This window comes from Nylanderia fulva, unplaced genomic scaffold, assembly GCF_048542155.1.
Source record: "Nylanderia fulva isolate GAGA-0341 unplaced genomic scaffold, ASM4854215v1 Scaffold329, whole genome shotgun sequence".
In the NCBI taxonomy this organism is placed as follows: domain Eukaryota; kingdom Metazoa; phylum Arthropoda; class Insecta; order Hymenoptera; family Formicidae; genus Nylanderia; species Nylanderia fulva.
Window position 1 is genome coordinate 44,955 of NW_028190399.1, and position 72,089 is coordinate 117,043.

A 72,089-nucleotide genomic window follows, 5' to 3' on the forward strand; every position below is an offset into this window, starting at 1 on the left:
ATTAAATTAATCATAAAAGATTAAAAATTAATTAAAGAATTTAAACTTATATTTTATATAATAATAATAAAACATTTTATTACGTCAAAACCGTCGTGAAATAATTAAATAAAATTTGCTAGTTACGTCAAAGTCAAGTTTTCTAAGCTTATAAAACATTTTATTAAAAAATAGATTCAATAAATATAAGTACATGTTATATATATACTTATATTTATTGAATCTGTTTTTTTTATAAAATGTTTTATTATTATCATATATAATATAAATTATTTAATTATTTTTTTATTTTTTTATGAGTAATTTAATTTATTCTAGTTATTTTTGTACGAGAAAAATACTATCACGGGTATACGTTTTATAACGAATTAAATATATTTATGTTCAAAAATTATATTTGACCTTTAATTTTAATTTTGTATTTTATTAAAATTAATAATTAACATATATACTTAATTGCGAATTATATGGATGAACAAAATCCCTATTATGTGTGTAAGAGATTTCGGAACTCTTTGCTAAAATAATTAAAATTAAAAGTCAAATATAATTTTTGAACACTTTTATATTATTAAAAATATATAATTCGACTCTCGAAATATATTAATTCATTATAAAACGTATACGTACTAGTATTTTTCACATATTAAAATGATTAGAATAAATTAAATTAATTATTAAAAAACTAAAAATTAATTAAACGACTTAGACTTAGATGATAATAATAATGAAACATTTATTAAAAAATAATTATAATAGGTCAGGTTAATATTTTATTTATTTATAACATCATAAAATTCTGTCCTTTCCGAAATACGCGAACGCTACGAAAAGATAAATTTCGTACATGCCGCCGGACGAGTTCATGAGCATGAGACGCTCTTATCTTGGGAACGTATTAATAGTTACTGCATTGACCACTACTACGATATGGCGCTGAAATCAGTGAGAAATGCTGGTCTCTCCTTCATCCAGACCTTTGGCGATCTGTCTATTAATCTGTGGTTTAATGTTATCATAAAATTAACACATGGCGTTGGAGTTATACGGCGCATATGTTCTGCGCAGTGCGCGCGTGCTCAAGTGGGTTGGCAGCTTGCTTGCTGCCTGCTGGCAATCTGTTATTGGTCGATACTGTTAAACCGCGAATTTTTAAGTCATACAATAAATGATTTTACCAATATACTATTAATTAAATAAAACTTTGGATAGTTATCGACTGACAAATAATCAACTTTGGTTTATTAAGTTATCAAATAATAATAATTTAATAAACTACATAAATAGTGAACACAATACTAAATAATTGAGCACTAATACACAGTGATTTAATTAACTAACAAACAGTAGTGTACATTCATTGCTTAATTAAAATAGGCTGAATTGTATTAAAAAAATTTTTATTGAAGTTATTTATATACAACTGACCTTGACAGTTGTTATAATTGATATGAGTCTGGACAGCTATTGACTGATAATTGACTAATATTGGATAACTAAGACATTAAATAGTAATTTATGAACTAAATAAACAGTGCATACAGTATTAATCATTTAGGTGTTATTACATATGTCTTACCTAATTAATTAGCAAATAGTTAAGGATATAGATAACATTTATTTAAATTGGGTTGAATTGACAAAGAAAATTCATTGAAATTACTTGTATCTAATTGATTTTGATAGATATTACAACTTAAATAAGTTTTTTGATAACTGTTAACTAATAATCTATTAATATAGATTAATTAAGACGTCACATAACTTTACGAATTAAATAAATAGTGAACACAATACTAAATGACCAAGTGTTAATATATAGTGTCTCTACTCAATTAATTAACAAATAATAACATATATATATCATTTAATAAGTTAGACTGAATTGAAAAAATCCGCTGAAACTATTGATATATAAATGAGTAAATTAGTTAAGGTTTTTAGTGCTCCTTTTATATTAGATACTGCTATTGTGTGATGAACCGTTTGTGTCTTTTTGCTGTGTGATGAATTGACTGTTTCTTTCACCTGCAATAGATGGGAATAAATTTAGTATTAGTTCTGGTCTCTATCATTAAATCAAATTACTGAATTCAAAATACATACGTTGAGCAGTATATGTTGGTTATTGGTGTCAATATCTAGGAAAACATGAATATTGTTACACATACCTCTATATTGTAAGATATATTACGATATATATCTTGCACAAATTTCAAGATACTAATAATAACCTTGTTCCAGAAATGTCATTCGCTGCCACAGCACAAGCCATCAAATTCTTAACGAATTCCATATCTTCCTTTGGTGGTACGGAAGACGAAGACATCTCCCTATGGTTGGAAAAAATAGAGACCATTGCGGATAATTATGGTCTGTCACCTATTGTCAGATTGTCAGCGGCTACCTCCAAACTGAATAAAGTTGCTCGCCGCTGGATGGATTTGAGTCCGGGTAATATAAATAAATCCTGGGACACTTTTAAGGATGAGATCACTCAAAGATTTAAAAGAGAAATTCTTTTAAACGTTGTAATGCAGAAAATAAATGACAGAAAATGGAATTTTGCATCAGAGAGTTTTCAAGAGTATGCCATGGATAAGCTTGCGTTAATACACCCACTCAAGCTTAATGATAGAGACACCATCCACCTGTTAATCAATGGGATTAACAACCTCGCTATAAAGTCTACGGCTGCAAACAAACCTCACCATTCGATAAATCATTTTTTAAAAGAGATGCATTATATCACTGAAGTCTGCAGATCTACTAAAGTTGTTTCAAAAAATGACAAAAGATACAACCCTTCGAAGAATAACGACTTCAAGGACAGCAACGGTTCCTCTAAAAATGGACAACAAAAGCCAGAAATTTTTTGTGCCTATTGCCGCAACAAGGGTCACCTAAGAGAGGATTGCAGAAAATTAAAAAGGAGGGAGCAGCAAAAAGCATCATCCCCGCCAACTTCTCCTACGGTAGCAACAGTCGATGAACAGCCAAGCAGTCCATCTTCTATAGTAGCGGTAACATTTAAAGATAACGGTAGGAAAATTGTTTCCCAAGACACCGTCCTTAATATTGTTAAATTAAATAACGTCGCATGCGAGTTACTAGCAATGATAGACACGGGAAGCCCGGTCTCTTTCATCTGCCATGCCACTTTTAGTAAATTTTTCTCATCTCAATCTTTACGATTTAACAGCAGTAAACAAACATATAGAGCGGTAAATAACACTACCATTTCAACTCTGGGTTCAATAAAAACAAATTTAGTTTTAAAATCCTTGCCAAATTTTACAGCATCTGCAAATATGCTAGTTTTAAAAGATAATTTTTCTTCCATGGATTTGATTTTAGGAAGAGATTTCCTTCAAGACAATGAAATAACTTTCACTGTTTCTTTGACTAATAATGAATCAAAAATTAAAGTTGATTTATTTTCAGAAGTAGCTTCAACGGAAATCGTTGAACTTCCAAAAAAGGACTCTATTCCTTTTCTATCGGAATTAAAATCTGACTTTGGTCCAGAAGCGGATCATAAATTAATTTAAGTAATTGAAGAAGTAGAAAATACAGACGTCCCACCAGTGGAGGACGATCACTCGGTTAAAGTCTCGTTAAAGGACGATTCTATTTACGCTTACGCGCCACGAAGATTTGCGTGGTCTGAAAGGCAGCAGATCAGAGAGATTACGGACGACCTACTAGATAGGAATATTATAAGTATAGTTCTTCTCCGTACTGCGCTAGAATAGTTCCGGTTCGGAAAAAGAACGGTACCCTGCGTCTTTGTATTGATCTGAGACCTCTTAATAGTAGAGTGATAAAACAAAAATATCCCTTTCCGCTGATAGAAGACTGCATATCGCGTTTAGGTGATAAAACGATATTTACCCTTTTAGACTTAAAAGACGGGTTTCACCATATAAAAATTTTTCCAAAACACACGAAATATTTCGCGTTCGCCACACCAGATGGCCAATTCGAATTCGTGAAACTTCCTTTCGGTTATTGTGAAGCACCAGCTGAATTTCAGCGTCGTCTTATACAAATTTTGTCACCATTGATTCGGGAAGATAAGATATTAGTATACATAGATGATATTTTGATTCCATCTACATCAGTTGACGATAGTTTACACGTTTTAAAACAAGTTATGTTAATCCTTAAACAATATAATTTTCAACTGAATTATAATAAATGTCTTTTTCTGAAAGAAAAGATAGAATACTTAGGATATGTAATTTCCCCAACAGGGATTACGTTAAGCGAAAGACACGTGGAAGCTGTTAAGAACTTCCCCATACCAAAAAAGATAGTAGAAATTCAAAGATTTTTAGGTCTCACCAATTTCTTTAGAAAATTTATAAAGAACTATGCTTTTAAAGCAAAACCTCTTACGGATTTATTAAAAAAATCTGTATCCTTCAAATTTGACGAAAGTTGTCAGACAGCTTTCAATCTTCTTAAAAATGAGCTAGTTTCAGCGCCCATTTTATCTGTATATAATCCCACGTTACCCACAGAAATTCATACGGATGCTAGTGCAGTCGCAATAGCTGGCATCTTGCTTCAAAAACAAAAATCCAATAATTGGTCGCCAGTTGCTTACTACAGTCAGTGCACTAATGGTGCTGAAAGTAACTATCATAGTTTTGAACTAGAGATGCTCGCAATAGTCAAAACTGTCGAAAGATTCCATATTTACTTATATGGAATAGACTTTACAGTAGTTACAGATTGCAATGCAGTAGTGCATGCAATCAATAAAGCCTGTCTGAATTTTCGAATAGCGAGGTGGATCCTGAGATTACAGGATTATACATTCAATACCAAACATAGAGAGGCCCCTCGAATGGTGCATGTAGATGCTCTCAGCAGAGCCGTCTGCTTCACAGAGACAATTCCGCTAGAAAAAGAGCTACAATACAGGCAATTAACAGATCCCTTCTTGAAACGTTTGGCTGAGAATTTAGAAAAAGAAGACCAAGAAAAATTCCAATTGATAGATGGTCTAGTTTTTAGAAAAGATACTAACAAACATAGGTTTGTGGTACCGGAAGCCATGGTTACTAACATAATCAGGGTCTACCACGATGATATGGCCCATTGTGGTTTTGAGAAAACCTATCAAGGTTTAGCAAGTCATTATTGGTTCCCTTCGTTAAGAAAACGTATTCGTAGCCACATTGATAATTGTCTAATTTGTCTCATTTCTAATTCTTCTCCCAACTCACGTGAAGGCGAACTCCAATTAACTAATACGCCAGAGCGTCTCTTTCAGATTCTCCATTTAGATCATTTTGGACCTATCAAAGAATCGATAGATGGACAAAAATATATTCTAGTAGTGATCGATACTTTCTCAAGATTTACATGGCTCATCGCCGTGAAATCAACCTCTTCTAAAGATTCGGTAAAAGCCTTAACTAATATTTTTCATAATTTCTGTTATCCTGAATCAGTCATTAGTGATAGAGGCTCATCTTTCACCGCGTCAGAGTTTATCGATTTCCTTAGAATTTATAATATAAAGCATCATCTAGTTGCTGTAGCTGCTCCATGGGCTAACGGCATTGTAGAAAGAGTTAATCAATTCCTAAAATCATCCCTTAGGAAACTCATAGACGATTACGAGTGTTGGAATATACACCTAAATACTGTGCAATACGTGATGAATAATACGTTTCACTCGTCTTTAAAAGCTTCCCCCTCTAAAGTTCTGCTTGGTATAGAACAGCGTAATAACGCTGACATTGAGTTAGTGGATTTTCTGGATATAATTGCTAAAAACGAATTAGATTTTCAGAAAGACAGAGAGACCTGTCGTGAAATAGCAGTAGAGGCCACTAACATGATTAAAAAATATAATAAAACCTACTATGATAAAAGACATAGAAAACCGACTAAATACAATGTTGGCGATCTCGTTATGATCAAAGACTCCACTGTAAAACCAGGAGAAGACAAAAAACTCAAGTCTCAATATAAAGGAACATATCGTATTGCTAAGATATTAGATAAAAATAGATATGTAGTCCAAGACATACCGGGATATAATGTCTCGTCTAAACCATATGATTCAATATTGTCCACAGATCGAATCAAACTCTGGATAAAAGCGATTCCAGAAACCTAGTCGTTGTGTATATTATTTGTACATTGCTATATATATATATATATATTAGTTCATAAACAAACTTGCGTTAGACTAAGTTTACAACTATATATTAAGTATAGCTTTAAGAAGTATAATTTTTATAAGCAATCGAAGTACAAACATTCTATTCATTGTGATTTAATAAGTTTTAATTTAATTTTGAAAATTTATTTAATTTATTAAAATAATATTTTTCGTTTCAAGTTCCGATATGCTTATCCTACGTTATTGTTTTTGGTTAAAAAATTATATTATGTTTCAGGCATAATTGTATTTGATTACTTTATTTCTCTGTCGTTCCGATAGTTTAATAAAACATTCGGGACGAATGCCTAGGCCAGGATGGCCGAAGCTGTAAGATATATTACGAGATATATCTTGCATAGTATAACTATGCCTGCGTGCGGATAGGCGCGCGCATCCTGTAGATGCGCGCGCAGTGGCGCAAAACCTCGTGGTCGACGAGGAAGAAGGCGGCGGCCATGACGGTATCATTAGCAAAAGTACAGCGAAGGAGTGTGGTTCGGGCGCGCGACGTTCAACTACGTCGCAACAACTTGTATGGCATAAGCCTTGTTAGAATATAGAGTCACACGGCGAGAACATGGTATTTGTAAGTACCATGCGCGTGAATAAAGATCAGTTCAGTTAAACGTGGTGTGATAATTATTACAACCATCTCACGAGCAAGACCCCTTTGTTCGCCTCTCCCGCGGCTTTCCTGACACCCGCGAATCCAGGCATCCCAACAAAGAGAGTCCTCTCATTAAACATCCACCTCCCTCACAATATGTAGTATGTGTACTGCTACTGATAAGATTATAGTGCCTCCTTTTATATGGATGCCTTCATCACACTATGTTTTGACTGCGTCTTCTACCTGGAATAAATAAGTAGGATTTTATTACTAGTTTAGTGCATGTCGCTAAATCAATTGCTGAAGTTAAACATATATATATTATGTAACTTACAATGGTTGTAAACTTTTCATACTTACACATTTAAATGTGTTTATTGTAGTCGATTGACTCCTGTCTTAAAACTCTCATGAAAAGGTGGTTTATGAAATAAGTGAAGAAGATCTTTTCATTCTTAGGATACTGGAGTTGACAATGGTCGGTTTATGTTGCATAATTATCCTCTTCATGAATCCTGTGAAATAGGCAAAACTCTTTATAGGAATTGTACTTGATACATAAGAACTGTTTATATTTTGATAACCGTTTATACTTTTAAGATAAGAATAGTGAATAGTGATTTGAATAAGCATTATTTTATAAACTATAGTTCTATAGATATAGATGTGTTCTCATACTATGTATACCCTGAATAAATGATCTATAACATTTAGATTATTTAATATTTGTATAAGTACTACATAGTGATTGGTTAGCAGTCATTTTTACACAGTCTGTGATTGCAATATGATATACTTTCTTCATATTTTTCTGAAAACATCAATTAATTAATTAATTAATACTTGATCTTAAAACTGTAGACTTTTAGTCAGTTAGCTGTATTAATTAATAACTGAGAAAAGATAGTTAATTGACTACATTTTCAAATAATTGCATATCCTTTGTAAACTGATAGTATTTTTGAAACTTTGATATATTAAGAATTAAGTATGCCGCTATTAAATTAGCTAAACTCTTATAATAGTGTGTAATCTGCAATCCAGTTAGTGACGATAATCATAACTGACATATAACAGCATGATAGTTAACGTGTGTAAAATTATATGGTGACACATGATTGTGTGAATCTGTCATCCCTTTGATGCTGTAATCTGGCCTCATTAATCTGGACTCCTTCAAAAGTGCTACGACATACGAGCTCTCTGGAAGATGCTGGCGATCCACGCAAAGCAATTCTCCATTACCATCTTGATGCTCCTACAAAAGATAAGTGGTTTATATATGTGATATGTGTGGTTGTTTAAAGTTTATACATGGGCACATAGAATTACCTAAAGATAACTTTATAGACCTATAATGACCATATAACTTACTTATTGATTAGAAATATTACCATATGTATGTAGTGAAAGGTAATATGTGTCGAGACAAACACATAAACAAATAGCAAAAGACGTTCTATTAAAATAATAACAATATAGACTAAAATCGTGAATTTATTAACTACTGTGTAAAGTTCCATAACATTAATATCATATAAGTGATATAATTACTATTTGTGTATATGAACAAAGAAATACGCGTTTAATCAAAAAACATTACACATGTTTGCATAAATTATTATAACTAAAATGCTAACGTGAGACAAAGTGGTCATTTTACAAATAATTATTGATAGACATTAAGTTCTTACATTATTAGTACATGCGGAGTATTGGCGGTGTGATACTTCCTTATATATGTACCTCAGTGCCTTAACTCTGTGATGCTTTTGAGTCGGTTGCTGGTATTCTGTGCACTTTTGTCCCTGGACATGTGTATGGAAATATATAAGTAATTGGCACATGACATTCTATTAATAATAATAATTTCATATACTGTGCTACGTAACTGCATATTATATAATATTGACAGTTATTAGTTGTCTCTATAATAACATTGATTAGTAACATTAAAAATTTATAATCTTTCCTAACTAAGCATTATATAGGTGGAACAATTACTCTTTGTGCACAGAGAATTAAAGTAAAAGTGCTAGTGATAAACATCTTATATAACTGCATAAATTATTGTGTCCATAAAATATTAATACTGAGTGTTATAAACCTTAAAACATTTTTAATATCATTAATAATAATCTAAAGTAATTTGATCCGAAGCAATGGATCTATTATGTGTATGTAGTGACGGGAAATATGTGGAATCTATTATATAAATAACTAGTAAAGGAAGTTTTGTTAATAACAGTAATTATATATACTGAAATTATGAATTTATTAACTGTAAAGCTCTATAATACCAAAAATTTAATATAAGTAAAATAACTTTTACACGACTTTATAGATAAAAGAAATATGTGTTGAGAAAAACAGTATTATATACGCTTGTACAAACTAGTGTGCCTAAAACGTTAACTGCAAGTAACATAAACTTCAAATACTTAACTATCGTTAATAGTAATCAAAAAGTAAATATTTCTGAAAGATATATCTATTACATACTGCACAGGATAAATCAATCATCCTATAGATGCTTATTGATAAATATTAGTCTCTTACATTAGCAACGTATATGGTGTGTTAGATGTGTGATTTTTTCTCCGTCATTATATCCATATCTCAGTGTATTATTCCAAAAGTCCTTTTGAGTCAATTGATGGCACTTCACTTATTGCCGTCCCCTGGTATTCATATGAAAATACAAATATTTAGTATATGACACTCTACTAATAGAAAATTTTACATATTATACTATGTAATTATATACAATATTGGTAGTTAGCAGCTATTCTTTGCAATAACATTGAATAATAGTGATTAGATGTAAAACACTAATACTTTCAGTTAAAATCTCATATAAGTATAATAATCACTCTAAGTGTGCAGTGAATTAAATAAATATGTGCTGCGATAAGCAGAATCTTATATAACTATATATTAACAAACATTAAAGCAATCTGACCTAAATAATACATCTATTATAATATAATAAGACAATATTTAATTACTAAATAGATATCAAAATACTTACACCATTAAACATATTAAATTTGGATAAATAACATTCCCTGCGCAGCCATGTCTGCGTCCTAGTGCTTTATCCTGTGATAATTTGATATTTGGTGATCTCACTAGTACTGCTAGACTTTTGTGCGTGTCTGAAACATACAAATATAATAATAAATGACTTCTTTTAATAATTGAAATCATTCATAGTAAAATATGTGATATAATAAAAGGCCAACTTAACGAACTTATATGATATTAATTAAAAAATTTTTTTATTAATTTACGTCATAATATACAAAAGATAAGATTAACGTTTCGACTGTACGACAGTCTTTTTCAATATCATGCTAATATGTCAAAAAATTAATTTAGTCATATCGACCTTATTATAAATACAACATTTATGAGATTATCATATGACGAACGCAGTACAAAATTCATGTTTGTTGGCTTGAGTTAGAGCGTCAGATTTAGATGTATGTCATGCTGTTATATTATGTAACGACACTGTGAACAAATTAATATATTCGCTCAAATATTACATTTTAGATTTTTAATAAATAGTATTAACTTACTTTTTTGTCACGAACATAACACTTTTTTTAAAAAATTATTTCTTTTTACATAACATAATCACAATGTGTACTTTTTTAAAAAACAAATCGATATCTGTATCTCACAATGTCGGCGCGCTGTATATATACCCAATTTTTAAGATGACGTAGACAATTTTTTTAGAATATCAAAATAAGAACTGCCAAGACGCTCGGTGTCCTTTTTTAGGTTGATACTGTTGTTTTCTTCTTTAATATATATCATTTCTGATATCAACCTTTTATAATAATTCTTTTCATAATCTAGGATTTTTGTGTCGTTCCAATTGAAATTGTGTGTAAATTTTACAATATGATCAGAAACCACCGAGTGCCTTGCAAATTCTAATCTAATATTATTTTTATGTTCATTTACTCTTGTACCTAATTGTCTTTTCGTCTGTCCTACATATGTAGCATCACAATTATTACACGATATCTTATATATGACCCCCGAATTATTTTGGAGCTTATCCCTGTCTTTTTGCGTTTTTATGACTCTGTTTAATTTTTTTAGACATCTGTATCCTACTGTTATATTTGATTTCTTTAATTCTGATGTTACTAGTTCCGAGATTCTTTCAATATATGGTATCGCTATAAATTTTTTATATTTGTCGTTATTTATGATTTCGTTATTTATATCTTGAGTCATTTCTTTGTTTAATCTATTAACAATAAGGAAGTTCAGTCTATTATTGATTTCTGAGAAAATGAGATCAAGAGGATAACTATTGCTCAATAAAATCTCTATGATTAATGTTAAATTTTTACTATGAAAACGGGGATGTGATAATAATATTGACCGGTCTACTAAATTATATATTACACTTTTTTTGTGGCATATAGGATGATTTGAATGATATGAGAGTGTTCTACCCGAAAATGTTTTTTTCTGAAACCAATCTATATATATTATGTTATTTATAATTTTGAGTGAGATATCTAAAAAACTTATGCTACGGTTATCCTCTCTTTCTATTGTGAATTTTAATCTATCGTGACAATCATTAAATTTTTCTACTAGATATGTGACTTGATCTTCCGGCAAGCAAAGCAAGATATCATCGACGTAGCGATAGTAAAACCTTATATTAACCTTTATAGTTTCAAGAATCCTAGTTTCTATATCTTGCATGATAATATCCGCAATAATTGGAGATAAGGGCGATCCCATAGGAGTTCCATGTATTTGTTTACAGATCGTTTCGTTGAATGTGAAGTACGTTGAAGTCAAAATGAATTTAATTACATTAACAAACTCATTTTTGTCTATTGATGTGTGGTTTTCAATGTAATGCCATCTATTATTTATGCTGTCTATTGCAAGGTCCAAAGGAACATTTGTGAACAACGATATCACATCCGAAGATACGATTGTTTCATTATTATTTAATTTAAGATCAGACAATGCGTTGCACAATTCAAAACTATTATTAACATGACTTTTCCCTTTTGGTAAACTTGTCACTAAAATGTTGTGTAAATATGCAGCTAAATGATGTAGTGCTGTATTGACCGACGATACTATTACTCTGAATGGAACATTTTCCTTGTGAATTTTGGGCAAGCCATATGCTTTAGGAAGCACTGAATCACTGGAACTTAAACAATAATAGTCTTTTTTTTGTGATCCATTCATTTTTTAACCATTGTTTTAAATTTTTATTAAGGTCTTTTTCTATTTTTATTATTGGATTGTTTTTGATTGTCATATAATTATCTTTGTCATTTAATAATTCTTCAACTTTGTCTATATAAAATTTTTTGGTCATCGCTACGGTCGTGTTTTCCTTGTCTGCTCTTGTGAAAATGATGCTGGGATTTTGTTTACAAAATGTCATGGTTTTTTTATACATAAAAGTAAGTTTGTCATTTATTATGTTTTTCCTAGTATTGTTGTTTAAAAAAACAAAGAACTGTGGAATAGCTATGTTTCTTATTGTCGTGAGATTAGTTATGTTATTCGAATTGCTTTCTATGTCTTTAATAAATTCATGGACAGCTGTTTTTTTATCAGTATTGATTGGAAGGCTAAAATCACTACCTAATTGCAATAAATTTGTGACATCAGTTGGAATATCTACATCAGTCAAATTAATAAACCATTTATCATTGGTTTGTTCTAATGGATTAATAGTTCTGTTTATAAAATTTGTTGCGTTAATGTGGTTATTAATATATTTATTATTTTGAGAGTTTACACTATTTTTCTCTGAACAAGAAAAAACTATGGGTTTAATATTATTATAGTAATCCGATTCTTTTTTTTGCAATAACCAACAGAATTTTTTCTTATGTAAGTAATGTAAGTTTAAAATTTGTTTTTTGAATAATCTACTATGGTGGTTATAAATCTCTTGCCATACCTGGGATGGGATGTTGTTATTTAATCTTTGTGTAAAGTATCTTATGTTTTTGTTAAAATACCCTATTTGTCTGTGCAAGTCAAATATCTCTATGTTTAATATTTCCATTCTAAATTTATGCAACACACTGTCTAACCTTTTTTTTTATTTATAATGACACACGTTAATATTACTATTGTCCGATAGATGCTTAAGTAAAATTCTGAATGTCCTACATTGTTTTAAAATTATTAATTTAGACACAGTTCTTATTTTGCCATAATTCGCCCCTAGCCAAGATTTTAAATCTTCAAAACTTTGTTGTCCATAATTATGTTGTACAAACTTAAAATTAAATTGGTGGAACTTAAAAAGTGTATAATTGTTACGCATTGTAAGGCCAGCGTGAATTAAATATATATATTTTGTAACTTAAACTTCGGCTCGTATACAATTAAAATATGTAATATAATAAAAGGCCAACTTAACGAGCTTAAATGATATTAATTAAAAAATTTTTTTATTGCCTGCAAGGCACTCGGTGGTTTCTGATCATATTGTAAAACACACAATTTCAATTGGAACGACACAAAAATCCTAGATTATGAAAGGAATTATTATAAAAGGTTGATATCAGAAATGATATATATTAAAGAAGAAAACAACAGTATCAACCTAAAAAAGGACACCGAGCGTCTTGACGGTTCTTATTTTGATATTCTAAAAAAATTGTCTACGTCATCTTAAAAATTGGGTATATATACAGCGCGCCGACATTGTGCGATACAGATATCGATTTGTTTTTTAAAAAAGTACACATTGTGATTATGTTATGTAAAAAAAAATAATTTTTAAAAAAAAAGTGTTATGTTCGTGACAAAAAAGTAAGTTAATACTACCCTAATTAACCCTTTGGAAAATACTAATAAAAAATGGTTTGTTAATCTTTCCAACACAGACATTCCGCCTAACGTTTCTAATCTGTTGCAAATGGGTGATAAATTCTGTCTTCCGAATATTAGTAAAAAAACAGCGATACATGAATTCATCAAGGACATAGAGAGTAATAGCAAACGAAATAATATTAATAATCTCACAACAATCAGAAATATCGCGGTTCCAAAATTTGCACAACTTCTGAACACGAAGGATAAAAATGACGTAAGTCAACAAAAATTACTTGGTGCACACAGAGATTTAATAAAATTTTGTAAAGACAATCCGAATGTTCTATTCACACGCGCGGACAAGGGTAATGCTACGGTGGCAATGGAAAGATCTCATTATATTAACAAAATGGAAAACGTTTTAAAAGATGTCAACACTTACACTATTGTTAAAAAAAATCCGTGCAAAAAAATAGAGAACGATTTGAATGATTTGTTGAAGAGATGGCTTAAGGAAGATTATATTTCAAAAAACGAATATTATAAATTACGTTGTAGTGATTCTCTCCTTCCAAAAGCGTATGGATTACCGAAAATCCATAAGGAAAACTATCCAGTTAGAATCATAGTTTCATCGGTTGATACAGCTCTATACTCGCTGGCTTCGTTTTTACAAAACACCTTACGAACTAGTCTACCCAAAGCGAAAAGTCATATTAATAATAGTTTTGATTTGTACAGCATATTGTCTGGTAAAAAGATTGATGAGAATGATAGGATGTTTTCCTTGGATGTGGTGTCTTTGTTTACGAACGTTCCTCTGGATCTTGCGATTGACGGTATTAACGATAGATGGGATCACATTGGAATAAATACTAAAATACCGAAAAACGAATTTTTGGGGGGTATAAAATTCATATTGACTTCTACATATTTTACATTTGATGACATAATTTATAAACAGACGTTTGGGACCCCTATGGGGTCACCGTTATCACCAATTATTGCAGACCTGGTTATGCAAGATCTTGAGGATACAGTTCTCAAAGCGTTGAATTTGGAATGTTTGTTTTATTTTCGTTATGTGGATGACATAATAGTGGCCACCTCTATGACTAATATGACTCAGATTGTGAATAATTTTAACAACTATCATGAAAGACTTAAATTCACGGTCGAACAAGAGGTTAACCATAGCTTGAATTTCTTAGATTTATCACTTAAAATTATTAATAACAAAATATATATAGACTGGTATCAAAAAGAAACCTTCTCAGGAAGGACGTTATCATTTTATTCAAACCACCCACTATGCCACAAAATAGGAATAATATATAACCTTGTAGACAGATGTCTATTGCTATCACATCCACTATTTTTTAATAAAAATTTGGAGTTAATTATTAATATACTCAGAAGCAATGGTTACCCTCTTGATCTGATTTTTAACAAAATTAATCATCGGATAGAACACATCATATCTAAGGGGAGCATTATAGAGAGACAGGCCAACATAGAAAGAACAAAAAGTATAAGAAATGACTCGGTCAATAAAAAATTCTTTGTCATTCCGTATATAGATGGGATCTCAGAAATGATTGTTTCCTCGGTAAAAAATAAAAATTGTATGGTAGGGTATAGATGTCTCAACAAACTGGACAATATTATTAAAGCGCAGAAAGATAAAACTAAACATCCATGCAATTCGAATGTGGTTTATAAGATCAGTTGCAATAATTGTAATGCATCTTATGTAGGCCAAACAAAGAGGCAATTGCAGACGCGAATAAAAGAACATAAAAATAATATTAGGTTGGACTCAACGAAACATTCAGTAATTTCTGAACACATAATAAATGAACATCATACTTTTAATTGGGACAATGTTAAGATCATGGACAACGAAAATAATTATTATAAAAGACTCATTTCTGAGATGCTACATATCAAGGAACAAAAAAATGGACTAAATTTAAACAAAGATACTGAGTTACTTAGCGAGTCGTATTTTGATATTTTGGATATATTAGCGAACAAGAAATAATAATAGGACAAATAGGACATTAACGAGTAAAACATAGATATTAGATCATATATAAACACGCACGCTCTCCGATCAAGTAGAGTTTAAAATGAGCTGTCTTTCTGTATTGTTGGTTTGTTATGTGTCATCCTTAATAACTGTTAATAAGTAGCAAAATTATCAAGAAGAACGATGATAGGTAAGCATACTACCAATTGTAGGGGATACATATTATAATTTGGACATGCGTTGATCGGTAATTTTTTATAAATCGCAGCGCCTACGGAACGGGTTAATTTCTCGCATATTAACGATGAAACTATCCGAGATCTGAACAAAATCAGGGATCATATCGAGGCGAACATTGTTGGACAGGACGGATTGAAACACGCGTTAATTACTCAAAAACTCTTGATTCTGAATAACTATAATTAAATTTCGATATTATGTGAATTGTAAGAATTTATATTTCAATAATTATACTGAAGAAGACCGCGTGCGGTCGAAACGTTTATAGAATGATTGTAATTTGCGTTAGTTTTAATATAATGACTGTAGTTTTATAATTTATACATGTAATAAATGGTAGTTGACTGAACATCTCGAATATTCAGCTCGATAAGTTGGCCTTATATTTATCACTTTGTTTTCAATATACGAGCGACAATTGTATTAATTTAAGTTAATACTATTTATTAAAAATCTAAAATGTAATATTTGAGCGAATATATTAATTTGTTCACAGTGTCGTTACATAATATAACAGCATGACATATATAAATCTGACGCTCTAACTCAAGCCAACAAACATGAATTTTGTACTGCGTTCGTCATATGATAATCTCATAAATGTTGTATTTATAATAAGGTCAATATGACTAAATTAATTTTTTGACATATTAGCATGATATTGAAAAAGACTGTCGTACAGTCGAAACGTTTATCTTATCTTTTGTATATTATGACGTAAATTAATAAAAAAATTTTTTAATTAATATCATAAAAGCTCGTTAAGTTGGCCTTTTATTTTATCACATATTTTAATTGTATACGAGCCGAAGTTTAATTTATAAAATATATACATTCATAGTAAGATTACGTAACTGTATGTGACACTGACAGTCGCAAGCTGTCCCAGGGACAATCAGTTGTCATAATTGACTGGTTTACAGTGTGTTATAATATTTCTGACTAAGAGCCTTATATTGTCTAGTATTTCTCTTTTTCTTCTCTTCTATCTTTTTACATATACTTTGTTTATATAAGAACTTATAATCGTACCATTAATAACTGACTTTGACGCTTGTGGTATGGTGGTGCGTGGTGTTCTCCTTGAGGTTATGCGTGCTGTCCTCATGCTACGTGGATAGGATATTCTCCCTGCCACTGCATGGCTGGCATGCGATTGATCCTGGAGAAACACATATGAATATACATATAAACAATTATTATTAGTCACTTAAAGATACTAAATTTATGATGCTATACAAATTACGATACTTACAAACATGGTCTTATCCAGTGGAGATGGATCAATAATCAATATTTCTGTTAAACACGGCAGAAAATTGTAAATAATTTCATTTTACCTTGCCGTTCTATGCACGTTGATACTGTACATCTGGCGTGCATAATACAGTTGTAGTGTTGACCGGCATCTGACGTCCATGCTTTGTTGCAGTTAGTGTTGGCCTGATTACATAAATTACCATTATAACTATTGATTATATGAGCATACTTACTGATGTTGCACCGTGGAAGTGACAGATTGGGCGGAATTCATAGATGTTTCTTGAGTTTCAAGACAACCTTAAGCTAGTGCTTAAGATCGTGATAGTTTCATGAACATTTCTAAAGACCGATTTTCAAACTGAAACTTGAGATCATGCTTAATGAAGCAAATTCTGTTTCATAGTCAAATCTTAAGTACGACTTAAAATTATTAGATGCACAATCATGACTCAAACCATATCTTGAGCAGGTCTTAATGAAGTCCAGTAAATTGTAGACTTAAGACGGTTGTGAAATAAAGTGCTGTATAGGTTATATAAAATAAAATAGTTATGTATCAATTATATTAAAATTATTTTAAAAATAAACATTTAATCCTATATACGATATTAATTAATTATTTATAATACATTTATTACAAATTTACATAATATTTATTATTTTGAGGTTTTATATTTACATTAAAGGTATTATGAAATTTAATATATTGGGCCAGTTTGACATTAACTTGTTTGAAAGTTCTGATTCCTCTTCTGATGAAGAAAATGACGAAAATGAAGAAATTGGCATAATACGTGAAAACGATATGTGCGAGATGCAATTAATCCATTTACAGCTTATCGTGAACACGAATTTCATATAAGATATAGATTCTCAAAAAATTCTGTTATGCATGGATTATTGCCTTTGGTTATAAATGGTTTAACAAAGCCTGATAATCGAGGTCTTCCTATTGAACCAGTTATTCAATTGCTTATTTGTTTAAGATATTATGCTACCAGCAGTTTTCAAGTAAATTCTCTATATTACATATCATTAATTTTAAAAAGAGACATAAATAATTGTATTATATATTTTATGTTTTAGAAAGTAAACGGAGATCTTATGAAATTACCACAACCAACAATTAGTAGAATTATATTTAGAGTAACTATGATATTAGCATCTTATTTGAATAGTCATGTTAAATTTGTGACACATGAAGGAGCTATACAAGAAAAACGCAGATTATTTAAAAAATTAGGATATGGGAGATTTGGAGCTATTGGACTTCCTTACATTGATGGGGCAATAGACTGCACACACATTAGATTATTAAGTAATAATTTCGGGGGACTGGCTGAAATGTATAGAAATAGAAAAGGATATTTCTCTTTAAATGTCCAGGTAAAGTAATAAAAATTATGTTTCTATTTTACTAATATTTATTTGTTTTTTATTGTCTTATTCTTTATTTATTGTATAAGGCTATCGTGGGACCACGCATGGAATTTTTAGATCTCGTCCCAGAATGGCCAGGAAGGGAACACGATAGCAGAATTTTCCAAAATTCTAGAATTTTTATGCGGTATCAACAACGTGAATTAACAGGAATGATAGTTGGAGATTCTGGATATCCTGCTCTTACATTTCTGTTAACACCATTCAGAAATCCTCAAAATGAAGAGGAACAAAAGTTAGATATTAAAAATTGAAATTTAATAAATTTTGAAGTTTCTGGTTTTTTAATATACATACATATATTAATAATAAAAATTTTATCGAAGATATAATGAAATTCAATCAAGAACACGAATGGTTGTTGAAAGAACTTTTGGAGTATGGAAGAGACGATTTCCTTGCTTATCAAGAGGATTGTCTTTAAAACTTGTAACATGTACTGGAGTCGTATCAGCGTATGCAGTTTTACATAATTTAGCACTATATTTTAAAGATGTGCTTCCAGAAGAACCAGAAGTTGATGTAATAATTGAAGATAATGAAGAGCTTTATTACAATGAACTTCAGCAACCTGGAGATGGTTTTATTGTCAGGCAAAACATAGTTCGAGATTTATTTCGTTAACCTTAATGTAATGATATTAATTTTTAATTTTATGTTCCATTCATACATTTTTTACGTTATAATCCAACTATATATTTCAAATCTTATATTGGATTGCATTTTCTATTATATTAAACTTTCCAAAATGTTTTGATAATGTTAGTCATGATCATCATAGCGTCAATGAAAAGTTAGAGGTCCGTTATCTATAATTTTTAAGTAAATTCTGGCAGCCTCAATGTATTTAAAAAATTCTTTAGAAATCAAAGAGTAAATCATTAATTTTATTTTGTCATTTTATTACACTTTATTTTGTATTACATATTTGTTAATAATATGTATAATATATAATACTAAGATAATCATATGATATAATACTCTTAACATAATTCAAAATAAAATACAACATAACACAATATAATGCTGATAACATAATATAAAAAAATAATAATTTTTTAAAACTAGATTTCACTTCTTTTGACTAGTATTCTCAGTCTTATTTAACTTTTTAAATTAAAAATATAATGTAATAAAATAAAATAAGTGTAATTATAAACAATAATTTAGTAATAATAAAAATTAATGTAATAACATTATTTATAACTTAGTATTCACAGCGAATATTTTAGAAATTTTTTTCTACTCATCATCTGAGATATAATGTTCTCCCCTAGAATTTAAAAAACCTTTTTAAATTAAAATTTTATTTATAACTGAAGGGAAAAAGTCATTACTTACATTTCTCTTTGAGCACGAAATTTCGCTAATTTAGCTCTTTCTTGTAACTTTTTTTTCTAAGAACAACTTTTTAATCGTCATTTTATTAATAAACTGTTCTCGTTCTTTTTTAAGTTTACATATTTCGATTTCATGATTAATTTTTATATCTGCCAATTCCATTTCTTTGTCACATATTATAGTCATTCTTTCAGTTTTCTGTTTCTTTGAATTGGACCGTGATGTAGCATTTCTATTTTTGTTTCTCTTAAGTTCTCTATCTGATAAAATTGAATTTTCTTTTTCTGTAAAACATTATTTTCATATGTTAAAAATGAACAGCTTTTAATTTAAAATAATAGCTGCTTTTGCGACACAATCAAAATGATCCAGATTAAAATGATCCTGCGCTGTGATTGAATCCGAAATTTCTTTGAACATAATTCAAAAAAATTACAAATTTCAATCACAGCGCAGAATTATTTTAATGTGAATCATTTTGAATCTGTCGCGAAAGCAGCCAATATTTCATATTGTTTTACCAGATTCATTATTAGACTCTTTATCTATTGTATCATATATTGTATCATCCATTTCAAATTCCATGTCGTCAATGTTAAATGCTGGTTCATTAGATGTTAGTAATTTTTGTGTCTTCAAACACTCTCCACTAGCAATGTAATCAATTTTGGTCGAAGCATTCTGCTGAATTGCTTTTAAAACCTTTATTTGTCGATCTAAAATATTGAATTTAATCATTTTATCATTTAAGTTAAAAGAATTTATATATATTATTTATATATTATCACTTATATAAGCTTATATATTGCTTTTATATTCCTGCATACAAAAGTTACTTAGGTCCAATTGCACCAATGTTATTTGGGCTTTAAGCGAGACTTAAATATATATCCATTTTCTTTCTACATAAAGGCAGACACATATTTAAGTCTAGCTTAAAGCCAAAATAACATTAGTGCAATATCAGACCTTAAAGAAATGGTTGATGTTGTCATGAAATCAGATACAAGTACCTTCATATTCCGCCTTAGAAAAGTTACTTGAAGAAATGGTTGGTGCTGTTGTCATCAAATCAGGGACAATGTCTAAAACATTTGGATCAACTTCAGCAATATTTTTTTGTGGTCCTCCTCCTGTGAGAAATCTTGATTGTCTTTCAGTTGTTAATATATTTTTATTTTGCTGTTTTAAATTAGACCAATACTTCCTCAACTGTTGTACATCTCTCTATAATATAAAAACTATTTATATTTCAAAGAGAATTGATAAAATAGTAAAAATAATAAAGTAAATTTTATACTTTAGTAGAAATTAAGGAAGAGTTATTATATTCTTCCATAATAATAGACCAAGCCTCTGACTTCTCTTTTAACGTGGAGGTATTTGTACCTTTCGATTCAACAATATGTTTGTATTTTTTTAAGATCTCAAGGAATACTTGTTTTTCCAAATCTGAATATACCGTTCTTTTAGACATTATCTTTCTAAAAAATTTATTTTTTGAAAACAAAATTTTAAGAAAATGCAAAGGAAATAGATAATAGATTTTCACAACAAAATAGATAAGGTTAAGTTTTCTCTGTTTAAATAAATATTATAGTAAATATATAACAGTAATAATATCATAATTTTTCTCAATTTTTACTCACAATATACGCTAGTAAAGTAAAATAAATTAGTAAAATCTACCATTTATTAGAATCTCGACAATGTATTTCTGATGACAGCGAAGACACACGTTTCTCTATGTATACTTTTAGATATTGAAATGTCATTGGTCAAATTTTAGGGAATTCCGAATATTTCCGAAGTTGGATGCTTAAGAATGAACTTTACTAAGACAGTCTTAAGCTTTAACCTGATTCTTCAAGACTCGTTTGTGCATATAGGACATTCTCAAGATAATTTTGGACGCTAAGTTCATCTTGGCGAAGACTATCTTAAGACAGATTTTAAGCAACATCTATGAATTCCACCCATTGTGTTTCTGAGGTTATGGTCTCTCTCGGGACTACCATCGACATATAGAATGGACTGAGCATTGCGATATGTAAACGCGCGCCTGCTTTAGAGTGAGAGGTACTACATCTGAGGCCTATGTTTGTCTCTCTTGCAAGCTTCTGATTTGTTATTTCGTCCCCCTCCAGAATTCTAGCAGTAACATAGCATTAAATTTTTGACACCTCACCTTCGCCTACTCGCTTTGGAATAACGTGAAACGTTTATCTTTATCTTTAAAAATTAAAAAATGGTTTTAAGGTGTTTTGTGTGCAAAATTACGTATAATAAAAATAAAAAGGATATACAGATGCATAAGTAAGTACATTAAAAGTATTTTTTATAGGACATTATTGTAACACATTCTTTAAACATATTGTTTTAAAGCTGTATATAATTATATTATATATACGTAACTTGCATAGTTTTGTTAAATATATATTAAAATTATATATTATATAATAAAATTAAGATATGTAATAGTATGTAATAAAAATTGTGTAAAGTAAAATTATAAAATTAAAGCAAATTTATTGTTTATTTATAAATATATTAAATATATTAAAACAAATTTTAAAATAAATTCTAAAAAAATCTATTAACTACATATTTCATAGAAAAATGCACATGGTCCGCAATTTTTTTAGACGGCCCTGCAAAAAGAGAGACAAACATAGGCCTCAGATGTAGTACTTCTCACTCTAAGGGTGCGTTCCGTTATGCACTGCAAGTACTGACAGTACTACCAATAGCGTTCCGATATAGATAGCAGTGCACTGCGAAAGTACTATCATGAGTATATGACGTCATTAATTTTGACGTTATTTCCTGTTGCGATTACTGCAACCGGCGAGGTAAAGCACTCGCAGTAATCAAGATGGCTACCTCCATGTGTACGGTGGAACTAACTTTTAAATTCCATATCTGAATATAATGATACAATATTTTTAACGTAATTTTTACATTTTATTCTAGGTATTTTAATTTGTCGTCTCATTTCATTTATTAATTCCATTTCCAAATCGCTTTCACTTGATGACTCACTCGAATCATATATATTCTCGATTAAATTATATGTAATTAATGCAATAATGGTATTATCCATTTCACCAATTTTTCACTCGATGATTATTAGCGAAAAAGGTTAGTTAAAAGTCTGCTGAAAGCGTACTGTAGTGCGTTCCGTTTTACTATTTTGCAGTAGCTTCAAAGTGTACAAAATTAAAAAGGAACGCTGTCAACAGTACACTTGCATGACGTCATAGTGCCAGTACTTGCAGTGCATAACGGAACGCACCCTATATGTCGATGGGGACTACTCTCCTCTCGATATATTACTTTTGTAGTCTCGAAATTGACATTGACGCGCCATCTGTTGATGAACGATTGAACCACGTTGCCAAGTGCCGAACAATCATGAACAATACTGTAGAAGTGAAACTCGATGTACTTACCTTAACCCTAGGTTACTAGATCTGGGGGAAATTTGGGAAATTGATAATTTTGAGCTTTTCATCATTTTTATCTTATATTAAGCTGATTTCAAGTGCATAAACATTGTTTTTCTGTATTATTACAGTTATTCTACTAATATAATTATATTTTTATACATTTTATGTATGTTTTCGTTAAATCAACAAATATTAAGAGACTATTAAATTAGCTGTCACAACTAATTACAGCGCTTAATGTTAACGTTTATTAAAGTGATTCAGGATACAAATAGCAAACTGCTGAACAACAATTACGCACAATTACACAGATGTTTAGCTTGGGGTATACTTTAACCCTAAGTTACTAGATCTGGGGGAAAACTGCTGATCTGACAATCTTAGGCGTTGCGTTAATTTTTTGTACACTAAGTTAATTTTACATGCATAAACACTGTTTTCTCTGTTCTACTATTGTAACTCTACTAAAATAATTATATTTTCATATACTTTATATACACTGCGCTAAAATTAACAAATGCTAACAGACTATTAAAAATAGCTATTATAGCAGTGTATAGTGTTCTATGTTGGTGTTATTGCTACGATTCAGGACATAAACAATTTGCTGATTTGCAACCATGGATAGTTGCATAGATGTGTAACTTGGCGTATTTACCTTAACCCTAGGTTACTAGATCTGGGGTTTGTTAATGGACATTTTTGGATTTTCTTTACTTTTACCTTATAATAAGTTAATTTTACGTGTATAAACATTGTTTTCTCAGTATTACTATAGTAATGTTACTGAGACTATTACATTTTCATACATTTTATATATTTTTTTGTTAAAACTAATTAAGTTAAGATACTATTAAATAACTGATATAACTGTGCGCAGTGATTGGTGCTGGTGTTTATTGCTGCGACTTGGGACATAAATAATAAACTGTTGATCCAACATACTATACTTTAACCCCAAGTTACCTAGGGGAAAATCTGACAAACTGGTCAATTACGAGTTTATTTATTTTGTGATGGATCTTCTCATATGAAGTATTGTTTATAAATATTATTGGTTTATGCTAATTATAATATAATACTATCTATACTATTTACAATATATATTCTAGTAAATTGCACTCTTTAAATGAGTTTATGCAATTGCTTAGAGTTTAAATAGGTGTGTTCAAAAATTGCCGCGGCATCTCCTCCTCGGAAGATATTTTGAGGATTTGGTTGATAGCTGCTTATGTGACACACTCTATTGGTGGCAGTTAATTATTAAGATATAATTAAAATAGATGTGATTTCTGCGTTGGTCCTCTGTGTTATTTACATAACATTAGAGGAGCCTTACGCGGTCTATTTATTGTCACTGCTAGTATTGTATCTAACATCAAGATGGAGTCAGCAGAGGATGTTATGGTGCGCTTGTGTAAAGCCCGTCTCTCACCCACTATGTTACTGGGGTGCGCACTTAATTCGATCATTAGATTGCGTAAAAATGACGTAATAGGTAGTTGCTCTTTATCTTTGGATGATCTTAATAATATTGAGGCCTGCATTAGGATCATTTACAACCAAGGCCATAAAATGTTTTGCGCTCGTTCGTACCTGCTTGGCAAAGTTGCTAAATATGAACTTCTTTTGAAAGATGCTAATTCCGACAAAATTATACGTATCAATACCTCACCGGAAGACGAAGAAAAGGAAATTGAAATAAGCTCGCAGAGGATACATAATAACTCGTCGGATTTAAATGAAATCAACTCGCTCAATCAACTCATGGTTGAATCCATCGAATCCCAACTTTCGGATCTTAATAAGATGATGGAACTTGACAAGACGGAGGACAACTTGATATGCATTGGTCATTCAATAAATAATAAAAGAGCGGAACTGGATAAAATTAGTAAAGAATTTCATGCTATTTCGTGCTCAATGATTTGTAGCACTAATGATGACACTCTGGACGGATCTTTCTTATGCCAACCCTGCAAGTCTTTGGTTCATGAGCATGAGGGAAGGCCACCCTCTAAAAAACCAAATAATTATGATAACATGGCAGACACAACGGAAACGAATATGAACTTACCGTCGCAGGAGGAACTCGGAGCCTCCAGTGATCGGCATGGCGGAGTTGTCGTCCCCGGCCCCGCCTTGTCGTTATCAAATGAGGGGCTGGCCTGCTTGTTACCGTCGGGCGAGCAGGTCAATGAAGCTACCGCGGATAATGGCAGATCCCATGTTGAAATGGTCTGCGAACAAATGGAGACTGTTATGGCGGATAATGAAACGCCAAGCAACTTACCTGAGTGTGATGAGCCAATAAGAGATCCACTTGAAGTCGGTAGATTGAGCTCGAATACGCCTTCTGTCGAATTTGTTAGAGATGTAACACCTGTTGAACAAACAGCCAAGCGCAAGGCTGATGAGTCTCCTGAGAACGACACGGTTGTTCCAGCTAGTAGGATTCGTAAAATGCGCTTAATTGACAGCTCTGACGAGCAGGATGCTGTTGAAGAAACAACAGAGGATGTTGAGCCTATTGCTGGCCCAAGTAAAGAGCATGCAAGGAGTTCCCCTTCCTATGGTAGAGTTAGAATTCTTCGTAAAAATAAAAGTAGCAATAAAGTAAGACGCAGTGGAAGGATTGCTGCTGTAGAGAATAGAGATGTTTCAAACAGATCTAGCCCTGTAGTAATCTCGGACGATGATGCTGCAGATGAGGCTGCATCTGATTTGTCTGACGAGCAGAGCGCCGGGACCTCCAAAAAGACGTCAAGAACTAAGAAAAGGAATTCTCCGCCTATGAAATTGAGATCGAGGAGAAGAACTGGCTATGAGCCTGATCTGGACGCTTCTGGCTCAGCAATTTCGTGCGATTCTGATGTTTCTAACAGGATCAGCAAAGAAGAATTGGTACGCATGAGCAATGCTGAGGTTGCCTCTTATGGCCTATCATTGGTCAAGCAGACGGATATTTTACGGACTAATAGCAAGAATCTCTCTGGTCAGTATAATGGTCGCTGGAGAAGATATATGGTGCAATTAGAAGACGTCGTCCGCGCATATAGTGAAAAGACCCAGGAGCAAGGTGATATAACTCATTTGAGGAAACGAAATCAGGAGCTAGAGGAGGGGATCAACAAGATCCGTAAACGCGAGGAAAACACGCAGAGGAAACTAACAAGCCTGCAAAGCGCGATGGAAGCAATGCAAAAGGAGATGCAACGAATCAAGGAAGAGCGTAGTGAAGCTCCAAAACTCCAAAAGGTGTCTAAAGTTGGGCTGCCTGTAGAGGAACGAAGAGACACTGAATCCTCTGCCGCTCTGTCTCCTACAATTGGTGCTCGCCGAGAGCCAAGAGCTACGAGTGGGACGATTGATTGGGCCTCTGAGTCGGCTGGTTCGGCATGGAGCCCACCTCCGTCGGCGAACCTCAAAGGAACATCCTACATCGCGTCCAGAGTGTTCTCCAATACGAGCGCTAACAAAATTCCTAAGGAGACTAAGGATTTCCGTCCGTCGTTAAAAAGCCCTCGTCCAAAAACGATTAGAATAATTGAGAACAGGCAGGTTGTTCCCCCCAGAGTGGCGCAGAGTAAGCCCACCTCTCTGAAAACGGCATCTATGACAAGAGGAGGAGAGGATTTCCCACCCCTTCCTCTGCCATCTGCCTCGCGTCGGAGCTCTAGAAGCTCCCGTGATGCTGGGACTGGTGATCGGTGGTACGAGGGAGACGTCAGACCCTCATTTATTAAACCTAGGATTGGTAGACGTAAGGTGGCTGTGGTCATCATTACTGGCAAGGCTGGATCTGACATGTCCTATTCTGACATCCTCCGCACGGCCAGGCAAAATATCTCCCTGGAGGCCCTAGGTATACGCGAAACTAGGATTCGCCCAGCCTTTAACGGAGGCTATAAGATAGAAGTACCCGGTGAGGGAGGAGCCGAACTTGCAGCCAAACTTAAAGACCAGTTGGAAATAATTCTTCGAGATATTGCAAAGGTGGACAATCCCGTGGCTCGAGGTGAGTTAAAAATCACAGGACTTACTCCCTCCACGACTATGGAGGAGATTAGAGAACAGTTGGTGCGTATCAGTGGTTTTCCTCGACTGCATTTAACATCGCTGAAATCAAGAAAATGCGCGACGGAATGGGCATTACATAGGTGCAATGCCCTCTTAATGCAGCGATATCGATTGCTGAGGCTGGTCGCCTCTCCATTGGCTGGACGTCGGCTAGGGTAGAATTCCTTAAAAAGCGTCCAGTGCAATGCTTTAAGTGCTGGCGCTTTGGGCACGTTAGAACCAATTGTACGGCCCCTGAGGACAGGTTTGGTTCCTGTTTCAGATGTGGAGACAGGGACCATAAGGCGAAGGATTGTTCCTCTGCACCGCACTGTGTGATATGTGTAGATCTAGGGAAAAACGGCAACCATCGTATTGGCTCGTATGCCTGCCTGGTCAATAATGGCTACGACACTGTGAAACGAGCTGATCAAAGACAGTCTGCGCGTCTTTCCAATTATGGCAACTAAAATACTACAGTGTAACTTAAATAGGTCGTGGCCGGCCTTTGATTTACTACGCCAACAGTCGCTTGAGTTAGAGATCACCCTGGTTGCAATCTCCGAACCTCCCTGTGGAGTTAATATACCTACGGACTGCTATTATAGCAGAGATGGTTTGGCTGCCGTTATGATACTTGGCAATGACGCTAAAAGCAAGTTATATAAAAGTTTAGACAACATAATTGTTATCAAATATTTAGACTTTTATGTCATGTCTTGCTATATCTCGCCAAATAGCTCAATGGCAGATTTTGACGCTTTTATTGATAATCTTGATGGAATAATTAAGCAAATACGTTCCAGGATTATAATATGTGGCGACTTTAACGCCAAATCTCACTTATGGGGGTCTAAAACGACCGACAAGAGAGGTCGGCTGATTGATCTTCTGGCGTCATCTAATGGTTTATCTTTGGTAAATATAGGTGATTTGCCTACCTGTATTCGCCCGCAGGGTTCATCAGTTATTGATCTTACCTGGGCTTCGCATGATATGCTCAGCAACATCTGTGATTGGAAGGTCAGAAATGATATGGAATCATTATCCGACCACGTCTACATCACCTTTACATACTTGGATCGAAATAACGCTCAGTCACCACCTAAACTTCCCTCTAATAGATGGAATTTCAGAAAAATGGACAGGTCACTTTTCATTGAATGCCTGGAATGGTACTGCGATTTCAACTCAGCAGATGTTTTGGATGGTGATGCGGTTAACCCCATCGTTGATTGGATTAGCCAAACTATGGCTGATGCGTGTTCCGTGTCCACACCTCGTTCGAGCAGGAGTAAGAGAAAGTGTTGTTATTGGTGGACAGAGGACATCAATAAGCTCAGAAAAACAACCATTGGCGACAGGCGTGCCCTTACTCGGCCCAGGAAAAAGAAGAACGCTGACCTTATTCTAAGCGCCAACCAAAAAAAAAAAAAAAAAAGGGAATCTAGGAAGATCCTGCGACTGGTGGGGCTCCTGAACTCTGCGTAGGAAGAGTTGATTGGCTCAATCAATCTAGATCCATGGGGAATTCTCTATAAACTAGTCTTAAGGGGTAACACCACTGTAAAATTTTCAAAAAATCGATTTTTTTTGGGGCTTAAAAAATCCTTTGAACCCTGTAGAATACGAGGAAAAAACTTTTATACGTGAAACTAATTTTTTTCATCGAAATTCCGAGCTATGTACTGAACGAGTCGGGCGACTCCGAAACGGCTACCTGCTCCGGGTGGAAACCTGTCGAGAGAGTAGTGCATAATACCTTGCTTATTGATTTCTAAGTTATGTGAGACACTACTAGATGTCTCTAGAGGTAGTTTTAGAAGCATTTTTATATAGAAACACGTGTTTACGCGACAGTATTGCATTATTTCGTGTACGAAACACATGATTTTCCCCTTTGTAATCAATAACCGTCGTTTATTGTTGTACGTGTGCGCTTCGAGTTGAGCAGTTTTTGTGTAATTTCGGAGTGTTAGCAAAATGAGTGATAAAAAAAAATGTATTTGCGACAAAAAGGCACAAAAGAATTGCATTCAACGCGGCGTCGAAGCAACGTGTCGAAAAGGCGACCAAAGAACAGATTCGAGATTGAAGGTGACGCGGAAGGCGTGAGTGCGTCTGCCAAGAAGTTGAAAACGAGTGAAGATTTTGACGTAAATTATGACTTCAGGTACAGAATTATAAATTTTTTGGCAGTTTTTCCTGTGATTTCACAACATGTAAAGTGTAAAAACTGTAATTCCGATATTACTTTTCGTGAAAGAGATCCTCGTGGCTTAGGCTTCAAAATAGTTATCGCTTGTCCTAATTGCCCGGAAGTTGTAATTCCTAGTTGTAAATATATACGAAACGCATACGAAATAAATCGTCGAATCGTTCTAGCTATGCGATTAATAGGAGTTGGACTAAATGGAATTATAAAGTTTTGTGCTTTCATGGAATTACCACGTCCAGTATTCCAATCTTTTTACGATAAATTAGTGAGTATGATTTCAATCGCAACATCAGCAGTAAAAGATTCCAGTTTGAAAAAAGCAGCACAAAAAGAGAAGAAAATGACCGAAGAACATGGACAATCTGCAGGAATAACGGTTTCCGGTGATGGTTCTTGGAGAAAACGCGGATTTTCTTCGCTTTTTGGGATCACGTCATTGATTGGTTGGTTTTCTGGGCAAATTGTCGATGTTGAGGTAAAATCTAAATATTGTAAAAGTTGCGAACAGTGGAAGAAAAAATTGGACACTTGTGACTATGACGAATGGTATAAAACGCACGCCGATGTATGTAAAGCGAACCACGAAGGATCATCGGGAAAAATGGAAGTTGACGCAGTCATCGAGATGTTCCATTGCTCAAAAGATTTGCACGATCTTAAATATTCAAGCTACATCGGGGATAGTGATAGCAAAACATTTAAAGGTATTATCGACTCTGAACCGTATGAAGATTTAGTAGTACAGAAGAAAGAATGCATCTCGCACGTACAGAAAAGAATGGAAACGCGATTTCGTAATCTTAAAAAATCATCGAAAAACCTCAGAGGAAAAGAAAAATTAAGTGCCAAATTAATAGACGAGCTGACTATTTATTATGGTTTGGCCATTCGTCGGAACCCAACATCCTTAGATGACATGAAAAATGAAATTTGGGCGACCTTATTTCATAAGTTATCAACTGACGAAAATCCGCAACACGAGAAGTGCTCGAAATCTTAGTGCAATTGGAAGAAGGCGCAAGAAGCAGATACCTTGGACACTTTCCGTCACAAGTCACCGCTTTCCGAGGAAGTTTACGAAGCCATAAAACCTATTTATGAAGATTTGAGTCGGGACGAGTTACTAAACCGTTGCCTGGGCGGTTACACGCAAAATAGTAACGAAAGTTTTAATGCGACAGTGTGGAATTTGGCTCCTAAATCGTATTCAAGCGGCAAGACAGTCCTAAATATAGCAGCGGATATCGCTACATGCGTCTTTAATGATGGAATAACTAATATTTTACGTATTATGCAGCTTCTGGAAATGGAAATTGGCGTCGAAGCATATAATTTTTGCATCGAATCCGATGCAAAACGAATCAGCACGCAGAAGCACAATTATCAGATGCGGCAAAAAAAGCGCGCTCTGGCATAACATCTGCGAGGAAAGAAATGGAGGACGAATATTCCAACTTAGAAGGGCAGCTTTACGGTGCTGGGATTGCAGACTAATGGTAAAAAGTTTTTTTGAGTCGAATTTTAAATTTTTTCATGTTCATAATACAACTCCAAACTTTAAACGCGTTTTTCTCGAAACACGTTTTTTTAACGCGGCAAGCAGTATAACTCTAACAATTTTTAATATTTTCACTTGAATTTTTTACTGTACATTCAAAACAACATTTCGAAGTACAATACGTATGGAATTTTTGATACGTTGCTCTAAACATTTTTTATTGCCAAATAATGTCACTTTTTTTTGTCGAAAAATGAACGACTTTATTCAAATGCTCGCCAATCACTCAAAAATCAATATTTCTAAAATCCCATACGTATTGTACTAGATATACCATTGAAGATCATGAGGAATTTTTTTATTTGTTCTAGGTTCAAATTTCCAACGGCTACACTGCTTGCCGCAGAGCCTTTTATTTTAAAGGAGCATCGGGAATATGGCTGCCATTCCGCCATTTTGTAATATTATTTTATGAAAAAATTTGTATAAGTACTTCAATATATGCTTATTAACTTCACGGAGTATTAATACTTTATTTCATTTCCTTTCATTAAAAAAAAAATGTCGAAAAAGTGCAATTTTTTGGGCCGTTACAGTGGTGTTACCCCTTATACCTTTAAATTTATAAAATAATCTTATTTGCTTTAATTTATATTCATATTTGCATGTAAATTGTAAAAAAGTTTAATTGTAACTTCTACTGTTATTTTATAGTTAGAATTTAATAATCATGATAGACAGGTAAAATTTATCAATTTACATTTACATTTTATAGTTATATGTAAATTGATAGATAACTCGCATCAGGAACGAATTGCTAATTTTTTCTAATATTTTTATCTAATTGCGATGGAGGGTTAAAACTTATCAATTTACATTTATATTCTATAGTTATATGTAAATTGATAGAGAGTTTGTGTCAGGAACGAATTTCTAATTTTTCTAATATTTTATATCTGTCATTTAAAAATTGTGATGGACAAATAAAACTTATCAATTTACATTTACATTCCATAGTTATATGTAAATTGATAGATAACTCGCGTCAGGAACGGATTTCTAATTTTTTCTAATATTTATATATATCATTTGGAAATCGCGATGGAGGGTTAAAACTTATCAATTTACATTTATATTCCATAGTTATATGTAAATTGATAGAGAGTTTGTGTCAGGAACGAATTTCTAATTTTTCTAATATTTTATATCTATCGTTTAAAAATTGTGATGGACAAATAAAACTTATCAATTTACATTTACATTCCATAGTTATATGTAAATTGATAGATAACTCGCGTCAGGAACGGATTTCTAATTTTTTCTAATATTTATATCTATCATTTGGAAATCGCGATGGAGGGTTAAAACTTATCAATTTAAATTTATATTCCATAATTATATGTAAATTGATAGACAACTCGCGTCAGGAACGGATTTCTAAATTTTCTAATATTTTATACTTATGATTTGAAAATCACGATGGACGGTTAAAACTTATCAATTTACATTTATATTCCATAGTTACATGTAAATTGATGGAAAACTCATATGGAGAATAACGTATTAATTTTGTGCTATTATACCGTGCCTGCGGCTACATATGATTTATCGGTTATTCGCCAACTGTCCCTGACTAAGTTTAACACTCAATTTACATACATCTTTTGTAGCTAGATGTAAATTGGTGTTTATTATAGAAAAAATCATAATCAAGATAAAATACCTATATATTCATGGTTGAACTATGATATCCTTATTTAGTAATATTTTCGAGCGTACGACGGATATAATGTTATATTGCATTGTTACATCCAAGGGGCGTTGGGCGTCAAAACTACCCACGTAATCCCCGAGGACCGCGGGTGCTGGGAAATTTTAACGGAGATCTAGACCCGAAATTCTCGAATTATAACGAAGGTCGGTTCTGGATCGTTATAAGGGGTTTCTTCGTGACGGCCAAGGTAAAAGAGGAAGTTACTCAAGACTCCGGGGCAGGCTCCACAGGTAGAATCACGCACAGCGACAGTTCCTACCAAAACTCGGGTGCAGGAGGTGCACTCCTCAAACGCGAATCGTCTCCTATGGTGATATAGTGGCGTACTAGGCGCTCGTATAAATTCCGTTGCGCAGACTCCAAGTTAGTGAAACAACGATCGCAGATGATTGTGCGCGTAGTGAGGTGTCTACGGAATATAGCTATGGTGCAACGAGCGGACGCTACCCACTCGGCATAGGACAAAGATGGGGATCTAAGACGTGGATTAGGGTTAGCAATTCGGGGGCGCATTATTCATCGCGGGGTGGTTCGAGTAACTGTTGGGCGATTGACTCCCGAAGTGTTTATACGCGGACCACCGGTGCGGATATATATATAGAAAATAGGTGCGGGTAGCCAGATATATATAGATTGTCGTCCAATTTGGTGATATTGGTCGGCAAACCCACGCCGCCGCCATATTTGCACGTCTTCCCTCTAACACGCGGTCGACGACCCACGCCACCGCCATACTGCGCGTTTAATTCGAACACGTGGTCGGCAACCCACGCCGCCGCCATATTTGCACGTTTTCCCTAACACGCGGTCGACGACCCACGCCACCGCCTACTTTTGCGGTTTTATTCAAACACGTGGCGGCAACCCCGCCGCCGCCCTATTTGCATGCCCTTTTTCAAAACCCGGTCGCGACCCACGCCACCGCCATCTTGTGCCCTTTTTAAACATGGCCGCCCCCCCCCCGCCCGCCATATTTTTTGGGCTTTCCCCAAAAACCCTGCGGGGGCCCCGGCCGCCTTCACACTTGCGGCCTCCGCACACACACTCATTTCCCTGCTACGTTTTTTTAATTTACCAACCCCTTCATAATTGACACGACATATATAAATCTGGCTACCCGCACATTTTTTTTAATGTATATCCGCCCCGGGGGGGTTTCCCGTATAGACTTTGGGATCAACCGCCAAAAATTTTCGCCCCCCCCACGATAAAAATTGTCCCCGAATTTCCAAACCCCAATCCCGTCTTAGATCTCCATCTTGTCCCCATAACCCCGAGTGGGTTTGCGTCCTCGTTGCAATGGGAATTCCGGAGGGAAAACCCACCGCGCATAATCATCTGCGATCGTTGTTTCACTGACTTGGAATTTGCGCAACGGAATTTATACGAGCGCCTAGACGCCACTATATTACCATAGGAGACAATTCGCGTTTCGAGGAGTGCACTCCTGCACCCGAGTTTTGGTAGGACTGTCGCTGTGCGTGACTCTGCGACCGACCACTGGCCGCGATCCTCAGAGTTGGTTGCGACTAAACAAGCACGTCATTGACACAAACGGTCTGGGCAAGAACAAGATGGGACATCACCTGAGAGTTCACAACGCTTCCAGAAACATCCGGCGGAAAGTATCGATGGACAGCCATAAATAGCCAGGAGCCTCGGCGAGTCCAAAGAAGGACGTTGGACCAGTGATGGACATTCCACCTCGTCAGGAGTAAAAACTCCTAGATTATGTAAATATGTAAATATAAAGTTAGTTAATATAAATAGATTAAGCTACATCGTCCAGGATAGATATTTGCCCAACACATCGATAGATCAAGGGTAATTGACGGATCTGCACTCGAAACCGACACACAAGTAATAAATGCTATAAGCAGCATCCAACATTAACTTAAGTTGGAAGCCTGAACATCGTGTAGATCTTCTAAAGATCGACTTACGAGTGCAAATCAATCTATAATGCCTTTCCAAGTCACCTGATGGGTAAAGTCAACAAGTTGTAATAGAGTCAGATGTAAACTTGACCTTGGACGATTTTTGACTATTAAAATATTTCATACGATAGGCAATAAATAAAAAACAATAGATAAAAATATCCCAAAAGATAAAGGAACCTAGCGGATGTCTGACGACATTAAAGCATATGGATCAAGGATTTGAGTTAAATCAAATCCTTAATGCATCTCTAAGTCATCTAAGAGAAAGGATGAGCTGCCAACACACTTTGGCAAAAGCCAGAGTTGGAGATTCAATCTTGTCGATATAAAATTGGCTAATGATGTCAAACGCGAACAGCTAAACCCAAAAGCCCAACATCCGGTTTAGAGTGACTATGATCCAGTCGCCGTCCGACACCCGTTAGATCAAATAAAAGAATTGATAAATATTATATAATCGTATTTTATAAATATATGAATTTATTAATAGAGGTATATACAGCGACTCGAATTGACCCAGTGATTCGAGCTGAGATCAGAGTTAGCGCTACAAGCACCCTACCAAGTGTTCTAATATTTATTTTATTTCATATTATTGAATTAGTCGAAAAACAAGAAGTGTGTTTCTTTTATAATCCAACGACTCGACTCGACTCACTTGGTCAAGCTATAATGAACATTTTAAGTTGTATTAATTATTATTATTTGTTTTTATTTACATTCTTGTACGGCATGAATGATGTCGTTAGCCGATCATATTCATAGCCAAAGAAAATCATTTTTATAAAGAAGTGGAACTCTGGTTGAGTTTGCTTTATGCTCGAGAAAAGCGAAATCAAGAACTCTTACGCAATCGACTTAGAGCCTAGCGCGGCGATTCGTTCGAAGCTCCGCGGTGGGGCGGCGCGCTCTGATTGGCCAGCGGGCCAAGAGAGGGGCAAGCGCACGTAGCAGGTATATAAGTCGCGAGCTAACATCGCTCGAGACAGTCGAGCTTATACAATTTTTAGAGTGGTAGGTACGATTCGTCCGGGACAACCCTTTGTCTCGTGAAAAGGAAAGATAGTTCAAACGCGAACCCTCATAGGTGGTACGACGTGTACTACAAGCGGTGACAATCGCGAGTGTTTGATCTGTAGTCACGCCTATGTAAATCAAGCGTTAATTACAATCCCGCGTGCGGACTTCAAACGACTGTAAATCGTGTCTGGTTGTATTGAGATAAAGCTGAGGACCCTGAGAAATAAACTTCTTTAGTAAAACCTGAAACCACAGTGATTAATACTTACCCGCGTTTTCCGTTTCCCACGCTGATCCTCCTTCAGATGTGAATCCTTCAGGGCGTCGAAGACATCCATTGGTTATCTGAAAACAAGGAGAGATTAAGGATAAGTCGATTCCCTGCGACATTTCATTGTCGCACTAGTCACACGCAGTTTCGTTCTGCGCAACAGCGGCGGCCATCTTAAAGGCGGCGCGGCAGCCATCACAAAGGACAAAGGAGCGGCATCGTTCACTGACATCCTTGGCACAAAGGGACATCATCGACACACGATACCTTCTTGCTTATAAGGTCAAAGCAAGTGCGCACCATAAAGGTGAAAGCGGGGCGTCTGGAGACCGCTAAATCGAGGCGAGGGATACCAACCCTGATTCCCGTTCGGTCACAACTCTACTGTGTGGAGTCTGCCCCGCAGTCTTGAGTAACTTCCTCTCTTACCTGGCCGTCACGAAGAACCCCTTATAACGATCCAGAACCGACCTTTGTTATAATTCGAGAATTTCGGGTCTAGATCTCCGTTTAAAATTTCCCAGCACCCGCGGTCCTCGGGGATTACGTGGGTAGTTTCGGCGCCCAACGCCTCTTGGATGTAACAAACTGGTGGACAGCGGTGGGATATACGATATTATCCTCGCGCCTAGATCCCGCTATTCAAACCGTTTCTTTAAAACCGGTATCCGTAAGACACACCCCAAAGAATCTATTCGAATTGCGCCCACGCCGTTTCACCGGTTAGTTCCTAGACTACAATAGAATACAATCTCGCCTACAATAATAACGAGTAACAAAACGCTCCAGCAACAATGAGTATGACAACGAGGCAGGCCGCGGCCGATAAACCGTCTCTCTCCGAAGCCGAAATAGAAGTAATAAGTTTCTAATTTGGGCTCAACACGAGCAACGCCTTAAAGACGAAACGGCCGCCCTCCTGAAACATCGTGCCGAGTTCGAACTCGAGGCCGATATAAGGCGTCGAGAAAAGAGCGACTCGGCAGCCTCACTTTCCGCTGCTCGCGCGGAGCTAGCCCGACAAGAGCAACAACTCGAGACAATACTGCTCGTCTTAATAAACAACCCGCCGAATTCGACATGGAACGGGGGGGCTAAAAAAGAAACACCAGAAAGGGGGAATTTGACTTTTCACGGAAATCCTCGCCCCCTTTCGGAAAAAAAATGATGCATGAGATCAAAAGACTAAAGGGCCAAAGGGGGGGCCTAGCCAGACAATGTTCCCTTTCCCGTTAAATTGGGAAAAGGGCTCAAGAGCCTCACGGGGGGTTACATTGCGATTTGGGAAACCGTTTGGGGGCATGCACGAGGGCCTCTATAAACCCAAAGGTCTCGTTCCGAGGGCCACCGAATCGGTGCCGAAACTTCGAGGTTTACAATGTCCCTTGGCTCATTCACGGGGCCCCGTGTGGGGCGCGCTAGAGATATAGTCCCCTTCTCATCCAAAAGGGAATTAAACCCAAAATTTAATTTAAAAATAAAAATAGTGGGAAAGCCTATTTACCCGGGGGGGGGAAAAACCCGTGAAAAAAAACGATCCCTCAGTGATCGATTGCTCAAGGGAAAGCATTGGGGGTCCCAAGGGACTTAGACCAATATCGCGGCGTTCAGTGCAGTTTATTTAGTATCGGGTGAGCATATGCTCGACATATCAGTCAAAATAAAGGATCTGGAATGATTCTGGACGAAGCCCCGCAAACAAAAGGGGGGGCCCCTCAACTCCGCCGGGGATTAGCGAAGTAAAAGACGCATTTACCGCGCATCTTTTTGCGACAACCTACCTCTGAAATATCGGTTTTAGATGCGACCGGAGCACACTCGCGCCCCTTGGACCCCTTTCCGCCCGCGAATTACCTCGCGAAACGCGAAGACCCGCCCGCCAACGTAACGCGAGACCCCCCGGCAAATGCCCAAAAACAGCCCCCCCAAACCCTAAAACAGGGGGGAAACCCTTTGCCGGAGGGTACCAAGCCCCTGCGCCCCCAGCAAAACCCGCACCCCCGCCCAAAAAAAACTGGCGGCCCCACCTCCCTCATACAACATTTAGGAATATGGGGACGCAAATCAAACGCCCGGGGCCCCGCGGCCAAAACCGACGCCGTAGGGTGTGGGTTTTTGAAAAAACACCCGGGGGCATGAAATACAGGATTTGCCGAAAACGAGCTTAAAATTTAAGCGCAGCGGGAAACCCCGGGCCCGGGCCCCCCGCCACGTTCGGACCCCCCTCGGGCGGGGGGCCGAAACCAGGAGGGACAGGTAGGGTCCTTTTAGAAGGGGAGCGGGAAAAAAACCGTGGAGCGGAACTTTTAAATTCGTGGGGTCGCGGTGCAAAAATTTAAAGGGCAGAGCTCGGTTTTTTCCACGAGACACGATCGCTTTTACGGGTCCCGCAAATCAAACCCGATTCCCCCGGGGTTCCCCGCAATTGGGGTTTATTCGCCCCGGGAAATTGAGGTGATCGGTTTTTTTTTTATGGGGGGCCCCTACCTGTGACTCTACGTAAAAAAGATAGTTTCTTTCGTTTGCTCTATGCAAACCGTCGTTGGGGTTTTGCTTTAAATTTAATCTTCGTACTTTAAAACTGACAAAGCTCGCCCAAATCACCGATTCGGGGTGAGGGTAAGCGGAATTTGCAACCCGCAATTTTTTCCGATGGGTTTGTTCCGCTAGATTAGAGTATGTTTCCCGAATCCTTGCCCCAAAGAAATTTCGAGATCTAGGTAATTGGGGAAAGGTAGCATGAAAGCAAAAGGACCCGGCCTTAGTCTCAAAAGGGATGAAACCCGAAAACCAACTTGGCAATAAAATAAAAAGTTCAAAGGTACGAAGAGATAACTTCTGGGGAGGAGTTATCCCTTTTTAAGGGGTTGAAGGGGGGACATTTGTGTTTGGGGCGTAATCGAATTGTTAATCCCTTTCATTCGCTCGTAGATCTTCGGTAAAACCCGGCAGTTATCGAGAAGTTATTTAGTGTCGGAAAAAACCGTCGGTAATTTGTTAAGAAAACACGGGTTTAAGGTCCCAAGTAAGGGGTCGAAAACCCCTTTGGGGTAAAAGAAAGTATGGGGTATATGCCCCGGGTAATGCGGTTAAAAGAACGTATGTTGGTTTTTGTTGAAACGTCCGTAAAAAAAAGTTGTCGGTATATCTGGGTTTAATTTTTGGTAAATCGAAAGTGTTCTCAATTTTTTATTTTTTAAAATGATCCCTTTGTTGTCCCGGGATTACGAAGTTTTTTTTTTTGACCCCCAAGTTTTTTAAGAGATTAACTTTTTGCGTTTTTCCGTTTTTAGAATTCCGAGGGGTGGCACCGCATGGGGGGGTCAAACCCTATTTTTATACCCCGTTTTTTTTTTATAGTTCCGCAGTGCGAGGGGGAAAAGGGGAAAAAAAAATGTGTCGGAGTTTTTTCTAGAATTCTTTTTCCACGGGGTAGAAGGGTCTCGGGAATTTGCTAACACGCGCGTTTCCCTTTTGGGGTTAACGTGAATTTAACTTACCTTTTTTTAAGCACTTTCTTGATCGTGTGGTCGTACTTGGAGGGTATGCGTGCGGCGGGGTCGTTCACTGGGATTTTTTGGCGGGGGCGGGGCGTCGGGGTTTTGGAACTTTCTTGGTATCCCACTTCCAGGTAGGAGTTCGTCTTTTATTATTTGAATTTTGGGAAAAGGTTCCCGTTTTTCGGATCGGCCGGGTTTTTATTCCACCCGAAAATTTGAGAATATTCCTCGGTCGCTGATTCGCGAAAAGTGGGTTTAGTTTCGTAAATTGATTCCCCCCTTCCTGCGCGTCGCGTCTTAGGCATTTTAAATTTTGATGCATCCTCTGAATAAATTACTAAAAATAAGGAGGGTTGATATGCGGCGGCCCTTAAATATAAATTTCCTTATTTTGGAAAATGTGAAATTTTAAATTTTGGGACTGTGTTGGGGTTTTGGTCCGCTCCAAACACAGTTGAATTATTCTGAATTCAAACGCCGCTATGACCAAATTTAAACGCTATCGTATTTTATCAGGGAGTGGAAGTTTGAAGAATACTGAACACTAGTTTTCACACATGAATACACTGATTTATTCGTATAGTAGTACAAAATCGAGACATAAACTTAGAATTAGAATTTAGATTTAGACTTAGAATTTAGAGTTAGAATATTAATTACTTAGAGTTAGAATTTTAGAATTAGAGTTAGGATTAGAATTTGGACTTAGAGTTAGAATTTAGGAGTGCGACTATACTGTCGGTGTCGCGCAGAGGAACTGCAAAATTCGGGACTGCTCTGAGGTCCTTCGTTTTCGGCGGCTCGGGCCTGCGGCGGCCTGGAGAGGGGGAACTCTCCGGAGGTAGGGGCTCTCACCGTTGGTGGGAGAGATCCTTAGGCGATACGAAGCGCCACGTTAGTTTCTAGGCGGAGTTAAGCGTCATGGCCGGCTTGGCGCGCTTTTCAAATAGCGTTTAAGGAACTTGGAGTAAACGAAAAAATTTATACGGCCGGACGTGGACACCTCCCCCCTTAAAATAAAAATGTTGGAATTTAATGTTCCAACATTTTTGGACTTAGTTTTCTATGCGCTACGTTTAAGGTTTTTTAAAACTTAACATTATAGTAAAATTTATTTATTTCCCCCGAAATTTTTCTTTGGGGGGGGGAAACCACTCGTGGGGTGATTTTTTGCAACCATTTTGGGCCAGTCTGATTCGTTAATCAAAGGGGGTTTTTTGGTGGGGGGGTTTAAAGGGGGTTTTTCTTTTCCCGTTCGTTGGGGGGGGTTTCGGGTTAGAGTTCTCGCCCGTTGTCCGTTCTCCGTCCGCTGATTTTACCAAGGGGTGGGAGAACGGGGGCCCCGAGGTCCAAATGGCCCCGAGGGGATGTGGAACCCCAACCCGTACACCGATGGAGTGCTTTACCCAGGGTCAGGGTTGTAGATTTAATTTAAACCCAAACCGTACGGTAACAAAGATCCCAAAAGTACCCCGGCGCTGGCGGATCCGAAGCTTAAAAACCCTTTCCCTTTAGCCTGGCCCCCGGATTTTCCGCTATTCGGGAGAGTTTTTCCCCGTTAAAAAAATTTAGCAAGGAGAAACTGCCTTTGGGAAATTTTCCGGGCCCCCATTGCTCCTTGGCGAGGGGGTGGAGCATGGGGTTTTTTTCCAGGGGGGAACATGTTTATGGGCCAAAGACGATCAAGATTTTCGTTGGGAAGAAAAAAACCACAAAAGCGAAGTGAATGGGGGTTTACGTATTTCCCATGGGGGTTTGGGTTTAGAGGCTGATGGGTGGGGCGGTGCCCCCGTTTCCCCCGGGGTTTTTCGGTGTTGTTTTATACCAGGGTGGTATTGGTTAGGGGGGGGGAAATTTCATTGCAACCCCTCGATTTTTTCCCGGGTTTTTAGAAAAGGTATCTTCGATTTGGTAAGAGAAGAGTAAATATTTTGATGAGTAAAGGGGATTGTTTTGGGAGCACCCCTGGTAGGTCGTGGCGGCTTTTGGACAGGTATACTTTTGATGAGGGGGTAAAAATTTCACCTGCGGGATGGCGGAAAAACCCTGGAAAATTAATTATTCGAGGGAAAAAATTTGTAGGTGCTATGTTGCTAGGGGAAAAGTGGTTGAGGAGGATCTCCCTTTTCCATTTACTTTTTTTTGTCCAAAACCCTTGAAATAGTTGGGTAGTGGGTTTTCAGGTTTTTCCTCAAAGTTTTAAAAATTTTTAAATTCAAATTGTGAAGTTTTGGGGGTTTGTCGATTCTGCCCTTGGGGAAAAAGGTTTTAAATGTCCGTTGGGCCTCGTTTGAGGATAAAAAGCTGGGGATGTTCCTTTCCCCAAAAGGGTTTGTTTTCCGCATACTTGGGTCTGGGTTTGCCCTTGCTAATGCAAAGGGGTTTGTTTTCACGCGCCGGGGGACGGGTTAAATCTTTTTGGCGTTTTCCTTTGGGGGGTGCCGGGCGACAATCGATATGCTTTTCCCTTTTCGTAGAGAAATCGTTATGCCCAAAAATTTGGCAGTTGTAAAGGGCCCGGGTTGCCCAAAAAAATGGAGGCCCGTCGGCATAAATGCTTTCCGCCTGTCGTTAGGGGACAGCGATTTCCCGGGATGGAAGTATATTCATTTTTTTTTGGGAAATCCAACGGGCGGGCCCCAAATTGTCGTATCGTGTTTTTCGTACTGAGGCTTGCCGATAACGCCCTTTTCCATAACCGATGCGTCGCGGGCCCGGGTCCCCGTTTGCTTTTTCCGTCTGTTTTAAAACTGACCCTCGATTTGTCATTGCTCTTAGGTTTTGCTTTGGCTTCCCCCCGTAAGGGTGGTTAACTCCTAGGATAGGGTTTCCCGTTAGTGAAATTTTCGGCAGTATCTGCCGTTTATTTCGGGGAATAATCCGGTCTTCCGTTCCCCAACCGTTCCCCTATATGAGAGTGCATTCCGCAGTAAAATATAGTCCGGTCTATTTCGATTTTGCATTGGTAGGCAGGAGTATGCACGAATTCACTGAGTTGGAGTAGTTGTATATAGACTTCCTCCTTCTTAGGTTCGATGCTGTTGGTTTTACACTCTTCGATATCTAAGAGGGAGAGTGTTGTGATGTTCAGGCCCCGTCCTCCACAGTCGTATCCGATTAGTCCCCTGATAGTGGGGCCAGGAAGCCATGCCCAGGATAATTGCGAGAGTCCCTCATCTTAGCGTGGTTGGTTGATACTGGCCGTCCTCCGTTGGGGGCGTCCGAGATATATTCGTCTTCGGAGTGGGGGTCTTCAAGGGTGGGGGGCTTGATGTGGTGAGGGCTTTAACTTGTCCATATGTACGGTTTTAGTCTTACTATGCTTATAGCTAACTTAACGTTATTTTTACCTAGTATCTTTATTATCCTATAGGGACCTGTATATGGTCTCCTAATTTCCCTTTGTTAGGTCCTTAAGTAAATAAAACGCTATCGTTAATCTTAAATTTACGCGTATTGATTTTCTTATCGTAGTATTTCTTACTTTATTCTTAGCATTATTTAAGTTTCGCGTGCGGCTGTTTGGGAATCGCGCAATTTGTTGAAATAGTGTGGTTAAATATTGTGTATAGCTTTCGTTAGTCATGCTTCGATTGTCCGGGTCGCTCGAGGGGACCCCGCGCGATTTTCCCGAAAATGAGTTCGTACGGAGTGTATTTTGTACCCTCATGTACGCTCGTATTATACGAAAACGATGCTAGTTTTAAAATTTTGATCCCATTCACTATTTTTATCAACAAAATTGCTTCAAATATTCCCAGAGTACCTGGTGTGATCGTTCTACCGATCCGTTCGCTTGTGGTCTGTACGCTGTGGTCTTACATTGCTTGATTTTAAATTTTCGGGCTACTGTCCTCATGAGGCTGTTTATAAAGTGTGAGCCCTGGGTCGGTGAGGATCGCTTTTGGCGCGCCGCATGTACAAATAAGGTCGTTAGTAAATGCTTCTGCTACTTGTATCGCTCCTGCTTGTCGGAGTGGGATCGCAAGGGAGTATTTGGTTAGCAGGTCCTGTATAGTTAGGATGTACGTATTGTTTTGTTTCGTGGTTGGGAGGGGGACCCATTATATCCATGGAGACCTTTTCGAAGGCCGAATCGGGGGTGTCGGTTAGGATCATTGGTTGCTTGGTTTTTACGCGAACCAATTTCTTTAATTGACACGCGCGGCAGTTTTTGACGAAATTTTGGACATCAGTTTTTATACCGCTCCAAGTGTAGCGTTTTTTTAATCCTATTGTAAGTTTTGGTGATGCCCTTGTGTCTGCTACCGCGGGAACAATGATTTTCGGCGAGAATTTGTTCCCTTTGTCCTTCCCGGGGACCGTTATGTCGTTCGTACAAATAAATATTCTTATGTCGATTTCGTCTAGTATTTTAATTAAGAGGTTATATATCGTATTCCAATCTACATTGTCAACGTTGCCTTTACTGATCGAGATCGATTGCAAGCCCAATTCTCGGATAACGTCTAGTAGCGAGTGTATTGCTTCTTTTATTATTTCCTTTTCGGTAACGCCGGAAATCCTCTCCTTTACCGCGAGAGAAATTACGCGTCGGGTGCCCTCGCGACTTACCCTTGCCCTGCCCAAAGCTGCATCTCTGGTCATCGGCAAGGAGTTCGCTACTTGCAATATTTGGGCTCCCTTGTCGATCGGTGTTCCTTGTTGCGTTATGAAATGACAAGGTTATCTTTCGGGTCGCGAAATTGTCCGGGATATTTATCACGCGGGGCCTCACGGCGGCCCGTGGAATGAAGGACTGTTTACGTTTATGAATAACTCCTCGCTACTGGAACTGGAGTTGCTATCGGTTTCGTTTTCCGAGTCGCTGTCCTCGCTGGAACTAGGGGGCGAGTTTGTTTCCTCTGATTTCGAATTATCGGGGGTCGGTGAGGGACGCTGTTCGCCGCAATCCAGCTTGTTTGTGATTCGTGGAGTTTTTGCGCCTCGCTTCTTCTTAGCGGGGAATAGGGATTCATTGGAGTCGGACAATCTTTGTATTTGTGAGAGAGGGAGGACTCGTTCGACTTCGGGCATAGGGTCTGGGGTAGGATTTCGCGAGAGGGCGTCTGCATTGGCGTTTATTTTTCCTCTGCTTTGTATAATACCTCATACTCGTATTCTAATAGTTTTAGACGCCATCGGACAAGACGGGAAGATGGGTCTTTTACTGAATGTAGCCACACCAAAGGTTTGTGATCCGTGACCAATTTAAACTTCTTACCGTATATGTAAGGCCTGAAGAAATTTACGCTGTAAACTATTGCTAATAGTTCCTTTTCTATAGTCGAATAGTTTCGCTCGGCCTTATTTAGTAACCTGGAGGTGTAGGCTATAGGGAGGTCTTTTCCAATCGGCCCTTGGCTCAGGACACCGCTATTGCTATCCGGATGCGTCGGTAGTTATAACGAAAGGTTTCGTAAAATCCGGATACTGTAGTATCGGTTCTTTGCACAATGCATCGCGGAGGTGCGTAAAGGCTGTCTCCTGTTCCTTATGCCAAACAAAGGTCTCATCCTTTTTCAGCAGATCGGTAAGCGGGCGCGCTATCTTCGAAAAATTAGGTATGAACCTCCGGTAGTATCCCGCTAGCCCGAGAAATTGCTTGATATTCTTCGGGTCTTTAGGGCGAGGGAAACTCTGAACCGCGGTTATCTTTTTAGGATCGGGTTTCACTCCAGTTTCGCTTATGACATGTCCCAGGTACGTGACTTCTTTACGGAGGAACTCGCACTTGTCGGGCTGGAGTCGCAGTCCTGCCTTCCTAAGTCGTTCCGCCAATTTGTGGAACTTTATTTCATGCTCTCGCAGTGAGCTCGAATATAATACGATATCATCAAGGTACACAAATAGTTCGGCGCCTTGAAGTCCGGTGAGTACCTGGTCCATGAGTCTTTGGAATGTCGCGGGGGCGTTTTTGAGCCCAAACGGCATTCTCTTAAATTCGTAATGCCCGTACGGTGTGGAAAACGCCGTTTTATGGGCGTGTGCTTTATCCATTTTGATTTGATGGAAACCCGATGCTAAATCGAATACGCTAAAGTACTTCGCGCTTCCTAGTTGATCGAGGATTTCCACTATGTTTGGTAGGAGGTACGCGTCCCCGATCGTTTTTTCATTCAGCGCCCGATAATCTATTACCATGCGCCAGCGTTTGTTACCTTTCGAGTCCGGTTTCTTTGGCACGATCCACAAGGGGGAGTTGTACGGTGAAGTGGATGGTTGAATGACATCGTTCTCGATGAGTTCTTGTACTTGTTTATTAATTTCCTCCTTGTGCATCGGCGGAAATCGGTATTGTTTCGTGTGGACCGCTAATTCGTCGGTTGTCGGGATTGTGTGTGTAGTGACGTCTGTGGAGTGTAATTTATCGGTGGGGAGACGGAACAAATCGTTGTAGACGTTTATGAGGTTATGTACGTGTTTAGTCTCCTCCGCATTTAAGTGTTCAAGCCGCAGCAGTGTTCTTATTTCTTCGGGACGAGATTGTGTGTTTTGTCGGGTCAACGCTGCGACGTGTTGAGGTTTTATGTCGTTATGTTTTATGAGATTGGTCCCCAGATGCCCTAGGGTTAAGGGACCGTCCTCAGTGTTTATGTGACCCGTGCGTTGGAATTTTAGGTTAAGGAGGGTGCTTTTATGACCCTTGAGATAGGATGAAGGATCCTCGAGGTTCTGTGGACAAGATTTGGAAATTTTCTCGATCTCTTGTAATCTTACCCTAGGTAAGTACAATTCGTGGTCCTTGTCGCTTATGTTAACGGCTTTCATATATACTGTGCCATTACGATTAGTGACGATGGCATCTCCTAAGTAGATGTCTTCGTTCACATGAATTCGCGGAATATATCCTATGCTGACCTCGGGATTGCTGACTTGGAGCGAGACGGTGGCCCGCGATCTAGCCGGGATTTTTACCGTCTGAGCATCGTTAAAAGGGATTTGCGTTTGCTGCCACACGATGCAGCGCTTGGAATAATCTATCTTAGACGCGTCGCGTAAGAATTCGAATCCTAGGATTCCGCCTTGGGAAACTGGAAAGTCGTCTGGGACTAAGTGGAGGTCGATCCTGTGACCGAGGTATTTTATACTTGTCGCTCCGAGCGTTTCGATTTTATCGCTTGTAATTCCGCTAAGGAAAATAATTATGCTTTTATCGATAACGCAATCGGGGCTTAGTTGGCCTTGTTTAACCAAGTTGGGTGCCGCGCCAGTATCTATCATGAAATTCGTGTTGCGTGCTAAACCGTCCGCGGCAATGGAAACGGTGGGCGCGTGCGAAAAGTCGTTCGGAGTTAGCATGGCGATTCTGGTTTCTCCAGGGCTTGCTCCGCGTTTATTAGTCGTATTGGACGATCTGTTTCCCGAGACGTTCCCGCTCGAGCCTCGTCCCTGGGCCTCGAGGGGTGAGGGGAGTTTCCCTGACGTGAGTTATTGTATTGTCTTTTCCGGCACTCCTCTATTTCGTGTCCCGGATTTTTACAGTACCTACAGTATTTGTTGTTACTGGTTCGTTCGTGTCTATTGTTCTCGGGACCCCCTCGGTTGGCGTCTTCCGTTCTGTAAGTGTTTGTCGGTCTCTGTGACTGTGTACTATTATAGGCTTTTGGAAACGGCGCGTTACTGTGCCGTGTTTGTTCGACGCGCGGCGAGTACTCGGCTCGAGTCCATCTGTTGTTAGGAGATCGTTCCGTGTTTATTTTTATGGGCGTCGAGTGGGCTAAAGGCCTTTCATTCGGATATACGTTACGTTCGTATGAACGGCGCGGAGTTTCGAATCTTTCATTGTCTAGTTCCGATCTTTTCGCGAGAATTTTGACGTGTGAAAAAGCTAGAAACGGGTCGCGATAGTGTTCTTGTCTCAATTGTATCCTATAGGCGAGTGGCAAGCCCTCGCAGAAAGATCGTGCTGTTAAGGCGTCGATTTCGTTTACTGATCCGACGGATAGCATTCCTTGCGCTCGGCGTTCCGCGTCCGTTATAGAAGATCGCAAGTCTTTTACGCGGCTAATGAAATCAAGGATATGCTCGTTTGGTTTAAGGTAAATTGTGCTCAGCTCCCCACGATACTGGTCGATGGTTTTCGGGGATCCGAAGGCTCCATTCAGGAGGTCGGCAAGTTGAGTTATCGTTTCGCACTCTTCGTCTTCTACGGCGCATATAGCTCGCCCGCGTAACTTAGTAAGAAGTAGGCGGGTTAGGTTTCGCTCGGACGATGGTGGGAATATTTCTTTAGCGCGTCTACATGCTCGTATAAATTGAGAGAGGGGGATATTTCGACCGTCGAATGGCGGGATAGTCTCAAGTGCTTCCCTGAAAGACACCCTTGGACTATCATAATTGGTTCCGTGTTGGAATGCGGGAGACGCCTGTTCGTCGAGAAAGCGTCCCGCGGTGCTGGGAATATATTGCGTAGGTATCGTATTGTTCCCGCGCATGGAGTTTATCTCCTGGCGTAATCGTTCGATTTCTTGGAGCATATGATCGCTTAAGTCGGGTTTTTCGGTTGCTACCATTGTGATGGAGTTCAAACGTTTTTCCATCTCCGTTTCTTTACTCACGAGGTTACTGCGGATGATTTCGAGGTCTTCTTCCGAAGCCCGTTTTTCGCGTTCGAACGTTTCTTTCTGCTGTTGAAGCATCTCGGATTGTTCGCGTAACCGTGCTTCCTTGGCATGTAATTGAGCGCGAAGTTCGTCTATTTCTACTTCAGTGAGCTTTTTCGTACCCGATTTCTCTCGTGTTTCCATCGCAAATATTAACTCGTATCCCACCGCTGTCACCAAATTTTGTTACGTCTCGTGGGGTCGCGGCTGCGAAAATTTGAATGCAGAGCTCGGCTTTTTCCACGAGACACGATCGCTATTACGGGTACGCGAATCTATGCGATTCTCCCCGGGGATACCCGCGATCTGAGGTTATTCGCGCTGGAACTGAGGTGATCGGATTATTGCGAGGGACCTACCTGTGACTCTACTGTAATAAAGATAGCTTCGTCGATTGCTCTATGCGAAACATCGTTGGGGTTGCGTAAGTAATCTTCGTACGTACGGAAGAATTCAACCTCTGCGGTTACGTGATCTTTCGCACCGTGCATCCCAAACTCCTCGTGATGGAAACACAACGAGGAAAAACATTCAAGATTCGATCCCAAATCACCGTGGATAACTTGGACATCTTCTCGTATGTCAACTCCAAATTCATCTATGTTGAAAAACACATGAAGACGCAACTCACTCAACTATATCAAGATATCATGGAACAAAAGTGCGCGCTAGAGAGACAGATCCTGCAGAACGCTCTGTCACTCTCCAGCATCGCCCCCGACGAGATGGCCTTCCGTATCATGAAAGCCCCGGGATACACTTCAGTGACCACCGGGGAAGTGATCCACTTAATTAAATGCGTACCGGTGGTATGCAGGATCCGTCACACAGAAGGATGCTTTAACGAACTTCCGGTGAGCCACCAGAACTCCTCGTATTTTTTTCTCCCCCGATCCCGTATCCTGGTACGAAAAGGCACGAGCCGAGAATGCAACGATCTACTCCCTACCATGTATCAAGTAAATGGGACGTGGTTCCGGGTGACCAATCGGCCAATAGAAGTGCTCGCACCCCCCACCATCCAGCCGCTGACAAGGCCCGGCTGGAAGTACGTCAGCCCCGACGCCTTAGCGATCAGCGGAATCTACACGGACGAAGATCTAACAAAACTCAAAAATCACATCATGTTCCCAATGGAAAAACCGTCGATGCTTAACACCATTGCCCATGGAGCGATGGGAGGACAAGTCCCACCCGGAACAATCTCACTGAGCAACCTCCTAGACGAACATTCGTTGGACCGCATCGCCGAAGGAGCCGGCCGAAGACTCTGGAAGGGTTTCGTCTCTTTCGGCTCCGCCAGCGCAGGAGTCCTGGCAATTTTCGTGATTATCCGTATTGTCAAATTAGTTATCGACACGATCCTGCATGGGTACGCCCTACACTCCATATATGGATGGAGTATCCACCTCCTGGGAGCCATCTGGATCTCAGCAACAAATCTGCACCTATACCTGGGAAAGCCCGCACAAAGGGAACTAGCCCCAAGGCGCGAGTACATCGTTCTCGAGACAGAAGCGGACACCACACCAGGAGCGGCCAACGCCCCACCCCACGAACCCGAGAAGGAAAAAGGCATCGCTGACGCCCCAAATCCTCTCCCAGCGTACTCATATAGCGAGTTAAGAAAATATCTAGACAAGTAAACAAACGTAAGACTAACCCTTTTTAGTAAACCATTAAAATTAAAGTAAGTGTAGAACACATAGTAATAAAAAAAACAAGCAAACGAGTGGAACGACTCCGGAACTCTACCTGCACTACACGAGACCAACACGCGCGAATACAAAGAACAAAATGTTGGAGCGTACTTCCAACATTTTCTCCTAGGGGGGAGGTGTTACAACCAGCCCCTCTCCCACCTATATTTTTCCCAACGCATTGCTTGTTCGCTTTAGTATAAGTTCAATCTCGGCGTGTTGCCTAGAGAAATAAGTAGACACTAGATACTAGACATTAGACGCTAGACATTAGACACTAGACGCTAGACACCAGATACTAGACACTAGATACTAGACATTAGACACTAGACATTAGACACTAGACGCTAGACACTAGACATTAGATACTAGACATTAGACACTAGACACTAGATACTAGACACTAGACATTAGACACTAGACACTAGATACTAGACAATAGACATTAGACACTAGACATTAGACACTAGACACAATTCAAGATGGCCGACATTAGTGGACAACACCACCAGGCGGCGCGACGGTGAACATAGAAAGGAACGACACCCACCATCTAGACGCACCCGATGACGAAGGACAGGCGAGTCTCTTCTAGTTCCGGCGTCAACGTGTGAACACCGATTCTTGCGTAACTCCGCATCGACTTAAGTGACGCCGTTCCGACGCGTGCTAAATACGACCGAATCCTTAACGTCTCGACTAGAAAACTACGACTTGTAACCGGGCGACGTAGATAATTCAAACATTATTCACCGATTCTTGTTTTGCTGTATTTTAGAAACATAAGCTCGTTAACCATAATCGCCGCCTCACGGCCTCCATGCGCCTTGTGTTAAACGTGAAATAAATTGTTACGAACATAAGTAAATCGTGAAGTGGCTACGTTCATTCGACAACCCGCCCTCGCGCAAACTCCTTCTCCTCGTGAACGACCCGTTTCTCCGACACGGAAATCATCACGAAGGACCTCGAGCGCGTGGTTACAGGACAGCGCACTGCTCATATTACAACAGGGCTAGCAGAAACACCGGACAAGGACTAACGAGAGGACGCAGCATCACGGTCAGTGATTTATACAACAGTACGTGGCCGCGAATACGCGTGGTCGGCACCCACGCCGCCGCCATATCATATTCGCGCGTCTTCTTCAACACGTGGTCGGCAACCCACGCCGCCGCCATACTTGCGCGTCTTCCTTAACACGCGGTCGACGACCAACGCCACCGCCATATTTGCGCGCTTTACTCGAACACGTGGTCGGCAACCCACGCCGCCGCCATATTTGCACGTCTTCCTTAACACGCGGTCGACGACCCACGCCGTCGCCATATTTGCGCGCTCTACTCGAACACGTGGTCGGCAACTCACGCCGCCGCCATATTTGCACGTCTTCCCTAACACGCGGTCGACGACCCACGCCACCGCCATACTTGCGCGTTTCATTCGAACACGTGGTCGGCAACCCACGCCGCCGCCATATTTGCACGCCTTCTTCAACACGCGGTCGACGACCCACGCCACCGCCATACTTGCGCGGTTTATTCGAACACGTGGTCGGCAACCCACGCCGCCGCCATATTTGCACGTCTTCCCTAACACGCGGTCGACGACCCACGCCACCACCATACTTCCGCGCCTTATTCAAACACGTGGTCGCCAACCCACGCCGCCGCCATATTTGCATGCCTTCTTCAACACGCGGTCGACGACCCACGCCACCGCCATACTTGTGCGCCTTATTCAAACACGTGGCCGACAACCCACGCCGCCGCCATATTTGCGCGTCTTTCCTAACACGCGATCGATGACCCACGCCGCCGTCACACTTGCGCGCCTCCGCACACACACTCATTGCCCTGCGATACGTTTATAGATATTACCAACCGCTCATCATAATTGACGACGACATATATATATATCTGGCTACCTGCATCTATTTTCTATATATCCGCACCGGTGGTCCGCGTATAGCACTTCGGGAGTCAACCGCCAACAGTTACTCGAACCACCCCGCGATGAATAATGTGTCCCCGAATTCCTAACCCTAATCCACGTCTTAGATCCCCATCTTTGTCCTATGCCGAGTGGGTAGCGTCCGCTCGTTGCACCGAGGGTAGGTTGTCGAATGAACGTAGTCACTTCACGATTTACTTATGTTCGTAACAATTTATTTCACGTTTAACACAAGGCGCATGGAGGCCGTGAGGCGGCGATTATGGTTAACGAGCTTATGTTTCTAAAATATAGTAAAACAAGAATCGGTGTATAATGTTTGAATTATCTACGTCGCCCGGTTACAAGTCGTCGTTTTCTAGTCGAGACGTTAAGAATTCGGTCGTATTTAGCACGCGTCGGAACGGCGTCACTTAAGTCGATGCGGAGTTACGCGGGAATCGGTGTTCACACGTTGACGCCGGAACTAGAAGTGACTCGCCTGTCCTTCGTCATCGGGTGCGTCTAGATGGTGGGTGTCGTTCCTTTCTATGTTCACCGTCGCGCCGCCTGGTGGTGTTGTCCACTAATGTCGGCCATCTTGAATCTAATGTCTAGTGTCTAATGTCTAGTGTCTAGTATCTAGTGTCTAGTGTCTAGTGTCTAATGTCTAGTATCTAGTGTCTAGTATCTAGTGTCTAGTGTCTAGCGTCTAGTGTCTAATGTCTAGTGTCTAATGTCTAATATCTAGTGTCTAGTATCTGGTGTCTAGCGTCTAGTGTCTAATGTCTAGCGTCTAATGTCTAGTATCTAGTGTCTACTTATTTCTTTAAGCAACACGCCGGGATTGAACTTATACTAAAGCGAACAAGCAATGCGTTGTGAAAAATATAGGTGGGAGAGGGGCTGGTTGTAACAGCATATGAATTTTTAGTCTCCTAATGAATGAGAGTTTTAAGGTTAATAATATATTTGCTATAGGCGTGCTTATTCTCTAACCTGTATGTTTCCTAACAAATGATCCGGAACAGGGCACCCTAATTATGCTTTTTATGATAGAAATATTATTTAAAAATGGGTTGTTATTCCCATTGTCATTTGTGAGAAAACATGTTTTAACTTATGAGTAATTATATGTGTGATTAAATATTTGTTAATACCGGTCTTTCATGTAGGTTAGAGATTGTCATGACTGATATGTTAAAGGATAAATTTTTGAAAAAGATTGAATTTTTGAAATTTGTCTGGACGTTACATCTCCCCTCCTATTTGAGAATAAAACCCGACGTTGACCTAGGGTTTTATTCGAGGTTATAAAGATGCTGCTGTAAGTCATTATATGTCTGAGGGATAGTTATATTTGTGGATTCCATTTCTCCAGGTCGTCTGGTGTTATAGCCTTGAAGTTGGGGCTGACTTATTATTGGTGGTTCCTTTGGTAGTGCAGGAGGTGCGTCTGAAATAGTGGCGAGGGATGTGACGTCTTCTGGGAATTTATTCTTTTCTTCCTTTTCGTTCATATTCTTGCGGCTGAGGTGAAGCAAGAGGTTAGTTAAAGAGTCCCATAATGCTCCTATTAGATGTAGACTACATCCATATACGGTATGTAGTGCGTATCCATGGATGATGGTGTCAATTGTTAATTTAGCAATGCGAATGATCATAAATACTCCAACGACACCGGCCGTGGCTGATCCAAAACTCATGAATCCTTTCCATATTTTTGCCGCGGTGTTGTCTACGATTTTGTTGAGTGATTCTTCGTCTAGTAGTTTGTATAACGAGACGGAATCGGCGTTAACTGGATGTCCGATGAGCCCACGGGCGACGGCGTTGAGCAGTGCCGGTTTCTCTGCGGGAAACATAATGTGGTCTCTCAATTTTTCTATGTCTTGCTGCGTATGGATTCCACTAACAGCTAGTGGTCCGGGTGTTAAATAACTCCAGGTAAGAGATGCCATGGGTCGTAGTTGTTGAGGTGACAACTGTCTTACTTGTGCTTTTGGCGTGAACTGTACCCAAGTGTCCTCTATCCGGTATAACGTTGGTAATTCTTGAGAACATTCTCGCTCGTTCCCGATTTTTGTGACGATTCTTGATTTGGGTGTGAGAAAGTAAGAAGCGTTTCTGATGGTTACGGGTAACTCGTTACAACATTCTTTGGTTGGACGTACGGTGACTTCTACAGGGATGCATTTTATGATCTGGACAGCTTCTCCAGTGGTGACGGCCATGTATCCCGGCGATTTCATTAGACTATACGCGAATTCATCAGGCAAGAGAGTTGCAAAGGATAAGGCGTTGGTTATTACTTGTCTTTCTAGTTCACATTTTTGTTGTATGACATCATGATACAGAGATGTCATTTGATGTCGGATATGTTTTTCAACATACACAAACTTGGAATTCATGTAAGTGAATATATCGAGGTTATCCACAGTGATCGTACCTTTATTGGCAAAGGTTTGGCCTTGCTTTGTTTCCAGAATAAATAATTTCGGATGTTCGGTGCGAAGCAAAGTGTATCCGCATAGAGGTTGTTCTTTAGTCTTAGTCAAGGCGAATGTGATGTCTTGGGTGGTAAGACTGTAGACGATGGGTGAATTATCGCCTGCTATTTTAGTCGCTAGTCCTTCGTATAGTACATCGTATTGATTGAAGTTGCATGATTTCATAGGTACCGGTTTCCAAAAGGTGTAGCCGTCGTCAGAATCCAAACAGAAGCTATCGGCCAGTGTACAGATTGTTCCTGACCTTAACTTGATTTTTCCGTGTTCGAGTTGTACTGGCACGTAAGATGATTTGAGTGAGATTTTAGCAACTGCTTGAACGATTACGTTGTCCCATGTACCGTAAGGGTCAGTATATTCCGTACCCTTACACGTTCCATCGGTTTTTAATTCGCCAGCTAGCGTAAGGCTGTGATAAGAAGTTTGGTTGATTTTAAGTCCACTAATTAAGTGAGCGGGTCTCAAGGATGTGGTGCCATCTTGAAACATTCGCAAGCATTGAGAATATCCGGTTTCCTGGACGTAATCTGCTTTTCCGTTAAAGACGACCGAGATGTGCGAATGCATGCCACAATGATATATCGTGCGGGATATCTCTAGTTTGCACTGTATAACTTCTGCATAGTTATATTCGGAAAGTTGTAATAGTTGTATATAAGTTTCTGTGGAGTTTGGGGTTTGATGATGGAGATTGCATTCTCTTACATCTAAGAGGGAAACGGCGGTGATGTTGAGATGCTGTCCACCACAATCAAATCCAATCAAGGCGAACGAAGTTTTAACGGAGAGTATTAGAATAATCCCTAACATCATGACAAGCTGTAACGCACAATCGGACTAATTTACTAAATTAAATATTTTTATATATATATATTATTTGATATGTGCGTGTGTACGCATTTATAGATATATACATGTGCATGTGCAAAGGCAGTCCTGGCTTCGGACATGATAACGGTGCGTGATGAATCTTCTAATAATTGAATAGTATAATATACTTGATTTTACCGTCGTTATTTTATTATTTTATGTTTGTTTTAGACTCGCACATGGACATATATATATGTGTGTGCGTGCAATCATACATACGTGTACGAGTGCATGCTAACGCACGGATATATATGTTATAAATTAATTTTGCGTCTTATATCTATGTATATCAATTGCGCGGTTGCAGGTTTTCTGCCCGTGTCTTTTGTAAGATTCGTAAAAATTATTCGAAAGTTTGCTATTGGGTAGGATATAATTAGCTCGTTCACTGGTGAAGCTGGAGTCGTTTTCTCCGAGTTAATGCAAGTATGAGCGTATAATATATTACATTTTTAAGTACGTTAAGGTTTTCGCGAGGCTATTCATAATGGTTGAATACTATATTGATAGATAACTCTCGCGAGGAATGGAGTTATTACCAGTGAGCGAGTTAACGACAATCTGTAATAATATAAGGTGTATTGTATTAGCTAGAATATTGCGTGGATATGAGTCTCATGCAATATCGAGAGTTTTGTATGAAATGTACTTAAGTAAAGCATACCTCATACAACGATAAAAAATAATGGCTAGAGCGTTTCCATACGTTTACTACGTATTGAATATAGGTAAAGAAACATTCTTCACAATTAGTTATGGTTTCAATTTTGTAACAAGCATAGCGACAGTTGAGACATGGAATAGGAGGTGCGGTTTTGCAAACTAAAACGTGACAATTATAAATGTCTTTAGGTACCAATCGAGTTCTTCGCGTGATGCGACAGGTTTGGCAATAATTATCGTAAACTGTGCTTTTATAGCATCTAGCTCTATGTATATTAGGAAAAAATTCTATCATTCTCTTTACTAATGGGAATCTCTGTAACAGGACGTGGAGCTCGACAATATTGGGATGTTCATAATAAGTGTTAGAGGCTGCTGCGTTGTAATCGCAAGGATCGTTGGAAGACATTTTTATGTTAGTGGAACGTTTAAATAATTAGAGGCGATTCGAAGGGTAGTCCTTGTTCTATATTTGTTAAATAATTAGTGCAGGCTGTACAATTTCGTGTTGGTTTAGAAATTGTCAGGAGTTGGGAACATACAGAACACTGTGGTTCGGGATAACCTAATCCAATCACGACAGCGTGAGTATATCGTTTTTGGTAAAAGGAACGTGCGGCTAGATCGAGACTTGAATAACAATTTGTACAACGTGCAGAATTAGTAACTACGTTACGATATCCGTATACCTTTACGCAGCTTGCGAAGGCGAATATCTGATGTAGTGGGGAACTTGTAGTTTGTCCTGGATGGACTGGTTGGCGATGCCAACATATCTGAAACCCAAAGTTAGAAATACTGTTTTTTAACCTGGTTCTATATGTGCTAATTTTAACTTATCGATATGGACAATCCGCGGTTTATGGTCGATTAGGATTTTGGCGTTGTTGGAAGGTAGGATCCCTATTATTTCATAGGGTCCTACGTAGTGTGCTGAAAATTTTCCTTTCTTCGGTTCCTTTAGTAAGAAAACATAATCTCCTATCTTAAACTGTCGAGAATTTATACGTTGGTCATAATAGTATTTGCTTGCTCTAATAAGATTTTGTCGCGCTTCTTCGCGGATATCATATAATTTATTGAACAAAGTGTTTATGTATTCTTGATAAGTAGGTTCTAGAGGTTCTTCAATAGGTTGATACGCGGATGGCAATCTGGCTAGTCGTCCGAATATTAGTTCGTATGGTGAAAATTTTGTTCCTTCGTGGACGCTTGTATTGTAGGAAAACATGGCGAGTTTAATGTATTCGTCCCAATTATCTTCTTTATCGATTTGTGTTTTTAAATATTCTATTAATACGTGATGTGACCGTTCTATAGATCCATTTGATTGAGGATGGTAGGCAGTGGTTTTAAAATGCTGAATATTGAATTTTTTTGTTAATGATTATTACAGATACCCCCGGCACAGCTTTCGACAAAGTTTTACTAGACATAGTAGGGCCACTCCCTATTACGAATAACGAAAATAAATATATTTTAACCATGCAAGATTTATTAACAAAGTACTCTATAGCAGTACCATTAAAAGAAAAGAAGCCACCTCATTAACGATAGCCGACGCTTTTACGAAAGAATTTATTTGCATTTATGGAACTCCCAAGGCTATCTTTACCGATCAAGGTACCAATTTTTTATCAACTTTAATACGTATCGATACGTATTAAAGTTGATAAAAAATTGGTACCTTGATCGGTAAGGATAGCCTTGGGAGTTCCATAAATGCAAATAAATTCTTTCGTAAAAGCGTCGGCTATCGTTAATGAGGTGGCTTCTTTTAATGGTACTGCTATAGAGTACTTTGTTAATAAATCTTGCATGGTTAAAATATATTTATTTTCGTTATTCGTAATAGGGAGTGGCCCTACTATGTCTAGTAAAACTTTGTCGAAAGCTGTGCCGGGGGTATCTGTAATAATCATTGGTTGCTTGGTTTTAACGCGCGTTAATTTCTTTAACTGACACTCGCAACATTTTCTAATAAATTTTTGAATATCTTGTTTCATTGTGCTCCAAAAGTAATGACTATTAAACGTTTTCGTAACTCCATTATGGCCACCGCATGCTGATGCATGGTTTTCTAAAATTAATTTTACGCGTTCCGTAGGGATAGGATTGTCGACTAAATTTTGACAAATAGTTATATTTATACGGGTGTCATGAAAAAATTTCTTCAATTGATTAACAACGTATGACCAGGGAATGTCATCGAATTTATGCGTTTTGCTGATGCTAAAGGAAGTTAATTGTAATTCGTTAACGCAATCTAATAAAGAGCGTATGCAATTTTTCACAGTTTGTGGTTCTATTGACAGTCGATTATTTGTTTTTATTGGAATTGATATTAAATTGTTTAATTTGATTTTCTTTACATTAACTCTTTCAAAATTGAGATTTTCGTATGTGGGTAAAAGATTTGCAGTGGAATAAAGATCGGCTTCCTTGTCGTAGGGTGTTCCGTCTAAACTTATAAAAATCACATGATTATCTCTTTGGTTTAATAAATTATCTCTTATTTCGCGTATTTTTACTTTACTCGGAATTTCGGGAGAGGGTTGTATAATTGGTATAGTTTCTGAAATTACTGGGTCGACGTAATCGTATTCCAAATTTAAATTTGACATATTTGCATAGTCGTGATTATCGTTGTCAGGAATTGAACTTTCGTCATCTGAATCAGAATTGTTTTCAGTTATATTAACATAGTTAGGGTTATCAATATTGTTATTGCGGTAAGGGATTAAAGCATTTGTTTCAATTGATCTGACGGAAGGTCCTGGTCTGCTTGAAAATATGGATTCATCGGATGACTCATCAATGTCCGAAGCAAATATTGGTAAAACGAAATCCGTGGGTGGATTCCGTGATAAAGCATCGGCATTATTATTTAGTGATCCCTTTTTGTATTTAATTTCGTAATTATATTCCGCTAGCTTGGTTTTCCACTTCCAGAGTCTGGAGGTTGGATCTTTTATAGAGTGTAGCCAAATTAAAGGTTTGTGATCTGTTATTATAGTAAAAGGTCTTTCGTATAAGTAGGGTCGGAAATGGCTAATACAATATATGATGGCTAGGCATTCTTTTTCAATTGTTGAATAATTTTGTTCCGCGGTGTTTAAAATTCGAGAAGTGTATGAGACAGGAAGATCTTTTCCTACCGGTCCCTGACTTAAAATTCCGCCTATAGCATACCCTGATGCGTCGGTAGTTAGTATGAAAGGTCTAGTAAAATCAGGATATTGGAGAATGGGATTTAAACATAACGAGTGTTTCAAAGAGTTAAAAGCTTCTACCTGTTTTAATTGCCAATTGAATATGCTATTCTTTTTCAATAAATCTGTTAATGGTTTCGCGACTTTAGAAAAATTAGATATAAATCTTTGGTAATATCCGGCTAAACCAAGGAATTGTTTTATATTTTTCGGATTTTTTGGAGTTGGAAAGTGCATTATTGATTTTATTTTGTCCGGGTCTGGTTTGACTCCGTTCGCGCCTATTATATGGCCTAAATAAGCTACTTCGTGCCTTAGAAATTCGCACTTATCTGGCTGTAGTTGTAAATTCGCGTCTCGTAATCTTTGCATTAATCTTTCACATTTGATTTCGTGTTCTCTTAATGATCGTGCGTAAATGACAATGTCGTCCATATAGACGAATAATTCGTTTCCTTGTAATCCCGACAATACATTATCCATAAGTCTTTGGAAAGTAGCAGGTGCGTTTTTTTTAAACCGAATGGCATGCGCTTGAATTGATAATGCCCATATGGCGTAGAAAATGCTGTTTTGTGAGCGTCTTTAGGTGACATAGAAATTTGATGAAATCCGGAAGCTAAATCAAATATTGAAAAGTATTTGGCTGATCCTAATTGGTCAAGAATGTCTGTTATGTTAGGAAGAGAGTAAGCGTCTTCTATAGTTTTTTCGTTTAATCCTCGATAATCTATAATCATACGCCAACGTTTATTGTTTTGTGAATCTTTTTTTTTCGGTACTATCCAGATTGGTGAATTATACGGTGATTCGACTAAATTATTATTTAATAATTCGCCGACTTGTTTGTCGATTTCTTTTTTATGGACAGGAGGAAACCTGTATTGTTTTTGTGTATAGGAATTTCGTTAATAGTTGGAATGTAGTGTTGAGTCGCGTTTATAGTTCCTAAAGGTTCGTTAGGCAGATGGAATCTCCCCCCCGTTGATCGCCACCTTGCCGTGGTGGGGGGGCTCACCCTTCGCAAGGGAATAGCCTTGCGAGGGGTGCCAAGAGCGATCAGTACCTTCCGAGGTACACTGCCCCCGGTCTCGGGGGCACGCCCTCCGTCTCTGGGGGCTCTCTTCGGGGTGTGGAAGAATTCCACATCCCGGGGAGACGTGGCCCACTTCCCCGTTAGAGCTTCGGCTCGTATGTGGTGTTACGTCCAACAATTCACCTGGCGGTAAGTTGCCTTCTGCACAAGTCGGTCTTCTCTCGCGTCTACCTCGGTTAAACGTTTGAGAAGCTGCTCTCTATTTTTTATGGGAATCTGCTAGGCCGGCTATACCCAGGGATGCCGAGAGCTTGAGATTCGGTTGAGAGTATCGGACAGAGAAGGAAACTGACGGGTCGGGTTGATAAATAAAGATAATTTGTTAATATAATATCGTTTATTTATTCATAAAACCTTCTCGTTGATATAAGGGTTATAGGTCCTGACGTGGTTCGTGGGGAACTTGAAATCGAGTTATAATATTGCTAAGTTCCTCTTCCGGATTGTCAGACTGATTAAGGTAAGTAATAAAAGATGCGAAGTTGTCCCGAGCTCCTTCGGGGATGAAATCGCGAGTGTCGTTGAATGTGAGGTTAGCGGTGTCCTCGTCGAAAATGTAGAGGCCTTGTTCGTTACGAGGTTGTAGAATGGGATCGTATGATGATACGATATGTTGGCTTGGATCCGGAATATAATATTCGGGATCGGGTAAGAAATTATGATTCGTATTTGATTCTGAATGTGACGGATCCGGAAATTGCGGATGAGAATAACGGAAGATTATTTATGGGCGAATAAACGTCTGGAGAAGGGGATCGAACGATTATTCGCGTTGGAAAGATCTGGACATGTAAATTAAGGGGCCTTCTTGTCCTACGTTTGCGTAGTCTATGGAGACGTTGCTCGTCGCGATTAATTTGATTCCTCCTTCGGAAGGGAGAGACCATCTAATGGTTGGATAATTTTATATAAATAATATGCATTATTGATCGAAGAATATTTTATAATGTAAAATAATTGAATTAGACTCACGTTTATATCGTGATTTACTCGTTAACGAAATCAAAATGAGATGAAAGGTTAATCTATGCTAGGATGCCCTTCACCTGTTAATTAATTAAGCCTTGTGTCAATTGTTGTTATAATTAAATGATATTAAACTGGAATTGATAATAAGGTAGAAAAAGAAAAAGGATTCTGAATGCGTATTAATATCTATATCAAGAATATTAATATTTGTAGTTTCAAACATAAATAACTAAAATCTTAAATAAATAATCAAGACCTCTGTCATTCGGTTAGGTAAAGTATTCGCAACTATTGGAAAATGCAAGGTAATAAAAGCGTGAAAGCGATAGAGAGATAGGTGTTCATCCGGCTAGGCCGGGTTCTCTGGTCCTTGTCTTAATAGGCTAATGCGACGTTCACTTTACTAAACGTGCACCTCAGAGATGACTTGCGAATGTACCTTATGACAGGGTATATTTCTATTGGTAGTAAATAGGGTCAGGTGGTGTACACTTGTCAAATGAATCGAATATCAATATGCAAAATCACTGTCAGTTGGTGTGGTAAAGTATTCGCAACTATTGGAAAATGCAAGGTAATAAAAGCGTAAAAGCGATAGAGAGATAGGTGTTCATCCGGCTAGGCCGGGTTCTCAGGTCCTTGTCTTAATAGGCTAATGCATACGTTCACTTCACTAAACGTGCACCTCTGAGATGACTTGCGAATGTACCTTCTGACAGGATATAATTTCTAATGTGTACTGTGCTGTGGAATTAGCGTCATTCAATTCGCTAATAGGTGGTAGGATACAGGGTTACAAACATATATAATTAAGCAGTAATATAATAAAATACATTAATATATATATTTATGATGCAAGTACAATAGGTTAAATAAGTATGCGATATTGGTTAAATAATATTGAGTAGTATCGAATAAAATATAATATATGTCAACGATTGCAACGTAGCCGTGTGCGGATGCAATTAATAAATTGAAATAATATTAGGAATACAGAGTAATATATGGCTTACGTCTATATTCAAGATTCAGAGTTCGGAGTGTAATGTAAGATTGAATTAAAATTAATTGGTTAAATATAATTCCGCGCTTTACTATTTAGGGATATGTGAACTGGCTTAAATACTCACAAGGTTAGACAATGTCTTATGTGCCTTGCTATGGTACACTTCGCTACTGTGTTCTTCCCTCTGAGTCTGGAGATCTGAGGAGCCTCGGTACATCGGTCCGAAATGACGGCTATGTCTCGTTGTCTTCAGGACTCCGTCCGTAGTAATAGCTGGTTGGTTGACTGTAGTTGGAAGTACTGAACTTGACGACTTTCGGTGGATCACTGCCGTTCCGTGCCGGGAGCAGGGTTTATATACCGTAAAATGTGGCTCGCTCCTCCCATCGGGCGATGCGGCTTAGCCAATGGCAAGAGAGGTATGCCGGGGAAGTACCGGAGACAATCTGTTCCTGGTAGAGATTGCGACGGTTAAGTCCCGGAGAGATGGCTTCTTAGTAGCGATAGCGGTGTTCCTAGGTGACTCATCGCTAACGGTTTCCAATCGTCTTTTATTCTCAGTAGCGATAGCGGTGCTCCTTTACTGACTTATCGTTATGCGCTCCGACTTTTCTTATTGTATTCTCAGTAGCGATAGCGGTGCTTCTTTACTGACTCACCGCTATGCGGCTTGCAACGGGCCTTCTTTATTCTTGGTAGTGATATTTCTTGACGGTCTTCTGTAATCGATTTGCAGGTGGCAACGTGTTTCAGCATTGCATCTAGAGCCTTCTAGAATCCTCTGGATGTTTCCTTGCGAGTAAAGTCGAGTTCACATAGTAAAGCAGCTTTCATACATAATTATTTAATTATTTAGTATACTTCTTTATAAGCGATATATATATATATATATATATTTTCAGGTATTACCGTTTTAATAAGGCGGGTTTCATACATGCACTGAGAGAAAATAATAGTATTCTTCTCTTGGTGTAGTGGCTCCTTTGGGCGTATGATGGATATAATGTTATTTTGCGCTATGTATATGATCTTCGGGTTTTATAATTATAAGTAAATGTATTTATAAGAAGTTTGTGTGTTAATATATATATATATATATATATATATATATATATCGTGTACATATTTAAAATTTAATACTATTGAATAATACATATTTAATATTAGTAAAATGAATATTATATTGTAATAGTCAATCTGTATAATTAATCGAAATTTATTCAAAAATAAGTAATTACTATTCATTTAAGTCGTTCAAATTGAAAAAAAAAGAAAAAAAAGAAATAATTGTATTATATGTCAGATATTATATCTTATACTGTCATTGAAATCGCCAGAGAATACTATATGTCTTATACAGTCATTGAAATCGCCAGAGAATACTATATGTCTTATACAGTCATTGAAATCGCCAGAGAATATATATAGTGTCGTCAAAGTATACGATTGATATATATATATACATATATCCGCATGTATATACATATATACGTTCTTAACCTTATTTTAGGTTTTCTCACAAATAATCAATGAGGATTTTTCTTATTAAACTAAATATATTATATTTATATTATATTATATTATACCATATTTAGTTAGTATTATAGATGTTGTTTTTATATTGTTTTTTGTGAGAAGACATGTCTTAGCCTACGAGTGGTTATATTTGTGATTAAATATTCGTCAATACCGGTCTTTCATGCAAGTTAGAGATTGTCATGACTAATAGGTTAAAAAAAATTAATGATTGAAGAAGATTGAAATTTTGAAATTTGTCTGGACGTTACATCTCCCCTCCTATTTGAGAATAAAACCCGACGTTGATCTAGGGTTTTGTTCTAGGTTATATAGATGCTGCTGCAGGTCTTTATATGTCTGAGGGATAGTAATATTTGTAGATTCCATTTCTCCAGGTCGTCTGGTGTTATAGTCTTGAAGTTGGGGCTGACTTATCACTGGTGGTTCCTTTGGCAGTGCAGGGGGTGCGTCTGAGATGATGGCGAGATGTGTGGCGTCTTCTGGGAACTTATTCTTTTCTTTCTCTTCGTTTATATTCTTGCGGCTGAGGTGAAGCAAGAGATTAGTTAGAGAGTCCCATAGTGCTCCTATCAGGTGTAGACTACATCCATATACGGTGTGTAACGCGTATCCATGAATGATGGTATCGATTGCCAGTTTAGCAATACGAACGATCATAAATACTCCAACGACTCCGGCCGTGGCTGACCCAAAACTCATGAATCCTCTCCATATTTTTGCTGCGGTGTTGTCTACGATTTTATTGAGTGATTCTTCGTCTAGTAATTTGTATAGCGAGACGGAGTTGGCGTTAACTGGATGTCCAGTGAGTCCACGGGCGACGGCGTTGAGCAGTGCCGGTTTCTCTGCGGGAAACATAATGTGGTCTCTCAATTTTTCTATGTCTTGCTGGGTGTAGATTCCACTGACAGCTAATGGTCCGGGTGTTAAATAACTCCAGGTAAGAGATGCCATGGGTCGTAGTTGTTGAGGTGGCAACTGTCTTATTTGCGCTTTTGGTGTGAACTGTACCCAGGTGTCTTCTATTCTATATAACGTTGGCAATTCCAGAGAGCATTCTCGTTCGTTCCCGATCTTTGTGACGATTCTTGATTTAGGCGTGAGGAAGTAAGAAGTGTTTCTGATGGTTACGGGTAGTTCGTTGTAACACTCTTTGGTTGGGCGTACGGTGACTTCTACAGGGATGCATTTTATGATCTGGACAGCTTCTCCAGTGGTGACGGCCATGTATCCCGGTGACTTCATAAGACTGTACGCGAATTCATCAGGCAAGAGAGTTGCAAAGGATAAGGCATTGGTTATGACTTGTCTTTCCAATTCACACTTTTGTTGCATGACATTATGATACAATGATGTCATCTGGTGTCGGATATGTTTTTCGACATACACAAATTTGGAATTCATGTAGGTGAATATATCGAGGTTATCCACAGGAATCGTCCCTTTATTGGCAAAGGTTTGGCCTTGCTTTGTTTCCAGGATAAATAACTTCGGATGTTCCGTGCGAAGCAGAGTGTATCCGCATAATGGTTGTTCTTTAGTCTTGGTCAAAGCGAATGTGATGTCTTGCGTAGTGAGACTGTAGATGATGGGGGAATCGTCGCCTGCTATCCTGGTCGCTAGTCCTTCGTATAAAACATCGTATTGATTGAAGTTGCAGGATTTCATTGGTACTGGTTTCCAAAAAGTATAACCGTCGTCAGAGTCCAAACAGAAGCTATCGGCCAGCGTGCAGATGGTTCCTGACCTTAACTTGATTTTCCCGTGTTCGAGTTGTACCGGCACATAAGATGATTTGAGTGAGATTTTCGCGACTGCTTAAACAATTACGTTATCCCATGTGCCGTAAGGGTCAGAGTATTGCGTACCCTTACATGTTCCATCGGTCTTTAATTCGCCAGCTAGCGTAAAGCTGCGATAAGAAGTTTGGTTGATTTTAAGTCCACTGATTAAGTGAGCAGGTCTCAAGGAAGTAGTACCGTCTTGAAACATTCGCAGGCATTGAGAATATCCGGTTTCCTGGACGTAATCTGCTTTTCCGTTAAAGACGACCGAGATGTGCGAATGCATGCCACAGTGATATATCGTGCGGGATATCTCTAGTTTGCACTGTATAACTTCTGCATAGTTATATTCGGAAAGTTGTAATAGTTGTATATAAGTTTCTGTGGAGTTTGGGGTTTGATGATGGAGCTTGCATTCTCCTACATCTAAGAGGGAAACGGCGGTGATGTTGAGATGCTGTCCACCACAATCAAATCCAATCAAGGCGAACGAAGTTTTAACGAAGAGTATTAGAATAATCCCTAACATCATGACAAGCCGTAACGCACAATCGGACTGGTTTACTAAATTAAATTATTTAATATGTATGTGTGCACGCATACACACATATGTTTATGGGTATATATATATATGTGTACGTGCGGAGGCATTCCTTGCATCGGATGCGATAACGGTGCGTGATAAGTCTTTTAATAATTGAATAGTATAATGTACATAATTTTATTGTCGTTGCTTTCTACGTCCGTTTTCAGATTCGCACATGGACATATATATATATATATATATATGTATATACATATACATATTCGTACAATTTATAAGTACAGGTACAAGTGTACGCTAACGTATAGGTGTATATGTTATAAATTATTTTTGCGTCTTATATCTATGTATATCAATTGCGCGGTTGCAGGTTTTTCTGCCCGTGTCTTTTGTAGGATTCGTAAAGGTTATTCGAAAGGTTGCTATTGGGTGAAATATAATTAGCTCGTTCACTGGTGAAGCTGGAGTCGATTTCTTCGAGTTAAGGCATGTACAAGCGTGTAGTATGTTATGTTTTTTATATAATATTAAATTCGTTAAGGTTTCCGCGAAGTTATACGTAATGGTTGAATACGAATTATTACCAGTGAGCGAGTTAACGACAACCTGTAGTAATGTAAAGTGTATTAATTAGAATACTGCTTGGATATGGGTCTCATGCAGCCTTGGGAGTTTTGTATGAAATGTACTTATATAAAGCATACCTCATACAAAAATGAAAGATAATAACTAGAAATAACAGCAATAAGGTTTTAAATAATGCACAGGGTTCCATGCTGAACAACCTGTTTAGTTAGGACGGTTTCCTGAAATGGGAATTGTTAAATATATCGTATTATTAAAATATACCTGCAATTTTGGCGTTGGGATTTTTAATAATAAATAATAATCCTTAAGGTTGCCAGTAATAATTAATAAAAAAAACCACTCCTCAATGTTTAAAGTCGACCAGACTGGCAATAATTTATTATAAATAATTATTTGAAATACAACAACGTTTCGGCTGTCATTGCAGCCCTTTTCAAGTACATCAAATTTAAAACAGTAAATCAACTTCTATGCAAACTACCGACAATGTTAACATTGTCGGTAGTTTGCATAGAAGTTGATTTACTGTTTTAAATTTGATGTACTTGAAAAGGGCTGCAATGACAGCCGAAACGTTGTTGTATTTCAAATAATTATTTATAATAAATTATTGCCAGTCTGGTCGACTTTAAACATTGAGGAGTGGTTTTTTATTTTTAATAATCTTATAGGCTTCTGAGCTGATAGTGAACCTGCAATCAGGAATACATATATTATTATACATGAATAATTTTAGATATATATATATATATATATGTGACGCGATGGTCATTCGTCCTTATACCTAGTGAAATAATAATAATTATTATTGTGTTGTTTTATAATGTAGGCTGGTGATGAATAATGGTGGGTACTTTTCCGTCCCAGTGTTTGATGGTGTCGTTGCGTTCCCATACGTTTACTACGTACTATTGAATATAGGTAAAGAAGCATTTTTCGCAATTAGTTATGGGTTCGATTTTGTAGCAAGCGTAGCGACAGTTGGGACATGGAATAGGAGGTGCGGTTTCGCAAACAAGAATGTGATAATTGTGAATGTTTTTAGGTTCAGATCGGGTTCTTCGCGTGATGCGACAAATTTGACAATAGCCATCATAAATTATGCTTTTATAGCATCTGGCTCTATGTATATTAGGAAAAAATTCTATCATTCTCTTTACTAATGGGAATCTCTGTAACAGGACGTGGAGCTCGACAATATTGGGATGTTCATAATAAGTGTTAGAGGCTGCTGCGTTGTAATCGCAAGGATCGTTGGAAGACATTTTTATGTTAGTGGAACGTTTAAATAATTAGAGGCGATTCGAAGGGTAGTCCTTGTTCTATATTTGTTAAATAATTAGTGCAGGCTGTACAATTTCGTGTTGGTTTAGAAATTGTCAGGAGTTGGGAACATACAGAACACTGTGGTTCGGGATAACCTAATCCAATCACGACAGCGTGAGTATATCGTTTTTGGTAAAAGGAACGTGCGGCTAGATCGAGACTTGAATAACAATTTGTACAACGTGCAGAATTAGTAACTACGTTACGATATCCGTATACCTTTACGCAGCTTGCGAAGGCGAATATCTGATGTAGTGGGGAACTTGTAGTTTGTCCTGGATGGACTGGTTGGCGATGCCAACACATCTGAAACCCAAAATTAGAAATATTGTTTTTCAACCTGGTTCTATATGTGCTAATTTCAACTTATCGATATGGACAATCCGTGGCTTATAGTCGATTAGGATTTTGGCGTTGTTGGAAGGTAGGATTTCTATTATTTTATAGGGTCCTATGTAATGTGCTGAGAATTTTCCTTTCTTCGGTTCCTTTAGTAAGAAAACATAATCTCCTATCTTAAACTGTCGAGAATTTATACGTTGGTCATAATAGTACTTGCTTCTTTCTTTGGCTCTAATAAGATTTTGTCGCGCTTCTTTGCGGATATCATATAATTTGTTGAACAAAGTGTTTATGTATTCTTGATAAGTAGGTTCTAGAGGTTCTTCGATAGGTTGATACGCGGATGGCAATCTGGCTAGTTGTCCGAATATTAGTTCGTATGGCGAGAATTTTGTTCCTTTGTGAACGCTGGTATTATAAGAGAACATGGCGAGTTTTATATATTCGTCCCAGTTATCTTCTTTATCAATCTGTGTTTTTAGATATTCTACCAGTACATGATGCGACCGTTCTATAGATCCATTTGATTGAGGATGGTAAGCAGTGGTTTTAAAATGTTGAATATTGAATTTCTTTGTTAGGATGCGTATTAAAGTTGATAGAAAATTAGTACCTTGATCAGTGAGGATAGCTTTGGGAGTTCCATAAATGCAAATGAATTCTTTTGTAAAAGCGTCGGCTATTGTTAATGAAGTGGCTTCTTTTAGTGGTACTGCTATAGAGTATTTAGTTAGTAAATCTTGCATGGTTAAAATGTACTTATTTCCGTTATTCGTGATAGGGAATGGCCCTACTATGTCTAGTGAAATTTTATCGAAAGCTGTCCCGGGGGTATCCGTAATGATCATTGGTTGTTTGGTTTTGACGCGCGTCAATTTCTTTAATTGACAATCGCGACATTTCTTAATAAATTCTTGAATATCTTGTTTCATTGTACTCCAAAAATAATGAGGTCGAAGTCTATTAAATGTTTTCGTAACTCCTTTATGGCCACCGTATGCTGATGCATGGTTTTCTGAAATTAATTTTACGCGTTCCGTAGGGATAGGATGATCGACTAAATTTTGGCAAATAGTTATATTTACGCGGGTGTCGTGAAAAAATCTCTTTAATTGGTTAACAACGTATGACCAGGGAATGTCGTCGAATTTATGTGTTTTGCCATTGCTAAAGGAGGTTAATTGTAATTCATTAACACAGTCTAATAAAGAGCGTATGCAATTTTTTACGGTTTGCGGTTCTATTAATAGTCGATTGTTTGTTCTTATTGGAATTGATATTAAATTATTTGATTTGATTCTCTTTACGTTAACTCTTTCGAAATTAAGTTCTTCGTAGGTGGGCAAAAGGTTTGCAATAAAGTAGAGTTCGGCTCCCTTATCATAAGGTGTTCCGTCTAGACTTATGAAAATTACGTGGTTATCCCTTTGGTTTAATAAATTATCTCTTATTTCGCGTATTTTTACTTTACTTGGAATTTCAGGAGAGGGTTGTATAATTGGTGCGGTTTCTGAAGCTGCTGGGTCTACATAATCGTATTCTAAATTTGAGTTTGCGCCCGACATATTTGCATAGTCGTGATTATCGTTATTAGGAATAGAGCTTTCATCATCTGAGTCGGAATAGCTTTCAGTGATGTTAATATAGTTAGGGTTATTGATATTGTTACTTCGGTATGGGATTAAAGCATTTGTTTCAATTGGTCTGACGGAAGGTCCTGGTCTACTAGAAAATATGGATTCATCGGATGACTCATCATTATCTGAAGCGAATATTGGTAAAACTAAATCCGTGGGTGGATTCCGTGATAGAGCATCGGCATTATTATTTAGTGATCCCCTTTTGTATTTAATTTCGTAATTGTATTCTGCTAGTTTGGTTTTCCACTTCCAGAGTCTGGAGGTTGGATCTTTTATGGAATGTAGCCAAATTAAAGGTTTGTGATCTGTTATTATAGTAAAAAGTCTTCCGTATAAATAGGGTCTGAAATGGCTAATGCAATATATGATGGCTAGACATTCCTTTTCAATTGTTGAATAATTTTGTTCCGCGGTATTTAAAATTCGAGAAGTATATGAGACAGGAAGATCTTTTCCTACCGGTCCCTGACTTAAAATTCCGCCTATAGCATACCCTGATGCGTCGGTAGTTAATATGAAAGGTTTAGTAAAATCGGGATATTGGAGAATGGGATTTGAGCATAATGAATGTTTCAAAGAGTTGAAAGCTTCTACTTGTTTTAGTTGCCAATTGAATATGCTATCCTTTTTCAACAAATCCGTTAATGGTTTCGCGACTTTGGAAAAGTTAGGTATGAATCTTCTGTAATAACCGGCTAAACCGAGAAATTGTTTTATATTCTTTGGATTTTTGGGAGTTGGAAAGTGCATTATCGATTTTATTTTGCCCGGGTCTGGTTTGACTCCGTTCGCGCCTATTATATGGCCTAAATAAGCAACTTCGTGCCTTAGAAATTCACACTTATCCGGCTGTAATTGTAAATTCGCGTCGCGTAATCTTTGCATTAATCTTTCGCATTTAATTTCGTGTTCTCTTAATGATCGCGCGTAAACGACAATGTCGTCCATGTAAACGAATAATTCGTTTCCTTGTAGTCCCAATAATACATTATCCATAAGTCTTTGGAAAGTAGCGGGTGCGTTTTTTAATTCGAATGGCATGCGCTTAAATTGATAATGCCCGTATGGCGTAGAAAATGCAGTTTTATGTGCGTCTTTAGATGACATAGAAATTTGGTGAAATCCGGAAGCTAAATCAAATATTGAAAAGTATTTGGCTGATCCTAATTGATCAAGTATATCTATAATATTAGGAAGGGGATATGCGTCTCCTATAGTTTTTTCGTTTAGTCCTTGATAGTCTATAACCATACGCCAACGTTTATTGCCTTGAGAATCTGGTTTTTTCGGTACTATCCAGATCGGTGAATTATACGGTGATGTAGAATACTCGACTAAATTATTATTTAGTAATTCATGGACTTGTTTATCAATTTCTTCTTTATGGACAGGGGGAAACCTGTATTGCTTATTATGTATAGGGACTTCGTTAATAGTCGGAATGTAATGTTGAGTTGCGTTTGTAGTTCCTAATGGTTCGTTAGGCAAATAGAATCTATCTGAATGTTTAGTAAGAATTGATCTAACATGATCAACTTCTTCAGGATTTAAATGTTCGAGTCTCAAAAGTTTTTCGACAGCGTGTGGTCGATCAGAATTGGTAGAATTGTCGTTGGACGAGAAAAGCCCTAGGGTTCTCGCACAATCGACGGAATTAGAAGTTTCATCTCCCATTACCGGGGTCTCCCGACTCTCGGTAATATACTCTTCGTTGCAAGATATTGAATGCCCTAAGGTTTCAATGTATCTAGTAGATTTGTCTCCCATCTCTTCTTCGTTTTGGAATCGCACTGAATGCCCTAAGGTTCCAGTGTGATTAGTATAATCTCCCATCTTCGTCGTTTCGTTTAGGTAATGTACGCCGTGCCCTAAGGTCTTCGTACAATACATGGATTCGTCTCCCATCTCTTCTTCAGAAGGTACTGAATGCCCTAAGGTTTTGGTCCGATTAATGTATTCTCCCATCTCTTCGTCTTCAAAAAGTACGTCGAGCCCTAAGGTCTTGGTACTCTCATTAAAATAGATTCGCGAAATTCAAAATCAAAAATTTCTACGGACGGAATGTCGATTTTGAAATCCTCCT

At 38.0% G+C, this 72,089-nt stretch overlaps 3 protein-coding genes, 1 long non-coding RNA gene and 2 pseudogenes across 4 annotated transcripts; 2 read left to right on the forward strand and 4 right to left on the reverse strand.

Annotated features, from left to right (window-relative positions):
- Positions 1-7,721: 7,721 nt before the first annotated feature.
- Positions 7,722-17,749, reverse strand: LOC114931692 (uncharacterized). The gene is made up of 6 exons (XR_014925204.1): positions 17,162-17,749; positions 16,939-17,068; positions 9,829-9,955; positions 9,357-9,478; positions 8,492-8,605; positions 7,722-8,055 (listed from the first exon to the last, which is right to left on the reverse strand). It is a non-coding gene; the product is annotated as an uncharacterized LOC114931692 (long non-coding RNA).
- Positions 17,750-19,580: 1,831 nt separating this feature from the next.
- Positions 19,581-21,618, reverse strand: LOC114935975 (uncharacterized; annotated as a pseudogene).
- Positions 21,619-28,202: 6,584 nt separating this feature from the next.
- LOC114939342 (uncharacterized) lies at positions 28,203-28,949 on the forward strand. The gene has a single exon (XM_085484926.1). The coding sequence runs from the start codon at positions 28,203-28,205 to the stop codon at positions 28,947-28,949; it is 747 nt and encodes a 248-aa protein (XP_085341052.1).
- A 509-nt stretch (positions 28,950-29,458) lies between these two features.
- Positions 29,459-31,591, forward strand: LOC146722343 (uncharacterized; annotated as a pseudogene).
- Positions 31,592-53,218: 21,627 nt separating this feature from the next.
- On the reverse strand, positions 53,219-55,237 carry LOC146722344 (uncharacterized). The gene has a single exon (XM_085484927.1). It carries the CDS (start codon positions 55,235-55,237, stop codon positions 53,219-53,221), a length of 2,019 nt encoding a protein of 672 aa, XP_085341053.1.
- An 8,803-nt stretch (positions 55,238-64,040) lies between these two features.
- LOC146722345 (uncharacterized) lies at positions 64,041-65,201 on the reverse strand. Its single transcript, XM_085484928.1, has one exon. The coding sequence runs from the start codon at positions 65,184-65,186 to the stop codon at positions 64,041-64,043; it is 1,146 nt and encodes a 381-aa protein (XP_085341054.1). The 5' UTR covers positions 65,187-65,201.
- Positions 65,202-72,089: the final 6,888 nt, after the last annotated feature.

Excerpts from the sequence above, each read along its gene's own strand:
- LOC146722345 (XM_085484928.1), bottom strand. The coding sequence starts at position 65,186 with ATGAATTCCAAATTTGTGTATGTCGAAAAACATATCCGACACCAGATG.
- LOC146722344 (XM_085484927.1), bottom strand. The coding sequence starts at position 55,237 with ATGTTAGGGATTATTCTAATACTCTCCGTTAAAACTTCGTTCGCCTTG.
- LOC114939342 (XM_085484926.1), top strand. The coding sequence starts at position 28,203 with ATGGCAGATTTTGACGCTTTTATTGATAATCTTGATGGAATAATTAAG.